General features: G+C 37.2%; 2 protein-coding genes and 1 pseudogene across 2 annotated transcripts in view; 2 read left to right on the top strand and 1 right to left on the bottom strand.

The window, feature by feature from the left end:
* The first annotated feature begins 895 nt into the window (after positions 1 to 895).
* On the top strand, positions 896 to 6,224 carry GNG11 (G protein subunit gamma 11). Its single transcript, XM_049894760.1, has 2 exons — positions 896 to 1,438; positions 5,684 to 6,224. The coding sequence occupies exons 1-2, from the start codon at positions 1,343 to 1,345 to the stop codon at positions 5,807 to 5,809; spliced, it is 222 nt and encodes a 73-aa protein (XP_049750717.1). The 5' UTR covers positions 896 to 1,342; the 3' UTR covers positions 5,810 to 6,224.
* Positions 6,225 to 39,403: 33,179 nt separating this feature from the next.
* On the top strand, positions 39,404 to 39,806 carry LOC126082266 (ubiquitin-conjugating enzyme E2 C-like; annotated as a pseudogene).
* A 27,974-nt stretch (positions 39,807 to 67,780) lies between these two features.
* BET1 (Bet1 golgi vesicular membrane trafficking protein) overlaps positions 67,781 to 72,089 on the bottom strand; it is a 10,699-nt gene continuing 6,390 nt past the window's right edge. The window contains exons 3-4 of the mRNA XM_049894758.1: positions 70,898 to 70,954; positions 67,781 to 68,981 (exon numbers count right to left, since the gene is read on the bottom strand). Of these exons, the coding sequence (XP_049750715.1) occupies positions 68,826 to 68,981; positions 70,898 to 70,954 (213 nt within the window). The 3' untranslated portion in view covers positions 67,781 to 68,825. The remainder of the gene's footprint in view (positions 68,982 to 70,897; positions 70,955 to 72,089) is intronic.

Here is a 72,089-nt window from a genome sequence, read left to right on the forward strand (position 1 = left end):
ATTACTTTGAAATATTTTGTTAATGCTTACATGTTTCACTTGAATTTGACTCCATAGGCAGGAAGTCATCTCTGGAGAGAAAGAAAAATATCTGAGTGGGAAGGGTTCTTCCATTCATCTTTTATTTTTCTTTTAGTCTTTTCAACATCACTAACGTGGTCTTAGCTTATAGACAAAGGGCAAGCTTATATTGTAAGTAAACATTTTTCAAATACGGCACTTTTCCTGGCTTTACAGAGGGCCAGCTAGATGAATATTGCTTTCCAGAGATGGAGAAACCAATACTAAGTAAATTCACTGCCTACATCCAGAAAGAAGCTTGAACCAGGAATTCAGAATTTTTGGTGTCAAGTGTGACTGGAGCCTTTTGGGTAGGGTGAGTGGAGAGGCTCTTTCTGGTAAGAACTTGAAGATCTCTACTCTCTGTGTTCTATTATCTTTTTATCCTCCAATCATGGCAAAACATTCCCCTGATGAAAGAATAAAACCTCTGGTAATGAGGGTGTAGACAATTATTAAATGACAGAAAATGACCGTGCAAGTTATAAACAATACTCACACCCTGATTCTGCTTTTTTTTTGCCCAAACTTTACAGATCTGTTTTAGACATGTAACAGACTGAATGGATATACTATGTCAACAGGCACTGGTGGGTATTGCTGAGATTAAAGCTGAGTTTCATTTTCCTCTTGGTCCTTCAGCTTCCGTACTAACTACAATTAATATCTGTGTAACTGGAGAAAAGTTATATTCCGCATATTTTTAAAACTGCTGGAGAGGTCAAAAGCCGTTATTTCCTGTTGGGTAGTGTCCTCCTTTTCCTTGTTTTACAAACAAAACCAGGAAGTGATTGATTTGGGAAAGAAAAAAAAAAAAAAAAGAACAAGACATAAAACTTTTGTTGTCCCTCCAGGAAAGTGGCCTAGAGCGGCCCCAGCCCAGGCGTGTCCTGCACAGGCGTAGCCGGTTCTGGAGCCAGAGCTGCCCCGGCCAGCATCCCTGCGGGGAAGTTCCCAAGAGGGAAGCTTCTCAGGGTCCACCCAAACGGAGCCCGAAACGGGCCCCTTGGGGCAGGCCTCCCGTGGCTGTGAAAACTTTAGAAAAAGAGCAGAGCTTTTAAGATCTTAGGACTCTGGGAAGAACCGGCGCAAGCAAACGTCCCAGAGGAAGCTTGAGTCCTTGGGGAGCCAGAGACCACTGTTTGCAAGGCAGTCACGTCCTGCGCCGGCCGGGCCGGACCGGTGGGAGGCACCGCGCTTATTTCGGGACGCGTTGTGGTTTGCAGCACTTGCGGCGGCTCGGGTTCCCCAGCTCTCCCTGGGCCCATTTCTTAGGGCGAAAATGCCTGCCCTTCACATTGAAGATTTGCCAGAGAAGGAAAAACTGAAGCTGGAAGTTGAACAACTTCGCAAAGAAGTCAAGTTGCAGAGACAACAGGTAAGTTGATTGTTCCAGAATCTTTCCTTTCTTGAAATGAACCAAGGCCAGCTTCTCCTGGTTTGCAGCAAAACAAATAACGTTTTTCTCCTGCAGCTTCTCCTGAAGTAGGGCTTTGGCGATGCCTGGAAAGTGATGTTTGATGTGGAGAAATCTTAGGTACGGGAGAGAGCAAGGATCAGCTAAGTAATTTAAAGCCAAATGTTAAAAAATTTAAGCAGCTAAGAATGGGGGAAACAGGCAAAAAAAAAAAAAAGAAAAGAAAATCATGCCTTCTATGGGACAAAAAAAAAAAAAGGGACAGCTGGTTTTAAAAACTCATTTGTGATGATGGCACAGCATGATGAACGTAATTAATGTCCCTGAATTGTACAGGTAAAAACATGTTGAAATGGCTGTCTTGCTATATATATATATATATATATGTTTGGGTATATATATATATACTTACTACAATAAAAAAAAATAAAAACTTAGTTGCAGGAAAAAGATAGTTGGCTACTTAGTTTTTTGATCTTTTTTATTACCTGAAAGAATGGTTTTTGAAATGCTTTTTAACCACATTTTGAAGTCTTAAACTTCAGTAGTCTTGAATTTCGTCAGTGTCTCCAAAGTGAAGTGGTAAGGACAATCCACTGGGCGTTGGGAACAAAACATTAGAATTTCTATTGTTGTTGATTTGTAAATCACCTCTCTTTATAATTTCTAGTGTAATTATGTTTTGTAAATATGTATAATATGTTACGACACGGTATCTGTACTTATTTCTAAGTAAATAATTATACATATACTGAGGTGCATATGAAAATATTTTTTATTAATCATTAAAAATGTGTCAAGAGCACTGATGTAGATCTCAAATTCAGTGAGAGCATACACCCTGGTATTAATATGTCTCCATGGAAATTTGTTGGGCGTTTCTGTAACTTTTTTACTTTAGTTTCTTACTGGTAATGGGGGTCTTCATTAAGACAATCATTTTTGTTTCTTTTTTACTCAATCAAGCAACCTGTAGTCTAGGGATAAACTGCTGGGTAGATTTTTTTTTTTTTTAAGGGAAATTATCTGATCTTTCCTCCACAGCAAGAAAAATTCTAACAAATTTTTATTTCTCTGTGGTTTAGCACTAGAAAAAAAAAAATTAAGGAAACAATGGAAATGAAGCAAGTATTGTCAATATGCCCACCAGCCTTTCTGCTGGAGTTACTAGGATAAATCTTTTAATGATGAGAACCTCGTTATCTGAATGCACGTTTAGTGTGATAATTTGAAAATGCAGGCTTTTTTGAGTTCACTTTTTATACATTTCTTTTCTCAATTTTAACCTTTTGCTTCCAAATTCCTGCTCTTCCTAGGTTTTAGAGTGGGTTGTCCTTTCAATCCATGTTGAAGGCTTTGTAGCTTTAAAAATAACGTGTTTAAAGGGGGAAAAAAGTTACAAGCACCCAATGAATAACGCTGTTTCTTTACGTCTTGAGAGACCCATTTCATGGATGGCAAAGTTCACAGTATAGCATGTATTGACCACTTAGATTTTGTCACACAATGAACCTTAGGGGTTGCACATTGAACAGAGTTGCCTATACTGAAATAAAGCATTGCCTTATTGAAAAGTTGGAATGTCTTCGTATTTGGTATCCTTGTGTAGAACGTATAGGAAAAAAAAGACAAATGTCTTCTGCTTATTTTAAATTTCAAATTAGATATTGGGCAGGGCCCTGGGTGCAGCTGACTCTGAGGAAGTGAAACAGAATGTTCTTTAGCGTGGTCTTCCTGCCAGCTACCCCCACCCTTAGGACACATCCTGCTACATCAGCTTTCCAACTCCGAAAAACGCCAAGTATATGTCAAAGGGGAAGACAAGGCTCAGAGATGCCCATAGGGGATGGAGGGAGAGACATTTAAGTCCTAATAATGATATTCAAACATATTTTATTGTGCACTGCGGATTACAGAGTATTAATGGTAGGCAAGAACTAGGTTTTAGGGATTATTTAACTTCCTAACTTTAAGGATTAAAACTAACAAACAAAGTCCAGAGTCCCAGGGAGACCAACTAGTTCCTTCTGTAAAACCACGGAGATAACGATAGGCCAGTTACTGATACTCGCGTCTCCTGATGCACTGGCCTATTATTCTGTTAAGAGATTGTTAATGTCTGAGCTGAGTGCTCAGATCAAAAACAGAATTCACAGGCTAATTCTGCTCCAGCTAAGTGCTGGACAAGTATATGTATCCTTTTGATCATGAAAGGAAATGCAAAAGAGGAGTAATTTTTGACTTTTGAAGGTTACAGGCCTCTTTCAAAGTCTAATGAAGCCTCTGTAAGTACAGACACAATATGCGGAATATGAACCTTAACCCCCAGCATCCCTGGGGCTGATTAAAGACCCCAGGTTATAGACGCTTGCATCACTACTTCTGAGAATTTATTTAGAATGCACACACTACGAATGCCAGCGACATTAGACAGCATATGTTATCTGAGAGAACTGTGCTCGAAAAGATTTTATTTTGTCTTAAGTAATAAAATTACATCCCTTGTTTTAAATTTTAGATCAGTGGACTCCACACTGGTATGTAAAGAATAATCCTTTGAGGTGTGGGAGTACAGCATTAAAATTTCTATTTTTATTTAGTTTAAAATTTCATCCTTTTATAATTTCTAGTTTTTTTTTTGTAAGTAACATAATAGTATGTGTACTTACTATTCAAAAGTAAATAATTGTATACATTATGGGATCCATATGCAAATATATCTTAGTGGTCACCATTAAAAAAATTTGAGAGATAACTAATCCAGATGACAAATTCAGTGAGAACATATGCCCCTGTTTTAAGAGATCGCCATTCAACTTTATTGGCGTTTCTGTAATTTTTACTTCTAATTTATTATTGCTAATAAACCAAATCAAACTCAACCTGTTGCCATCGAGTTGATTCCAGCTCATACTGGCCATATAGGACAGAGTAGAGCTGCCCCATAGGGCTTCCAAGGAGCAGCTGGTGGATTCAAACTTTTTGTCCCTCTTGCTTTTCCTTTTTTCTCCCTCATTTTTGCATTCTGTCTCCTAAAGGTAGACTTTTTAAGAAACTATTCAACCCTATGGAGCAGGTCTACTCTGTAATACATGGAGTTGCCATGAGTCAAAGCTGACTCCTTGATAACAGATTTGGTTTTTTGGATTCAGTCCTTTCTCCAGTGCAGAAAGTATTTAATCTGATTACATAAACACAACAGTCTTAGATAAGCCCAAGAATGCTCAGATAAATCTTTGCTATAAACATTGCCTGCCTGCAGTGGGGGCAGGAACTCTGATCAGAGATACAGGGTGGGAAGTTTGAGCAGCTCCACCCTTTCCAGAGTCAGGCTTTCTTTGATGGCTCCGTCATTTTGTGAAATTCCAGAACAGGGTGCACACCCATAGTAAGTGAGCATTTTGGCCAGACATACCTCAAAACATGACTGCACCTGTTTATTCACATGGAAAATTGGAAGGGGGGTATATTTTAGTTCCTAAAATAGTGTAAAACCAATCCGTTTCCTTCAAATCAATTCTAACTCATAGCAACCCTGTAGGACAGAGTAGAACTGCCCGCATAGAGTTGCCAAGGAGCAGCTGGTAGATTTGAACTGCCAACCTTTTGGTTAGCAGCTGATCTCTTAACCACTGCGCCACCTGGGCTTCAAAATAGAATAACGCCCCCCTTCAGAAAAAATAAATAAATAAACCTGTCGCTGTGGAGTTGATTCCAACTGATAGCAACCCTGTAGGACAGAGTAGAACTGCCCCACAGGGGCTCCAAGGCTGTAATCTTTACAGAAGCAGACTGCCACATCTTTTCCACTGCAAACTGGCTGGTGGATTAACACTGCTGACCTTTGGTTAGCAGCTGAGCGCTTTAACCACTTGCCACCAGGGCTCCTTAAATAGTGTACATACGTCATAATTGTATTTTAACAGAAGCAGGAAATTATATGAGGCATAATGGATAGAGATTGCTGGGGATTATCTGTATAATGCAGTGACTTTCAAACTTTTTTCACCTTGATCAATAGTAAGATATACATTTTACGTAGATTATACATGTGTTGTACTCTAATATTTCTATGTCATTTAAAAAAAAAATATGCTTCTTGCTCCCAGTTATATCAGCTTCACTGCTTCACTTAAGGTGGTGATAAACATTTTGAACAGCCCTCACTTAATTCATTTTCTTTTGTTTTTTCTTGCTGTTTTTAAGGTGTCTAAATGCTCTGAAGAAATAAAGAACTATATTGAAGAACGTTCTGGAGAGGATCCCCTGGTTAAGGGAATTCCAGAAGACAAGAATCCCTTTAAAGAAAAAGGCAGCTGCATTATTTCATAAATAACTCTGGGGAGCCACGTCATTCTCAGTGGAAGAGTTAGTTCGTTTTAGTTTTTCCAAATGAAACCAACATGCCTTTTAAGGAAGGGAAAAATGAAATTTGAACAAGACTTTCTTAAGCCCTTGATAGATATGGCTATGTACAAAAGCCTCTGTGCTTCTCATCTTTGCTCACTTTGCACCCCTTTTGAAAAAGGACAGAAAGAATCAAATGTACAATTATGGAAGTAAGGACCTTACTCGTGCACGACTCACCTCTTCAGTATATTGCTTGATGCCTCAAATAAAATTTTATCTCTGGAAAATAAGTGTGGGTGATTTAAGAAGGCACTTGTCATGTGTTAGCGTTTATATTTCTCCCAATCACCTTTTGATTGTTTGGGACATGTACCAAAAGATTAAATGGCTTGTTAGATCGAGTCTCAAATCCAACTTTCTTTGCTTCAAGTCTCACCAGGTTTACAGTGCCAAGTTCTGACTTCTGGAATGTGTTTGATCTTATTTAACCATCAGGAACTGAGTGAGTAGAATTCCTAAGAAAAATGTTGACCAGAGTCAAATTATCTGAGTCAGGAGCCAAGCCAAGCCACGTCTGCATTAGCACTGCCCTGGTTTACCATCATTCAGTGCCTTGTTCAAAGTGTTGCTGCGATAGTGGCCTTTGGGGAAGGGGCCAGCTGGCTAGGTTGGAGTCAGGAAGTGCCCTGGCCTAGGCAGTACTGGCTTTGGGAGCTGGTACATTTGCCGGCAGGGGTCAGCATCTGATGTACTGCAGGTTTTGCTGTTTTGGCCCAGGCACTTGGCTTTCTGCAATTCTTTCATCAGTCTTTTCCCGCAGGCCCCAGGCAAGACTACTCTTTTCCTTCTCATTCCATCAAACAACAACAACAACAAAAAACCCCACTGCCGTTGAATTGATTCTCACTCATAGCCACCACGTAGGAAAGAGTAGAACTATCCATAGAGTTTCTAAGGCTATAAATCTTCATGGAAGCTGATTGCCACATCTTTCTATCTTGGAGCACTGTCTTGGTGGGTTTCAACAACTGACCTTTGGGTTAGGAGTGAAGCTCTTTTAACCACTGTGCCACCAGGGCTCTTTCCCATCTTACAGGGGAGGCCAGGAAGGCAGTGGGGAACCACAACTCCAGTGGTTTTAGCCCAAGGATGCCACACACCAGGGCATGTGGCCTGGCAAATCCCCTAGAAGCTACCTGCAGCTGCAGCTTTAAAGAGGGGGTCCTTTTATGGAGCATTCATCTCCCTCGCCATTCTAACTTTTGGATATACATTGCTCCAGGTTTGGGCCAAAATTAATACAAGCAAAACCCTTGCTCAAATGCCATGTAGTCGCTGACTCATCCTTCAAGTTTTAGTGTGGCATATGGAGTACATTTAGGCACCATAAGCCCAAAGTTTTTACTAGGCCTTTTCTCCACTTACACGTATAAGTGTAACTTATGCCAAGGTGGTGAGACCCAGTGTATGTCTAACTGCTCTAGCACCATTTACTAGAAAGTCTTTTCCTCCTGCATTGAATTGCCTTTGCTCCTTTGTCAAAAATTGATGGGGCATATTTGTGTGGATATATTTCTGCTTATTCAGTTCCATTGATTTATTTGTCTAGCTTTCTGCCAGTACCTCACTTTCTTCAGCACCATAGCTATATAGTAAGTATTAATATTGGGTAGAGTGATTCCTCCCACTATATTCTCCTTTTTCAAAATTGTTTTTGGCTATTCTATGGCCTTTCTCTTTCCATGTAAATTTTAGAATAAACTTGTCTGTGCCTACAAAGAAACTTGCTGGGGTTTTGATAGAAATTGTATTAGACTTACAGATCAAATAGGGGAGAACTGACCTCTTTACCAGGACGAGTCTTACCATATGTAAATACAATATGCCTTTCCAAATATTTAAGTCTTGCAATTCTATTCAGATGTGCTTTGTTCTGTAGATGCTGTTGGGGTTCCCACTTAATCCTTCCTGGTGTCATCTGCAGGTGTGGAAGAACTGTAGTAACAAAAATGTCTACAGTAGAGGTCACCATCTGTGTTTTGTAAATAACGTTTCATTGGAACACAGCCACACCCACTCATGTACATAGTGTCTATGGCCACTTTCACAGTATGGTAATAGTTGTGACAGAGGCCACATTGCCTGACAAGGACTCATCTTCAAGAAAACAAATTAAAATCTAGAAGTACAACAATTCATTAAAGTTGTTTATATATGGGTTTAGTATAACTATCACATGACTCTCAAAATGAGTGTCTTAATAATATTTTGTCCAAGGAGGCAAAATGCATTATTTTACACCATAAGTCTGTGTTGTGATATGACATATAGATCTTTATTTTCACGCAACAAACATATGACACCAGAATGTATTTTAAGATTGTTTTGTCGTTTTATTTACATTTATAGTCTGTGCTCTCTTTAAACAGACTATAAATACACAAACACACTCACGCACTCATCATTGTGTTTTGAGCTGATTCTTACATGTATTCTTTTGCTGTAAAAGCAGCCATTAATACTTGGAATTTTCAACTTGGAGTAGAGAGTAATTTAGGCATTTAAAAATATTCATTTCAGTTTGATTCAACAAATGGACTAAGGACCTGTAAACATGACATTTAATAGACAAGTTCAGCCAGTATTTTTCCTTCATTCTAGGAATTTGCAGTCAAAGTAAATGGTAGCGACATTTATCAAGTCCAATTAATTAAATCAACTTTATGTACAAAGAGTAAGCGGATTAGGTTTTAAAAAAAGGAGGGGTAAAAGTGAATGACTGCACTAAGGCTAGAATATTTTCTTCCATTTTATGGAAGCTGTTAAGGCAACAGCTTAAATAAGAAGGAATTATAAGGTAGTAAACTAAAAGAAATTTCACCTATGGAGTGCATCCATTTATAGAACTTATATAACAAGAGGAAACCCTGGTGGCGTAGTGATTAAGAGCTGTGGCTGCTAACCAAAAGGTCAGCAGTTTGAATCTACCAGGCATTCCTTGGAAACCCTATGGAGCAGTTCTACTCTGTCCTATATGGTTGCTATGAGTCAGAATCTACTTGATGGCAACGGGTTTGGTTTTTTTTTTTTTTTTTAATATAACAAGAGCATAAAGAACCTTCTACCAAATTGGGTGCACTGTCTTTAGTAAAAAACCTTTGAAATGCTGTCTGTATCAGCTTTTGATGGGGAGCAAACTACTCCAAAATCAATGACTTAGAAAAATAAGCATTTATTACTTATGAGTCTACGAGTTAGCTTATCTGGGTGGAACTCTGTTGATTTGGCTGGGCTCACTTATTTACTTGTAGTCAGCAGGTGGATCAGCTGGAGGTTGGGTAGTTACCTGGGTGTTGTCTGGGCACTGACTGGGGCAAGGCAGGAGACTAGGCCATGTATTTTTTTTTATCTTCTAATAGGTTTGCACTGGACTGGGTTTAATAGGTTTGTGTAGGCTTGTTCTCATGGAGTGGTGGGGTTTTTAGAAAAAAAAGAGTGGAAGTGTAAAAGTTCTCTTAAGATGTAGGGAAAGAACTAGCACACCATCACTTGCATTGCATGTCCAAAGAATGATACAAGAACAACCCATGCCCAAAGGGAGGGAAAATAGATGTCTCTTTTTGATAGGAGCTGCAAAGTCACATGGCTAAGGGCATGGATACAATGACAGGTGGAAAATTGGGGACATTTTGCAAGCAATCTACCACCCTGGGCTGTGGAAGCCAATAGGAATAATGTAAGAATATGTGGGGAAAGAAGTTCCATTAGGATAAACCAGTAGTTTCTGAAGCTAATTGAAAAAAGTGGAGATGGTAAGGGCATACACTAAGACAGTAATTAAAAAAGATGGTAGGGGTGGATTTGGAAGCTATTGTGAGAAGAAAAGCATCAAAATGTGTCTGAAAAAGTTTCAGTAACTTGGCAAACTCTCAGAGCTATGCAAAGAAGTCTAATTGCACCTAGGAGGAAACGAGAAGGCTCTTCTTAAAGATTAGTTTGGCTAATGCAATTTATAGACACATCAATTTCTGGAAAGCAGAAGACAACTTTCATGTCTTATGTCATAGAGTAGAAACGATTTTTGCAACTTGATCACCTCTTCATGCTACAGGGACTCCATTTTCAATGAAGTCAAACTCAGTGGAGTTATAAGATTTTATTTCTGTTCCTAACACTGGTCAGTCAGCCTGGTGAGTGAAAAGGCTATGATAAGTCAAGGCTGCCAGTATTTCAGGAACTGATAATGGATTCTCTCTGCTTTCAAATTGCCCTTTAGCTCACCCTTTGGAACAACCTGCATTTTACCTAATATCCATTCTCAGATGACAGAGATGGTAGAGAATTTGGGCTTGTTAATTAATCCACTCTTTACCTCCCAAATTTCCTCTTGTTCTCATTTTTCTGACCACCCTGCCTTGATTGGGCCTTTAGAGGGACTCCTATTGATAGTACTTTGGGTACATGTGTGTATTCAAAGATTTCTTTTTCCTGGCACAATATATATATTTCTCCTATTAAGGTTGAATTCTTTCTTCTTAATCCTGATTAGTATTTCTCAAGCTTCCAATTTTTTTTTTTTTTAACCATGCCAAAACTTTCTTATATAATTCCTTATACTTTCTCTGGTTGAAAGGGTACAGGTTATCTGGAAGGGGTTTGCTGACATTTTTCTTATTAGTGGGTTTGAGGGCACACAGCTCATGAACTTAAAGTATTACCCAGCCTAGGTGCAGCCATTGACATATTTCCATAGCTGACCTTGGAAATATGAGATTCTTCTCTGCCGTTTGGGAAACATGAGACTCTTCTATGCTGTCTGGAGTGACATTTCCTAAAATAGAGCACTACAGAGCCACCTTTACAAAATTGACTTGGTTGCCAGGAATCTAAAATTTGTGTCACAGTAATTCATTTGCATAAATTAAAAAATGGACAGAAGGTTACGCATCTGTCATATATGAGCATGGATGCAAGGTTAATGCCATAAACATATTTTCCTGAGGTCATAAGTCGTAAGGCTGCACTAGATCAGGGAGCATTAAACTTCTGTACAGGATTAGATAGTAAATAGTTTAGGCTTTACAGCCCATGTTGTCTCAATTCAGCAATAATTTGAGAAAGCAGCCATAAACAAAAACTTGTTGCTGTACAGTCGATTCCGACTCAAAGCAGCCATAGACGATACATAAATGATTGAGTGTGGTTGTATTCAAATAAAACTTTATTTACCAAAACAAGTAACAGTAGGGATTTGGCACATACACTAAACTTTGCCGACCCTTTGTCTAGTGCAGCATTTTCAAATTACACATTAAAACTCATTAATGGGCAATTTTGTAGAATGTGAGTGATATTACTATTAAAATAAAATAGAATAAAATAAGATCTCAGCCTACATTGCATATAGCAAAAGGGTAAGTATTTGTCTCATGAAACATGTATGTGCTCAGGCTTATATGTAAAATGTATTTTTTATTGTGAGTTGCTGTTCAGAAATAAACCTTCAAAAAGAAGTTTGAAAGCCATTGGTCTAGAGTGTTAGAGCTAGAGGTCTAGTTTCTGATAGATGTGGAAACCATGGCTCAGTGGTCTTTATAAAAGTTATGTAGTAAATCACAAAGTTGTGGCAGTTGCAAGACTATCAGATCTACAGTCTCCTGGTGGTGCAGTGGTTAAGAGCTACGGCTGCTAACCAAAAGGTCAGCAGTTCCAATTAACCAGCTGCTCCTTGGAAACCCTATGGGGCAGTTCTACTCTGTCCTATAGGCTCCCTATGAGTCGAAATTGACTCCATGGCAACCAGGTTTTTTTTTAGTCTCCTTGTTCAGAGGTTTCTTCCTGTTCCTGTTCCTATTTCCTGCCGCTTGCCCACATTTATTGAGTGTATCCTACTTAGTCCCAAGGGCTTTGTATACATTATCTTATTTTACCCTTACAAAGACTCTATGAGATATGTTCTATGATTAACCTTATTGTACAGATATAAAACTGAGGCTTAGAGAACTGAGGTAAATTTCCCAAGGCCATACAGATTTTAAGTGATGGACAAATTGAAAAGGGATGGTGTTCATCATCAAAAAGAACATTTCAAGATCTATCATAAGTACAACACTGTCGGCGATAGGATAATACCCATACATCTACAAGGAAGACCAACTATTACAACTATTATTCAAATATACCCACCAAAAATGAAGAAATTGAATATTTTTACCAACTTCTGCAATCTGAAATTGATCAAACATGCAACAAAGATGCCTTGGTAATTCCTGGTGATTGGAATGCAAAAGTCGAAAACAAAGAAAGATCAGTAGCTAGAAAATATGGCATATGGCCTTGGTGATAGAGATGATGCTGGAGATTGCATGATAGAATATTGCAAGACTAACCACTTCTTCATTGAAAATACCTTTCTTCAACAACATAAACAGTGACTATACACATGCACCATGCCAGATGGAATACACAGGGATCAAATGAACTATATCTATGGAAAAAGACTATGGAGAGGCTCAATATCATCAGTCAAAACGAGGCCAGGCACCAACTGTGCAAGCTCAATTTGAAATGGAAGAAAATTGAGACAAGTCCATGAGAACCAAAGTACAACCTTGAGCATATTCCACCTGAATTTAGAAACTATCTCAAAAATAGATTTGGCACATTAAACACTAATGACCATTGAACCAGAAGAGTTGTAGAATGCCATCAATGACATACTTGAAGAAAGCAAGAGGTCATTAAAAAGACAAGAAAGAAAGAAAAGACCAAAATCGATGTCAGAAGAGACTCTAAAACTTGCTTTTGCACACTGAGTAGCTAAAGCAAACAGAAGAAATGATGAAATAAAAGAACTGAACAGAAAATTTCAAAGGGCAGCTCGAGAGACAAATTAAAGTATTATAATGAAATGTTCAAAGACCTGGAGTTAGAAAACCAAAAGGAAAGAACATGCTTGACATTTCTCAAGCTGAAAGAACTGAAGAAAAAATTCTAGCTTTGGTTGCAAACTTGGAGAATTCTATGGGAAAAATATTGAATGATGCAGGACGTGTTAAAAGAAGATAGAAGGAATACACAGTCACTGTACCAAAAAGAATTGGTTAACATTCAAACATTTCAGAAGGCAGCATACGATCAAGAACCAATGGTATTGAAGGAAGGAGTCCAAGCTGCACTGAAGGCACTAGTGAAAAACAAGTCTCCAGGAACTGATGAAATATCAATTGAGATGTTTCAACAAACAGATGCAACATGAGAAGCACTCACTTGTCCATGCTAAGAAATTTGGAAGACAGCTACCTGGCCAACCAACTGGAAGATTCATGTTTGTGCCCATTCTAAGGAAAGGTGATCCAACAGAATGTGGAAATTATCAAACAATATCATTAATATCACACACAAGTAAAATTTGGCTGAAAATCATTCAAAAATGTTTGCAGCAGTGCATCATTAGAGAACTGCCGGAAACTCAAGCCAAATTCAGAAAAGGACATTGAATGGGTGATAATCATTGCTGATGTCTGATGGATCTTGGCTGAAAGCGGAGAATGCTAGAAAGATGTTTAACTGTGTTTTATTGATTATGCAAAGACATTAGACTATGTGGATCGTAACAAATTATGGATAACATTGGGAAGAATGGGAATTCAGAACAGTTAATTGTGCTCATGTGGAAACTACATAGACCAAGAGGCAGTCATTCAAATAGAACAAGGGCATACTGAACGGTTTAAAATGAGAAAATGTGTGCATCAGGGTTGTATCCCTTTACCTTACTTATTCAATCTCTACGCTCAGCAAATAATCTGTGAAGCCAGACTATATGAAGAAGAATGCGGTATCAGGATTGGAGGAAGGCTCATTAACAATCTGCAATATGCAGATGTTATAACCTCACTTACTAAAAGCAAAGAGGACTTGAAGCATTTGCTGATGAAGATCAAAGACTATGGGCTTCAGTATGGATTATACCTCAACATAAAAAAAAAAGTTGTCACAACTACACCAATAAGTAACATCATTGTAAATGGAGAAAAGATTGAAATCGTCAAGGATTTCATTTTACTTGGATCCACAATCAATGTTGGCTGAAGCAGCAGTCGAGAAATAAAACAATGTATTTTTTATTTCATTGGGCCAATCTGCTGCAAAAGACCTCCTTAATGTGTTTTAAAGCAAAGATGTCACTTTGAGGACTAAGGTGCACTTGACCCAAGCCATAGTATTTTCGGTTGCCTCATATGCATGAGAAGGCTGGACAATGAATAAGGAAGATTGAAGAAGAATTGATGTCTTTTAATTACACATTGAATATATCATGATGTCATGGATTGAATTATGTTCCCCCCAAAAAGTATGTGTCAATTGGGCTAGGCCATGATTCCTGGTATTGTGTGATTTTCCTATATGTTGTAAATCCTGCCTCTATGATGTTAATGAGGGACGAGGGGTGGCAGTTGTGTTAGTGAGGCAAGACTCGATTTAAAGATTGGATTGTGTCTTAAGGCAATCTCTTGAGATATAAAAAAGAGGAGTGAGCAGAGAGACAGGGGAACCTCATACCACCAAGAAAAAAGTACCTGGAGCAGAGCATGTCCTTTAGACCTGGGGATCCTGCGCAAAGAAAGACCCTCCTCCAGAGCCAAGAGAGAGAAAGCCTTCCCCTGGAGCTGAAGCCCTGAATTTGGACTTCTAGCCTATTAGACCGTGAGAAAATTAATTTCTCCTTGTTAAAGCCATCCATTTGTTGTACTTCTATTATAGCAGCATTAAATGACTAAGACACATGGGCTGGCAAAAGAACAAACATATTTGTCTTAGAAGAAGTACTGCTAGAATGCTTCTTAGATGCAATGATGGCAAGGCTTCATCTCACATTCTTTGGATATGTTATGAGGAGGAACCAGTCCCTGGAGAAGGACATCATGCTTGGTAGAGTGTCAGTGAAAAAGAGGGAGACCCTCAATGACACAGTGGCAGCAACAATGGGTTCAAATATAGCAATGATCGTGAGACTGGTGCAGGATCAGGCAGTGTTTCATCCCATTTTACATAGGGTCACTATGAGCTGGAACTGACTCAAGGGCACATAACAACAATATCAACAATTTTTGGGGAAGCAGATTTGCTGGGTCTTTTCTCCTGTAGGGCCACTGGTGGGTTGAACCACTGACCTTTCAGTTAGCAACCTAGCACTTAACTTTTGCACCACCAAGGCTCCTGAGTGGTTGAAAACAAGATGTCAACAATAATGGGGAAGACAAAGAAAATACACTGGATTTTACCTAACAGTCTACATGTTTTATTCCCATTCATTATTATAACCTCTGTTTATTAAGTTTGACCATGCTATTTTTTTTTATAATAACTAGAGTTTATAATAATGGATGATGATAAAAAAGAGTATTAAGTTAAAATTCCATGTTTTTTTGTCTTCCCCATTTTTGTTGACATATTTTTTTGCCCCCTTAGTCTTTCTCCTCCTCCTCCTCCTCTTCTTCTTTCTTTCTCTTTCTCTCTCTATGATTTCTCTCTCTCTCGTTTCTCTCACCTCCTCTTTTTTTTTGTCCTCCTCATTACCACCAAGCAAGAAGAACCAGGAGCATGCAAATCTTTTAGACCTGGGTTCCCTGCACTGAGAAGCTCCTAGACCAGGGAAGATTGATGACAAGGACCTTACTCCAGAGCCAACAGAGAGAGAAAGCCTTCCCCTGGAGCTGTGGCCTTTAATTATGACTTCTGGCCTCCTATTCTGTGTCTGTCAGTTTGTCCTATTGTGGGAGTTTACATGTTGCTGTGATGTTGGAAGCTATGCCACTGGTATTCAAATGCTAACAGGGTCACCCATGGTGGACAGGTTTCAGCTGACCTTCCAGACTAAGACAGACTAGGAAGAAAGGAGCTGGCAGTCTAGTTCTAAAAAAAATTAGCCAGTGAAAACCTTATAAATAGCAGCGGACCATTGTCTGATATAGTGCCAGAAGAGGAGCTCCTTACGTTGGAAGGCACTCAAAATATGACTGGGGAAAAGCTGCCTCCTCAAAGTTGAGTTGATCTTAATGGTTTGGATGGAGTCAAGCTTTCAGGACCTTCATTTGCTGAGATGGCAAGGCTCAAAATGAGAAGAAACAGCTGCAAACATCCAGCAATAATAGGAACGTGGAATGTACGAAGTATGACTCTAGCAAAATTGGAAATAGTCAAAATGAAATGGAACGTATAAAAATCGATATCCTAGGCACTAGTGAGCTGTAGTGGATTGGTATTGGCCATTTTAAATAAATCATATGGTCTACTATGCCGGGAATGACAACTTGAAGAGTAACGGCTTTGCATTCATTATAAAAAAAAAAATTCCAAGATCTACCCTGAAGTAGAACACTATCAGTGACAGAACAATATCCATACTCCTACAAGGAAGACCAGCTAATATGATTATTATTCAAATTTGTGCACCAACCACTAAGGCCAAGAAAAGACCAAAATGGATGTCAGAAAAGACCCTGAAATTTGCACTTTAACATCCAGTAGCTAAAGCAAACAGAAGATTTCAAAGGATGGCTTAGAAGACAAAGAAAAATATTATAATAACATGTGCAAATACTTGAAGTTAGAAAACCAAAAGGGACGAACACGCTTGGCACTTCTGAAGCTGAAAGAACTGAAGAAAAAATCAAGCTTCGAGTTGCAATAATGAAGGATTTTGTGTGCAAAATACTGACCAACACAGGAAGCATTAAAAAAAGATGGAAGGAATACACAGAATCACTGTACCAAAAAGAACAGGTCGAAGTTCAGTCATTTCAGGAGGCAGCATATGATCAAGAACAGATGACACAGAAGTCCAAGTTTCACTGAAGACAGTGGTGAAAAACACGGCTCCCCCAATCGATGGTATACCAACTGAGATGTTTCAACAAATGGATGCAGCACTGGAAGTGCTCACTTGTCTATGCTAAGAAATTTGGAAGACAGCTACCTGGCCAACCAGCTTAAAGAGATCCATATTTATGCCTATTCCAAAGAAAGGTGATCCAATAAGGAATGAATAAATTATCGAACAATATCATTAATATCACACACAAGTAAATTTTTGCTGAAGATCGTTTAAAAGAGGTCGTAGCGGTACATTGACAGGGAACCACCAGAAATTCAAGCTGGTTTCAGAAGAGGGTGTGGAACAAAGGATATCATTCCTGATGTCAGATTGATCCTGACTGAGTGCAGAGAGTACCAGAAAGGTGTTTAATTATGTTTTCTTGACTATGAAAAGACGTTTGACTGTGTGGATCATAACAAATTATGGATCACTCTGAAGAATGGTGTCTTAGTTATCTAGTGCTACTATAACAGAAATACCACAAGTGGGTGGCTTGACAAAGAAAAGTTTATTCTCTAACAGTCCAGTAGGCTAGAAGTCTGAATTCAGGGTGACAGGTCCAGGGGAAGGCTTTCTGTCTGTCAGCTCTGGAGAAAGGTCCTTGTTATCACTCTTCCCTTGGTTTGGGAGCATCTCAGCACAGGAACCTCAGGTCCAAAGGACACGTTTTGTTCCTGGCACTGTTTTCTTGGTGGTAGGAGGTCCCCACTCTCTACTTGCTTCCCTTCCCTTTTATCTCTTGTAAGATAAAAGGTGGTGCAGGCCACACCCCAGGGAAACTCCTTTTGTATTAGATCAGGGATGTGACCTTAGTAGGGGTGTTATAATCCCACCCTAATCCTCTTTACCCTAAAATTACAATCACAAAATGGAGGACAACCACACAATACTGGGAATTATGGCCCAGTCAAATTAATACACCCATTTTGGGGGAGACATAATTCAATCCATGACAAACGGGAATTTCAGAACATTTAATTGTGCTCATGAGGAACCTGTACATAGATCGAGGCAGTTGTTCTAACAGAAAAAGGGGATACTGCGTGGTTTAAAGTCAGGAAAATTGTGCATCAGGGTTGTATGCTTTCACCAGATTTATTTTATCTGTCTCCTGAGCAAATAATTCGAGAAGGTGGACTATATGAAGAAAAATGGGGCACCAGGATTGGAGGAAGACTTATCAACAACCTGCAATATGCAAATGACACAACCTTGCTTGCTAAAAGTGAAAAGGACTTGAAGCACTTATTGGTGAAGATCAAAGACTACAGGCCTCAGTACGGATTACACCTCAACATAAAGAAGACAAAAATCCTCAAAACTGGAGAAAACAAAAATCCTCACAACTGGACCAAGAAGCAGCATCATGATAAATGGAGAAAAGATTGAAGCTGTTACAGATTTCGTTTTACTTGGCTCCACAATCAACACCCACAGAAGCAGCAGCCGAGAAATCAACTGATGCATTGGATAAATCTGCTGCAAAAGACCTCTTTCAAGTGTTAAAAAGCAAAGACGTCAGTTTGAGGACTATGGTGTGCCTGATCCAAGCCAGGGTGTTTTCAGTCACCTCACATGCATGCGAAAGCTGGGCAATGAATAAGGAAGACTGAAGAATTGATGTTTTTGAATTATGATGTTGACTAAGAATATTGAAAATACCATGGACTCCCCAAAAGAATGAACAAATCCATCTTGGAAGAAGTACAGCCAGAATGCCCCTTAGAAGCGAGGATGGTAAGACTCCATGTCATATACTTTGGACATCTTATGAGGAGGGACCAGTCCCTGGAGAAGGACATCATGCTTGGTAAAGTAGAGGGTCAGTGAAAAAGAGGAAGACTGTCAAGGAGATGGATTGACACAATGGCTGCAACGATGGGCTCAAGCAAAGCAATGATCGTGAGGATGGCACAAGACTGGGCCATATTTTGCTCTGTTGTACATAAGGTCACTATGAGATGGGACTGACTCAGTGGCACCTAACAACAACAATGATTATTTCTCTATATTTTTAATATCATTGCCAAAAAATCTGATTAGGCTAATCGCAAACTCGTATGTCTCGTAAATACGAAGTTGAGCCAAAATGGCTGCTGAATAGGGTATCTGGCTGGGTTCTTTGTAATAGATTTTTGCTCTAATGCTTTTTCTAACAATGGTTTTCTTACCTTTAGCCATAAAATGCAACCCAAATTTTTCTCCTCCCCCCCCCCCTTTTCAGATACTTAGGGTAAAGATATAAAGAAGATAAAATCTGTGATTAAGAAAAAAGGTGGAATTGGAAAAATAGGCACAGTATTATTCCTACTGGTATCATTTGTGAAACGCCTTAAAGTGAAATCAGAGGGCTGTTTTGACTACTTCATATATAATTCATGCCATTTTTTTTTTTTATAGTTTCTACAGGAAAATTCCCCTTTTCAAATAAACTATTTTTCATCTGTTCTTGATTGCAGATTACTGATAAAGAGATCACCTGTTTACTAACCAGTGAGAAGAAGAAAGATGTTTTCCTGCTCATTATATGTTCAACATCCTGGGAAAATTGGATTCTTGGAGATGAATAAACAAATCAAGAGATAAGCCTAACAGTATAATAGTGACTTCTATTTGTATACTGTTCTGATGTTTTCTAAAAAAAAAAAAAAAAATTTTTTTTTTTTTATTTCATTTGGTCATAAAAGGTAGACACAATAAGTATTATACTCCCACGACTTATTTTTACCCTATAGATGAGAGAATTAAGCCCCAGAGGCAAAGACATATTTCCAAGGCCATACATCTAGTCAGCACTTAATCCGTACTATACAGTATTTTAACTCTGTATAGTAAAAAAAAATTTTTTTTTATAGTAAAATAGCTCAGTTGGCATGATTTTTTTTTTTTTTTTAAATATACCTTTTCCTTAAACAGAAATTTTATTCAAAATGTTGTTTGTATGTGCTTCTTCCAATCTGGTGAGACAATCCATTTCTTCCATCTCAACAGTGTCTTTAAGCCAAAAAAAAAAGGAGAGGAGCCTCTAGCTTAATGGGGGAGGCTGCCTTGTACAACCGATACGGAAGGAATTGCCTTGGACCTTTAGCTTAGACAATGTTGCTCTTTCACTGTATTGAGTATCTCCAGACATCTTGGAGTACATACCGTTGGAGTGTGTACCCTCTACTGTGTCCTGTGTTCTTTCCATTCTACTGTAATCAAAGTGACCATCTTCTCAGCCATTTCTTTCCAGCAGCTTTTCCTATTATCATAATCATTCAAAGAGGCTGCTTCTTCTACACATCTTCCCTCCTGAACAGGCTCCCCAGTGCCATGTCTTGACCACATCTTTACTGCCTTCATTTGTTAATTTTTGCAGTTCACGCTGCTTGCTTTTGCCATCCTCTCTCCTAGGACACAGTCCTGTGCTAACCTTGCTTCTTCTTTGATGACATCAACACTTGGCTCAAAGACCTCAACTTCATCCTTCCCATAAACCCCTGCCAACTTTGAGGTCTAAGATAACTACTCTTTTCCCACTTCAACCTTAGAATTTCTCAATTTCCTTAACTCAAGTGATTGCAATACCAGTTTTGTGCATCCCACCATTCCATTATATTGTGTTATTTTAAAAATATACTGAAATACTAGCATTTTTGTTGGTATAATAATGTTTTGGAGTATTAATACCTTCTATCTTGAGATATGCCCAGAGAGCATTAATATTTTGAATAAAACAGCTGTGCATTTTTAAATGCAGAACTACTGTATGGGGTCAAAAGTCAAGATTATTGGTCTTGGGGTGTTGTATGAATAGAAGGAAAAATGAAGGGGGCTTTTGGGATGCTAGTAATGTTCTGGTGTTGGGTGGGGTCCTAGTTATGCAGGTGTGGTCTCTGTGAAAATTCTTTGAGCTGTGCATTCTTATATGTACACTTTTTGCTCTTGTTTACAAAGTATTGTGACCTCATTCCTCTACTTTTAGCCATCGAAAAGATATTATTGTTGTTTTAAATCTGATTTCCAGTGTGACTCGTGCTTTGAGCACCTTTTCTTGTGTTGTTGTCATTTGCAGTTCCCTCAAAGCCAGTTTGTCAGTTTGCTCCTCACTTCCTGGGATCCATGATAGAATATTCTTAAGAATTGTGGGTAGTGGGATGGTAGAGGGAGTAGTAGAGTGTGTGATAGGAACTATGTGAGTAGAAGGAGTAATGGGGGTGGGAGGTCATTCCCTTGTCTAATTCCCAGCCCATCTCTGTAGGCTGATTACTGATGCGCCTCACTCTCCTCCCCTTCTTTGTCTAAGCCTGATAAATTGTCAGGGGTCCTCTGCTTCTCTTGGATGATTTATTTAAACCAGGACTTTTTTTTCTGAATCACCTGATCCAGAAGGTCAAATTTGCTTTAGATCTTGACCCTGACCCTCTTTCAGGGAAAGCAGCACCTCAGGTAGAATGTAGGGTATGATGACAACCACCTCGTGCTTTAAGATAAAGTATCAACTTTTCAGCTTTATACAAATATCAAGATACCAGTATTGCCCTTTTGCTCCCGTATTGCAGTCAGAATTTAGTTTCCATTATCTTCACATCCTCTTTAACTCTACCATTTATAGCTTATCTTTACCTAAAATTCTTCCATCTTCAAAATCCCAAACTTCTGAATCTTCTAGCCCTCCAATCTCTCCCTCTCTCTCTTATATAAATCCTGTTGTTTGTCTACCTCCTCCTCTCTATTCCCTCTGTGTCTCCCAATTCTCCTCCACATTTTTCTCTGCTTCTATCTAGCCTGGATCAGGTGGTCAGTCATTTTAACATCACAGATGTATTATTCCAATGTCAGATAATTCCACACTGTCCTTCGAGATTTGGTAAAATTTACTCAGCTTGCCTGTTCCTTTTTTTTTTTTTTTTTTGCCTGTTCCTTATCCTGTGGGATGTCTAAGCCTATTTATGTGAATTTCCAGGACTTACTCTCTCCAAGTCACTTGTGGTTCTGAATTCCTTTCCAACTTATCCTTCCAGCCCACTCACATCTCACCCTCTGCCACTATTCTTTTCTGTCTTTTATGTCATTTCCCCAAAGCCACTCTCACAAGGCATTTCTGTATGTAGCAAACATTATTCAAGCCTTGAGTGGAGAGAGGTTTACAAGGTAAAAGAGGAAATGACTTCAAATTAAGTATGAGATACTTCTGTCTATGTTAGTCTCTCAACCATCTTTCTTTTTAGCCCATGGGATTGATTCCTTCTCCAATTCTTCCCTCTCCTTGTCTTTCTCTATTTCACCTTCCAACTTCAGTTAGTTTCTGATGAAAACAGTTCAACTATGGCTTTGCTCCTCTTCTCTTAGGGTCTTACCTTTCATTGCACCTCTTCTCATCTAAACTGCTTTCAAGGAATTTTTCTACAGATACCTCCTTCCTAATATAAACTCTTGTGTTATTCTTTAAAATAATTTCCCCCCTCTGTTATACTTGGTGAGGAGTCCTGGTGGCATTGTGGTTAAGTGCTTGCCTGTTAACCAAAAGGTCGACGGTTTGAGCCCACCACTCACTACATGAGAGAAGGATGTGGCAGTCTGCTTCCATAAAGATTATAGCCTCAGAAACTGCATGGGACAGTTCTGTTCTATACAGTTGCTGGGAGTTGATGGCAATAGGTTTGCTAATGTTATGCATGATAATATTGTAAGGCACCCATCACCTATTATTTATAAATTTCTTTCAGGAGCTGCATCTATTTTTCTTTTTTCTTTTAAGAAGCAGAGGTAAAGCAAAGTGCTTGAAAATACAACATTAGTACTTTCATCTATAATTAAATCTTTGCCTGCAAGCCTGAGTTAATGCATTTTCCCCTCAGAGTTGGGTTCTTTTACTTCTCACTTTTACCTCTCCTTTACTTCTCTGTAGAATTCTCTGCTACATCAGCAACAAAATTCCTCTATTCTCTTCAAGAGTCCAGCCTCCCTTCAGCCTACCATATTGTTGGCAAATGTCCTACCCTCTATTCAGTAAAAAGTTTGAGAATATCAGACTGTACATTCCCCTAATTTTGATCCTTCTTACCTGAGAATATGTCACCTGGTCGTCTTTCTTTTCTTGTTCCCTCTCTTTTCTGATGCAGAATCAAGCATTTTTCATTTTAGCTAAGCGTATCTTCTTGAGCTTTTGCATCCCTGGATCTTCTGGAAGTTGAGTCTACAAATGATTCTTTCTCCCTTTGATCTCTTGCTGTCCATTGGTTTCCTCTTCCCTGACTAAAAATGTGCTTTGTACTCTCTACCCAAATCAATAATAACAGCAACAACTACAATAATAAAGCAAAAGGAGAAACTTGCTCTTGTTCTTGCTTCCTGCTGGAGCAATACTCTCCCTGCTTCTATTACATTGCTCACTTTTGAGAGCATTGCCTGTTTCATTTGCTTGCTTTCACTCTTGACCAATTATTCCATCTTTGAAATCTTGCAATCCCCCCTCCATTTTCACTACCACCTTCTTCTCCGCAAATTTGTTGTTGTTAGATGCCACCAAGTCAATTCCGACTCCTAGTGACTCTCTGTACAACAGAATGAAACAGTGCCCAGTCCTGCATCATTCTCACAATTGTTGTTATGCTTGAGCCCATTGTTGCAGCCACTGTGTCAATCCATGACGTCACAACTGCCAAATTCAGCTCATTTAACTTCTCATTCATTTGGGACCTTCTATATCATTGCAAGTTGCTTTCTTCTCAAAGCTCTTTTCTCCTTTGACCTCCCAACTTCGCCCCTCCCAGCTTCTCTGCCTCTCTCTGCCTTTTGAAGCTTCTCTATAACTTGTTTGGCTCCAACGTGCAGACTTTCCAAGACTTCTGTCCTTCACGGTTTCCTCTTCGCCCCTCTCCATGGACAATCTCATCACCAACCAAAAATACTTGTCACCTTTCATGAACTTTCAATGGTTTTATTTTGCTTGCTGTTGTAAAGACAGACTACTCGGTTTGGCTTCAAGGTTCCACACCACATATTTAGAAAATACCATGTCAGTTTTTTTCCCCATTGTTTTTCTGTATGTATCTCTTCAGGGACAGCTGGCTGGCACATAAGTAAGACCCAAGCTTTTCTGCCTTCCAAATATTGCATACGCCGTTTACTCTGTGTGGAACCCTCTATTCTAGCCACTGTCAAGGTGACTGCAAAATTAGAACACAGATTATGCAAGGGCAACTTCTTCTGTATTATTCAAATAAGGAACTTGGCTGGCCTTTCTTAGTATATTATTGCTAAACAAGAAGTCACTTAATTTAGTTTTCTCTCTAAACTATTACACAATTTTACAGAAGAGGAAAAAAGTATAACTTTCATTCTACTTATGTGTCACATGATGTTCAAAATCAATTTTATTCTTTTTTGGATTAAGGATATTAACAATTTAAATATGACCTCTGCATTTTTGTTTAATAAGAAAGGTAAAACAGCAACAGAATAAAGTACCTCAATTTTTTTTTCCCCTAGCTATTTAAATTGCACATTTTAGATGTGTGCTAAAGCACTGGACTCTGAATTATAGGGGAGGTTGTGGGTGGTATACTGCTCCTGCCTGTGTCAGTGAAAGCATGATCATACTGTTGACTGGTTTGGCTTAGACAGTAGGAAACATCTGGTATTTTCCTGATATTTATCAAGACAAAACTTTGTTTCCTTTAAAAACAGTTTTACATGAACAATGCACTACATAATAGCAGAGGAATTTTATAACACAAGTATAGACAACAGGAGCAGAACTATTTAAGACAGAAGTTATTTTCAACATTGTTAATTAACAAGTTATACTGTGGAAAGATATCAATGTTTATCTTCTTAATAAAGTCTAATAAAATGATGGACCCTTTGATTTCTTTTTCCCCTACAGATAATTTCTAACTCCACCTTATATTGATGCACTGAAGCAAATGAAGAGAGGAAAATTGTGTGTGTTTTCTGAAACCATATTGGAAATAGGAGAGCACTATGGAAATAGAAAAGCTATAAGAGATTCTGCAGTAAATAGGAAACAAATCATATTGGATAAACCAGAATTTTAAGTGTTAAGAAATAAGTTTCATGAAAGAGAACTCAACTTCTTCGAGAGAAAACAGAGGATAACCTGAAATGGAGTAAAGAATAGATTCCTAGTGGAATAGACTCAATATATTCAGAGTTGATTTGGGTTCAGCCTGAAGAAAAACATCCCATTGTACCTTTCTTTTTTCCCCTACTTTAGAAAAGTGGGGACAAGTCTCCATAGTCACATTTGTATGAAAGTGTTTAGCTCAGGCCTTCCTCGGTATGAAGAACTCAAAGGGAACTCCATTGCTGGAAATAATAAGTGGTGGAGTTTTGGGGTAATTTGGATATAGAAATAAACTATGTAAAACTAGACTGCACATGGTGGCCAAAGTGTTAGAGAAAGGCCGTGTGGTGGTGGGGGGAGGCAATAGAGATGTATTGTAGAGTAATGTTACTTTGTGGGAAGATCATGCCCTGCTGCCCCCAACCCCCACTCCACCTTCCTCCCAGGTCTACTGACCAACATTAGTGTCACTATAGAAGGTGTTCTGACATAGCGACCCCACCTGCCCTGCCTCATCTGTTGAGTGTTCTCTATGAATAGTGCTACCATTGCTCTGTTCCCTGCCCATCTTCCTCTCCAACCTTCATCCACTAAAAAGAGTACATTTTGAAAGCTTGATAATCCACTGTAGAGTGCTTCTTTCTGCTGAAAAGGGTATCAGAAAACCATCTGGAACAGTGATGCAAATTGTTAATATAAAGTTCAAATGTGTTTACAAGCCTGTCCAGATGAATGAACAAGAAATCTGAAAAAAGATTAGAAAAACCAGTGGAGTCTGATTTTCCTGCTTTTAGGTTTAAAACCCCAGTGCCAAAGTCCAAATCTTTCAGTCTCAGACTCTTAGAGTGGTTTTGTCTGACTTTTCTACTTTTATATAGACCTGTGAAGAATATCTAAATGCTGCCTTGCTTCTGATCTGTGTATCAGAAAATTGGACTAAATAATTTATAGTTATGGTTCCAGAGTTAGCAAATATAACCCTTCTCTATGCTTTTTTTCTAAAGCAGACATTGCTAATGAATCACAGGATGCTTTCCTGCTGAGCTAGAATGGGGCCTCACAGTCCTTTCCTATTCCACTGTGAATTCACTAATCAATGGAAGCTGACGTGACAGATTAAACCTATTTGCTTTCCCAGGTTTAGACTTTTCTAAATATAATAAACACAACAATCATTTGAGCGAAACTTATTATCATTAATCACTTTCCAAAAGGAATGCTAAAAAAAAACTATATTGACAGCCTCTCCTTTCTAGCCCATTCATAGCCATTTCAGGAGAGGGATATCTGTCTGTGATCTGATTCCTTTCTTATCGTTTCTTCTCCAACAGTGTCCTAAAATGTTATCTCATCCGTTCGGAATAGACTTCTGAGTGCATCATTCTCAGATCCTCACAACTGATCTATTTTCAACCATTATGTTATCTTCTGCTTCTAAGGCAAGGTGCCCTTCCTTTTTTCTATGATTACCTTTCCCTGTTCCTTTAATTCCTTTAGTTTCTGTTTCTCACCTAGTCACTTTTTTATCATATCATACTTTCAAGTTTCCCTCAGCATTAAATAAGCAAGCAAAACACAATCTTCCCCCTCCATGCCCTCTACCCTTCATCAACTCTTCACCAACCTCCCCCCACCCTCCTTAAGCTAGCAATTTATCACATTTTATTCCTTTAACTACCACATTTCTTAAAAGACAGGGCTATTTTCATCCTTTGTAGGGACTAAAGACCCTTCAGAATTTACCAAATAATTTCATCACCGCTCGACCCTTAACCTCTCAAAGCATTCTTGAACTGCTTCATTTCCTTGGCTTATCTGGCTCTGCGTGTATTACATTTCTTCTTTTGTTGTTTCCTTCCTTAGTATTGTTTGCACTCCCTAAGATCTTGATCTTGACCTTTTTCTCTTCTCTATATCCTTCTCTTTGGAAAACTCCTAGACTGGGAATTTTAGCTATCACTTTTTAACTATGATTTCCAAATTAATATGCACACTCCAGACTTCTAAGTTCTTCCATATTTGCAGCTCCCATTCTGAACATTAAAGGGTGGCTCTCCTTTTCCAATCACTTTTAACATTAAGGATACTTTTTAGATTGAACTATCATCTGCTGCAAATCTTGTAGCTCACATTTAGTTGTCTTTCGTTATATTTTCTGTGGCCCTTTCTTCCTTCCAATTCTCATTGCCATCTTGATTAAAATTTTTATCACCCCAAAATAGAAAGCAGAAGGTAGTTATACCTGACATTGTGTTCTAGCTGCCATAGCCTCTCTCTATAAAGACATCTTGCACGGGACCCCAGGCGAGGGGGTTTGTCACCTTAAATTGCTGTTTTGATAGCACAACTCCCTTGTTGAAAACAATCCAGGGATTTCTATTGAGGGAAGGTGGGAGAAAGATGTGACAGTCTGCTTCTGTAGAGATTTACACCCTTAGAAGCCCTATGGGGTCTCTGAGTCAGAATCGACTTGACAGCAGTAGATTTTGGGTATTGAGTAGAGACTGAGCTCCTTATCTGTTATCCAATTCCTTCATGAGCCAAGCTCTAAAAAAAAAAAAAAAAAAAAAAAAAAAAAAACTAGTGCCTGTACCTTTAAAGCTTGTGCTTGTGTCAAGCAGATATTGACTTCCTGATTCCAAAATTTGCCTTGATCTTTTTTTCTTAAGAATTTGTGCCTTTATTTTGCCACTTTCAATAACTGCAATAATTTCCTCTACTTATACATTTTACCTTTTAAAATTCTATTCAAACTTTAACACCCAAATCAAACAATAACTCCAGCATTCACCCGGAAGTGGAGGTATGGCAAGATGCAGTTGGGGCACTGACCAAGAAAAAGAAAGGTGGCAATTGAGGAAATCTTAGAAAGTGCAAAAGATTTATGTCCAATAGAGATATATGGATGGCAAGTAAAACCATGCAATTGCTTAAAGAGAGATGCAAAAGTGAGCAGAAGAGACCCTAGGCCTGGCCTAAAGGAAGTCCAACAATTACCTCCTGGGTAGAAGAGAATGACCTTGCCAAGAAGTCGTGGACAAATATAGAAGGAAAGCCAGGGCAATGTGATGGAACAGAAGTTAGAAGAAAGTTTCAGGAAGGAGATAGCATTCAACACTGTCAAACACTATTGAGAAATCAAATGAGATCAAACTGAAAAAAAGGCAATAGTATATAATGATGTGGAGATCAAGGAGAACTTTGATGAGAGCCATTTTGGCAGAATGGTGGGAGTTCAAGCCTGATTAGGATGTGTTGACTAGTGAAATGGAGATGAGGAAATGGAGACAGCAAGACAGGCATGATGTTTTTGACAAGTTTGCTATAGCTGAAGGGGACTGAGGGAGTCAGGTAAGGATTTTATCTTTTTCCTTAGCAGACAATTGAGAGAACTCAGAAGCCATCAAAAACATTCAGGTTTAAAGGGAAAATTGGAAAATATAGAAAAAAAAATTGACACATAAAGTTCCTGAGAAGGTGGGAGAGAATAGGATCAAAAGCACAGCTGGGAGATTTGGCATCAGCAAGGAGGAGGGATATCTCCTCTCCTGGAAAAAGAGAGTGACTAGGGGTACTGGGTAGAGATGGGTGAGAAGAGAAGTAGTGCATGCTTGGTGATTTAGAGCAAGTAATTTAGAGATCAAGGAAGTGCCCAACTGATGGGATCTGATCATTTTTCCTGTGAGGTAGTAGGCAATGTCAACTGCTAACCTCAGGGAAGACATGGAAGTAGCAAGGTAAGAAGTTTGAGGAGAATGGAAAAATTGAAATGGTCATTGCTGAGAAGTATGCTTGCAGAGCAACATCACCAGAAATAAATAAACAAATAGATAAAAATTACTAGAATGTCAGCAAAGAATACAAGTAGAAAGGGAATCAATAGTTGGGCTTATCAAGGCTGGTATTTTTCAAGTCCAGTGTGAACAAAAGATACAGAAATAAGTATGTTTAGAATGTGTTCAAGGGTATTATTGAAATCTTGGATGTTAATGTTAAAAGGGAAGTGAAGAAAAAAAAGAAAGTAGGGTATTAAAAAAAGGAGTTTTAAATTGATTAATGGTCCTGACAAGATTCAAGAAGGGTCTCAGAGGCTTCATCTTATTACACACGCTGGATATTGTTTCCATCTAGCTTCACTTGTTGCAGTTGTTTGAACCATTTATCACTCTTTCTAATGTTATCTACCATATACTGACATATACCATATACTGTATTTCAATATGGTATCCTAGCTTCCTTAAACAGGCTGGTAATGCAGCATACATATCCACAAACTTAGCTTTGTTTGTGATAGGTGCTCAATAAATATTTGTTGAATGAATAAAAAAGGGGATGTATAAAGGGAGGAAGGAGCCCTGGTGGTGAAATGGTTAAGCATGCAGTTCCAACTCACCAGTGGCTCCATAGGAGAAAAGACCTGATAATCTCCTCTCATAAAATTAAAATTACTGCCTAGAAAATCCTGTGGGATAGTCCTACTTTTTCCTACATGGTCACTATGAGTCGGAATCGACCTGACAACACAACAACAGCAGGAAGGGAGGAAGAAATGAAGGGGTAAAAAAGACAATGTACTTTAGTTTGTCCTTTGTTCACAGATTTTTGTCAGCACATATCTTACTGATTCCATTTCCCTGTTTTGTTACCTTAGTGGAAGGTATTTTAGTCCTTTATTGATCAAGAGATTGAAGCATCAGATTAGATCACTCAAACCAGCAAAATAAATGTTTTATTTGTTCCTTTAACAAACATTTGTGCTTTCTTATTATTCACAAGATGAGGTAGAAAATTGTGAAATTTCCTGGTAATTGCAACTCATCCCAGATAGCCAGTCTGGGCATGAGTCACCCACTTGTCTGCGCAGTAACAGCCTATTATTTACGTGGATATTCCCCGTGGCTGTGCCTGCAGCTGACCCTGAATGGTAACAAACGTCTGCCTTTCCAATTCCTTTTCAGTTTCCTTATTTCAGAAGAAAATAATTGAATGTAACAGGATAAACGTATGCTGAACCTCACTGTTGATATAATGGCTTTCTGAGTTTGCTGCTGTTGACATAAATGCTGCTTCATCGAGACTAATAATTAATTAACCAGCCTCTAAAATATGAATTATTCCATTTCAAGCTCTGAAGCTATAAGAATAAGACTAAATCTGATTTACTTCCTTTGCATTTTTGTTATGATTTTATTGATATCTTTCAGTTCAGTCTGCCTTCTTTAACTTAAATTTATTTTACCCCTTTCCTGTTTAAGGATATCTCATGCAATATCAAAGGTACAGTTAAAGTGTAAAAAAAAAAAAAAAAAGCTAAAACACTGTAGACTAGGTAGTGTTATTTTAATGACCACATTGAATTAATATCTGATGTTTCATGACTGAATTGAGTGAATTTTTCACTTACCCGGATAATGTTTGGCCATTAAAACAGCAGACAGATCTATTTAATCTGAACACATCAAAATTTGCATAACTGATACCTAATGGCCTTATGGCTTCATTAAGCTAAACAAAATTATGTCCTTGGAATAGGACTTTAGTTTTTTTTTGTTGTTTATTTGTTTTTTTCTGGTACTAAGGCTGATTCTTCATCACCATTGTAGTCAACATCATTACCATCATAAGTACTTCAAGGACCCCACCATTACCAGCAGGTGATGTTGAGTATAAAGAGCTTCATGACAAAAGTGATAGATACCGATATGGAAATAGATATAGATGATATAAAAAGGAAGGAGGAAGAAATTTGGAGTCAGAGTGGTCTAGGTTCAAATCTCGGATATATTATCTATTTGCTTGATTGTGAGTAGATTATTTTGGCTTTTGAAATCTCAGTTTCTTCTTCTGTGAATCAAGGACAAGAAAGCTATTTTGTATGATGTATTCGTTCAACATCTATTTCTTGCTCATCTACCATGTTGAGCAAAGTAAATAGTTTGTGACTTCATGGAACCTAGAGTTTAACTTGGCTTAACTTGCATTGCAATATATACGATGTTTAGGAGCTAAAACTTGGAAACTTTGAACCTGGGTTCAAAACTCAACTCCACCACTTACTAGCTGCAACACTTTAAGTTGACTAATGTCATTTTGACTCAGTCTTCTCATCAATAAAATGGGGATAATTTAGTATCATATCACATAGTTGTCTTGAGGATTAAATGAATTGTAGATAAAGGTTTTTGTTTTCTTCTGATTAGAGGACTGAGGTAAATAGAGCTAGAAATAGGGGTTAGGAGAAGATCATAGCTCTCAAGGTAACTTTTTAAGGAAAAAAAAAAGCCCCTTATCCTTCAGAAATTTAAAGATAAGTGGAGATAAGCTGCAGTTCTCTAAAGGAGTTTTTGTGTTTTAAGGACTATATTGAGAAACTTTACTGGGATACTAAGTTCCCCATGGAAACATTGAGCCAATCATCAAAATGTAAGTACTTTAGTGACATCTGACGCTTCAGATGAAGACCAAGCTACATCAAGCCTCATTCAGGCAAACACATAAAGTAGGAAAAGGTAAAAAGGGATCCCGAAGTGGTGGCCGGATCAAATATAAACACTCTCATTCTCACTCATAAACACACACAGTTGCGCAGTCAGAAACTTGTATTTTTGCTGCCAAGATTTTTAGCCTATTAAAAATAGGAAGACATCCTTCCTTTAGAGAAGAAGGAAACAATGAAAATATTGTGTTAGGCTAAGCCTCCTTTGGTGTAGAGGGGGGTGGTTTCCCTTACAAGCCCCGCTTTCTTCCCTTCATGAGGGCTTGTATTGGTCATGGTGGTTACCAGTGTGGGGGCTAACATGCCTAGCTTTGTTCACAGGGAAGATCTAAGGCAATACGAGGAAAGACTATGTGCATAACATTAATTTTAAATGATTAAGGTATTGAAATATTGTGAAACTACACTTACTTGACAAGAATACTCCTCTGAAACGAAGAGCATGAGAGAGAAAAAGAATATTCCACTTGTATACAAAATTGAGAACCTTGAATCTGAGAACCGGCTTCGGTGGGTTATATGGGAGCTTGTCATCTGTGCTATCCAAATGAAAAAAAACACTAAAATATGGCTTAGAAAAGAAACTGAAAATTGGGTGTAGAGAGGAGGGACAGTTATGGGGGGAGTGTGTCTTTTAAAAAGCACTAGGCTTTTGGACCAGGCAAATCTTTTTGTTTTTATTTATTCACTTGTGGGTTAGGGCGAGGTTTTCAGTTGCAAAGCAAGGCTCAGTAGAGAAGCCATAGACAGTACTGTTATTGAATCCACCTATGAATTTTGAATTAAAGATAAGGGATCTCTACAGCCCTGAAAGGCAGAGACAACAGTAACAGCGTCTAACATGGTATTCCTGATCCAACTGTCTCAAGAGGATTAAAAAATGTCTTATATTGGCTAGCACTTACAAGTTTACATCAACGTTAGCCCCCAGAACTTTAATCCTTATAATACCCCTGTAAAGTAGATGTTACTAGTCGCATTTTCATGTTAAAATAAATCAAAACAAACTGAGAGTCAGCAGGGTACATCCTGACGTAAGCACACATATCCAGCATAAAGCAAAACAAAGATTTTAAATCAATCCTAGTTATTTTAAGTCTCATGTTCTTTCTTCATGGCTACTCTTGCCTGTTAGTAGCCTTTAGATATCCTTGAATCAGACACTTCAACTTTGTAAATGTGTTTCATTTCAATGTTTTTGCATTTCCTTTGCTTATTTTTCTTTTGTTTCTTAGGAAATTCTATTGTGACTTATCTGCACTGAGGAGAAAAAGGAGCAAACATGTCCATGCTATTCCCGGAAGGACACAGCTAGTGTTCAAGGCTGCACATCTAGGGAGAAACAGGGAAAGTCCAGTAGGCTGAGGCATTTATTGAGAGGTGCTCTGGGGAGAATGAGTGAATAAATGAGACTGCTCTTTCCACTCCTACCCAGGGCAAGGCTCTAGCAAAAGCACAGGTGAAAATGGTTGGGAAGAATAATGTACTAATTCAATGTGCTGTCTGTTAGTGTGTGTGTGTGTATACAGTGCCCTGGTGGTACAATGGTTAAGCACTCGCTAACTGACAGGTCTTTGGTTTGAACCCATCAGAGGTTCCATGGGAGAAAAGACCTGGAGACCTGCTCTCGTAAAGATTACAGCCTAGGAAACCCTTTGGGGCAGTTGTACTTTGTCATATAGGGTCACTATGAGTCAGAATTTAATCGATGGCACATAACAATAAACATACACACACACACACGCACATATTTGGAGTGCAGTGGACTATGGATAGACTCAATCTAAAAGAGCATAATGATGGTTTATACACAACGCAGGAGTCCCTGGGTGAGGCACAGAACTAAGTGCTTGACTACTAACCAAAAAGTCGGCAATTCAAACCCACCGTGAGGCCTGGCAATCTACTTCTGCAAGGTCACAGCCTTGAAAACCCTTTGAAGCACAGTTCTCTGAAACACATGCAGTCATCATAAGTTGGAACTGACTCACTGGCAGCTGGTTTACACACAACACAGATTCCTTAAAAATAAAGTAAAATTGGAACTCTATCATAACTTGTATGAAAACCTATCATAAAGAAAACCTAAACACTGTACCTGAAATGCGGTTTAGGTCCTGAAGGATGTATTTTAGGCTCTCATAATATGGACATAATTTTATACTTATAGTTTTGATACTTAAATATGTATTTCTCTAAAAGAAAAAGACAAGTAGAAAATTTTATTCTGTATCAGGCACATCTATATCCCCTAACAAGCCATCCATTACTTCTAAGCTTGCAGTATGTTTTTAACCTTTTGTATAGTGAACAGACTTCAGCTGAAAAAAATTAAACATACATCCTGAAAAACTTTCAGCATTTATCTTAATTTTACTGATTGCTTGACACATTATAATTTGCTTGAGACTTACAGTTTTGGTTCTTAATTCAAATGAGTTTTGCCACTGCTCTCAGCTTACTGATAAGATGATTATGTATTCTGCATATTGGTGTGCTTTCTGGTGATAAATTATATTCTAATTGCCCCGCCAGAGCTGTGTTAGTCAAGTGCATGGTAGCATTCTCATTATACAGTCATTTTCCTCCCCAAGGTTTGTAATTTTACCCTTCAAAAATAGGTTTTTGTTATTCAATTATTCATAGAATATGCATATTGGAGAGGGCAAAAAACCAGACATACCTAATATTTAGACCTAGTCTCACTGCAGTCCTTTAATAAAAGACAGGAAGAAACTCCTCCTCCCCCTGGTAAAGCATTGGAGGTTTAGTGGGCCATACCTGTTGTTGGTATGACAAATAAGGCAAAGGGTAGATTTTATTCTATGCCTGAATGCTCTCTTTCTCTTACTCACATACAAATGGGTAAAGAGGAACCTGCTATTGGCTGTCTTCACAGCAGTTCAACCGAATTACGTAAAGGATAAAGAGAACTGATGAGATGTTAAATGTTAAAATGTGGGCTGTTGCACTGAAACAAGTTATTTTGTGGCCTGTCAGCATTGTACGATGAGTATGTGACACAACTTCTGTTGAAAATGGAATTGAGTGCATCCAGTGGAACACAGGAATAGTTGGAGTTCCTGGCATGACTTGAAATAACAGTGGAAAAATGACAAATATACACTTGGAGGAGTTTTTATGTGACTTTGTGTATCACCTTGTAGCAAATACTGGAATGACTCACAAGTAGAGATTTTATAGAGCCATGCATTGTGCTTGGATGTAAATGTAATATAGACAAGCAGATTGTGAAACAACCTATTCCCCCCTCAACTTCCCATTTCTGTTTTACCCATGTTACGTAATTAATTTTTGCTGACATAAATACCATGACTCATCATAACGAATGTGGAATCTGGAAGTAGGTGAAGCTCTGCTTGAATCCTTATTTCCTATGTAACATTGCCCAGTTACTTGTCTGATTAGAATTTGAGTTTCTTCATCTGTAAAATGAGTGTAATAATATCTACCAATCAGTGTTGCTATCTACCACTTGTCTGTCAGTTTGTCATACTGTGGTGGCTTGTGTGTTGTTGTGATGCTGGAAGCTATGCCACTGGTATTTCAAATACCAGCAAGGTCACCCATGGTGGACAATTTTCAGTGGAGCTTCCAGACTAAGACCAGGAAGAAGGACCTGGCAATCTACTTCTTTGAAAAAAAAAATTGGCCAGTGAAAACCTTATGAACAGCAGTTGAACATTGTCTGGTACAGTGCCAGAAGATGAGCCTCATAGGTTAGAATGACACAGTGGCTGCAACAGTGGGCTCAGACAGCAATGATTGTGAGGATGGTGCAGGACCGAGCAGTGTTTTGTTCTCTTGTACATAGGGTTGGTACGAGGTGGAACCAATTCAATGGCACCTAACAACAACAACAGTGTTCCTACGACAGTTAAATTTCATGTAACCCATCTCTACCATGCAGTAGGTGTTCAATAAATACCAGATCCCTTCCTAATATAACCTAACAAGAATTTATAATGGGGATGAGGCTTTATGCTAAAGTAATTATTTCCTGTTTTAAGATATATAGAACATATTATTTAGAAAGTGAAAGTGCAGCTGTGTTTTAGGTGGTATTTGCGACTCTTCTTGGCCTGGAGGTAGACAGTGTGGGCACTGGCTACCTAACCTTTCCTGAGATCAGGATTACAAAGGTCTTGATTTTATTTTTAGACCACTGTAAATTATCAGATTTATTTATGTTATTAAAACATCAAATACTAAAATATATTTCAAAGTCATGTATAATGATTGGGATGTCAGTGATGATATAAAAAAGGAGTTCACAATCCAGTAAGAAGACCGATATGTTAGCCAATAATAACATTGTCAAAAGTGCAGTATTAGATGCTTGGTAGAAACCCTCCTATCTGATATGAGTGGGACCAGTAGTTGGTCAAGTAATCAAAAAAAGCTGATTAAAGCTGTGAGTCATAAAATAATGACACATATATATCATAAATATTTTATTTAAATTCAAAATTTATGAACACATGTTCATTTGATGTAGTACAAGGCATTTTTTTTTAATGTGTCTGCTAACTGGAGGACCTGCTTTGTTTTTGTTTCTTTTTTTCTTTTACCACAACCACAATTCAATGTCAAGTGCTCAATTTTAGCTTTTTCAAAAGAGAAGCAAGAGTTTAGAGACCACAAAGACAATCTGAGTGCAAAATAAGGTTTTATAAATTTTATTAATGTCATGCTCATACCTGATTCAACAGCAGTTTATTAAGCAATTCGTCATTGCAAAGTATTTTCAAATTATTAAACTTTGCTTTCATAGAAACAACTTTCTTTCTTTAACCCTTCTATTTTGTAATGTTTAATTAAGACAATCAATTACAATAATATGTATAACTAGCATAAATAGGTCTGAGGACAAACAGATTGAGGACAAACTGACTCTCGGTAAGTATGCAGCTCCAGCCTGTGAGAATAGAAGCCCAGGGACAGATGAACCATGTTGTGCAGTGTGCCTTGGACATTAGTTAACTTGTTCTATCAAGGAAATGGACAATACTGGTAAGCCCAGGTTACTGGTTAAGTGGAAGTTGTTTAAGAGAGCTGCTACTATATTACAAGGTTTAGTGGACGCACAAAAGAGTAGATGATACCATAGTTGTGGATGGCAGCACTTGAGTTATATCTATGTTTGATGCCAACCACCACCAGTACTTTTTAATTGTGTGACCACAGGCAAATTTCTCCAAGCCTCAATTTCTGCTTTTAAAAATGGTGATAACTGAGTTGTTATGGAGGGTAAAGCACAAATACCACATTCTCCAATAATGCTAGGAATGATGATGATGATAATGATGAAATACCTGAAAAGGCTTGAAAACTGAGAGGATATAATTATACTTGATAAGATAGGTTTTTATTTTTCACATCGTCTCTTCTTAATTTTTTTTTTTTGGTGACAGTTATTGTCGTTAGCTTGAAAATATCCTCTAGCAAACATGTATCCTCGCTTTAAACAGGCACTTCAGGCTCCAGGGACTTGTCGTCAGGCTTCTCTACGAACAGGAATTGTCCCAAAGGACAGGATCAGATATTGTGGAAATACTAGCTTCTCTGGGAAGGAAAAGAAAAGCTCAAATGTCACCAGCAGAGCCACAAGGCAAAGTTCTGAGGGAAAAACAAAACAAAACAAAATTATAGTAAGGAAGAGCACAGAACCTGCGAGACTGATTTAATTTCCTTTTATGACACAGTACCTTGTTTCATATAAAAATATATAGTAAAAGTTCTAATCTATCAATATGGTATCAAACATTTCCAAGTATTTGATTTTGTCCTTTATATGACAGTATCTAAACAGGAAGTCAGAACCTCTTTCTTTGCCTGGTTCTCAAATATTGATGGCTACAAGTTTCTGTCCCTGACCTTGCCTAACTTTGAACGTTTTCAATAGAGAAATAAATCTATTTCCATGGGCCTAACAGCAGCAAAAAGTGATACCTTTGTCTGTCTTCTGAGTCTGTACCAGACTTCTTGCACACAGCATGTTCTTAGATATAAAAATTTTCATTTCTTACTCCTCTAATCTGTTCTTTGTCAAAGATCATTTGCTCAAGCCAGACACCTGAGAATCAACCTTGGCCTTCACTCCTTCCTTGCTCCTCACATCCAAATAACCTTCCAAGACCCACTGGTATTTCTTTATGGAATTAAAAAAAAAAAAGTTTAACTGCAAAAATGGATATGTTTTTCTGAGGCAGCATTCGAAAGCACCTAAAATGATTAATTATAAAAGAAAGGGTTGTTGTTAATAGTGTTAGGAGTGAATTCTTTGATATACCTACAAGAACTTCCTAGATGAAGGCAAATTTGAAATGAGATTTGAAAGGTGGGTGCGACTCTAGAGAACTGATATGGGGAGGCAGACAGAACATCTAAACCAATGTCAAGGAGGATACAGCAGAACATCAAGAAGAGAGGGACCAGCACTGTCAAATGGTACAGAAAGATGGCACTGAATAAGAACTAGGATAGGCCATAGAGTCTGGGCACCAGGAAGTCATAGGTGGCCTTTGAGTGAACAATGTCACTGGATTTGGACATGAAACCTAACTTGAAACATGAAATATGGAAACAATATGTAAGTCTCTGGAAAGAAGAAATTTAATGATGAAAATAAAGAAAAGGAATGGATACCTGGAGCAGGAGGGTAAAGAGAGGATGTTTTTAATAAGGAAGATATTTGGGTAATTTTTAGGCTAAGAAGAAGTCTATGGAAAAGGTGAAGTTGAAACAAGAAGTGACAGCAAAGCCAGTTACTGCTGGAAACAAAAAGTAGTAGAATCAAGAGTGTCCATGGAGACATTATCTTAGAACGACACAGGGCAATTTTTCATCAAGATCTTAGGGAAGAAGAAAAATTTGAATGATAATATATGAAGAAATTTGAGGCAAAAGTATCGAGAGAATTTTTATCATACAGTCTGGTCATAGAAAGTAAGGAAGGGAGTAGTGTTTGATACAGCTGAACAGCTTTTTAAAATACCACTGCTGGGTCATACTTCCAGGTTCTGACATTATACATCTGATGTGCAGCCCAGGTGTTAGCAGTTTTAAAAATTTCCCGTGCGAGCCTAATTTGTTCAATCAGGGCTGAGAACCACTGGCCTAGAGAGAAAGTCTGTGGTAGCCATGTTTAGAGGAGCTAGAAAAGGTTCAGCCACCTGGTGAGATGAAAGAATCATAAAGGAATAACATCTGTTGCCTAAAGTACTTAAGAAAAAGTGGGACTAGAAAAGGAAGAAACCCTTGTCTATTGCTGGAGGAAGTGTAAAATGGCACAGTTGCTTGGAATCAGTTTGAAGTTTCCTCAGAAAGTTTAGCATAGATCTATCAGGTGACTCAGCAATTCTACTCCTACCTGTAGATCCAGAAGAAGTAAAGCAGGGATGCAAACAGATAACTTGTACACCATGTTCAGTGAAGCACTATGCACAATAGCCAAAATGTGGAAACAAAGCCTAAATGTAAATTAATAGATGACTGGATAAACAAAATGTGGCATTTACATACAATGGAATATTCCTTAGCCGTAAAGAAAAACGAAGTCCTGATGCATGCTACAACGTGAATGAACCTTGAAAACATGTGAGTGAAATAAGTCACTCACAAAAGGACAAATATCACATGATCCCACTTATATGAAGTATTTAGAACAGGCAAATGCATAGAGACCGCCGTTTATTAGTGGTTACCATGGGTGGGTAAGAGAGAGAAGGGAAGGAAGACAAAATGCTTAGGGGACACCAAGTTTCTTCTGTTAAGGGTGAAGGAAAAATTTGGGAACAGATAAGGGTGATGGTTGAACAACATGATGACTATAGTTAATATTACTGAATTCTGTACACGAAGATTGCTAAAATGGCCAATGTTTTGTTATGTACATAAATGCCACAATAAGAAAAAGAAAAAAAGAGGAATGAAGAAACAAAAGCAATTCAATATCTATCCAGTGGGAATTCCTGTCTCCCTGACAGCGCCACCCAAATGGCCTCCCAGTACCGCCACCTAGCAGCAGCCAGTGTTGCTACTGCCACCAGTAAAGAGGCCGAGCCCATCTAGGCAAGAGTTACAGCGGGAGTTGATGGCTTCATGATACCTGGTGACAATGGAATTTCTGTCTTCCCTGAATCAGACACTGTTTTCAAATAGCTGGAGGCCATTCATGGAGAAGCTGGAACAATATATGAAGATCTGAGGTATAAACTCTCCCTGGAGTTTCCCAGCCACTATCCTTACAATGCAACCATGGTGAAGGTCCTCACATCCTATTACCACTCCAACATGGTCACTCAGGGTCACATCTGCCTAGACATCCTGAAGGACAAGCTCTCTGCCTCGTATGACACCAGGATCATCCTCTTTTCCAACAAGAGCCTGCTGGGTGAGCCCAACGTTAATGGCCTTTTGAACACAACTCTGAAAAAACCCCACAGCCTTTAAGAAGTACCTGCAAGAAATCCACTGAAAGCAGGTGCCCAGCCAAGAGCCCTGACCTAGTCCATCCAGCCTCTCTCCCTGTGTTGTCTTTTTATTTTTTTTTCCTTAGTGTGTCCTTTCCTTGTTTTCTGTATAGACTCTGTGTCTTAAGTTGTGGTATTATTTTTGCTTTGTTTCTTTGTTTTAAATTAAGTCTCCATTTGAGCCTTGTGAAGCATGTATTAAACAAATAAATTTTGAAACTTTTTTTTTTTTGCAAAGAAAAAATCTATCCAGGAGTTTCCTGTTATTTTTTTCTTATTTTCTTCCATTCATCTATTTTCCTTCTTTATTTCTAACTAACCCCACCCTCTCTGGTGGCTTTGACTTACTTACCTTTTCCTTATTTGCTTTTCTTACATCTGTCTCCATGCTTTCCAACTTTTCCTAATCCTTCTGCCCATTGGAAACCCTGGTGTTGTAGTGGTTAAGTGCTACGGCTGCTAACCAAAAGGTCGCAGTCTGAATCCACGAGGCGCTCCTTAGAAACCCTATGGAGCAGTTCTACTCTGTCCTATAGGGCCACTATGAGTCGGAATTGACTCGACGGCAATGGGTTTGGTTTTGGTTTTGGTTTTGGTTCTGCGCACTAGTTTCCTTCATACCTTTTAAAGCCAAAGTAGTAAAAATAACTTTGGCCTGGTAGGGAGTAGAAAGCAGACAGCTGTTGATAAGTGGGCCAGGTCTGAGCCAAGTGCAGAAGAGAACAGGCATGAAGGATGTGGTATCACCATAGCAGCAGCTAAGGAAGTTAAACCAAGAGAAGACAAATGGCAGAACTCCACACTTTTTTCACTTACCCCTAGAGATACAATCTCAGCATCTTTGGGGAAACTACAGTTATACCAGCCTTAGGATATGAACAAAATATTAATAAGCAGCCAAGTTTTTTAAGAGTCAGTGGGTCTGACTGGAAGATTAAACTATTTGGAACTATTTTAGTTACATGTTAGAGAAAGCAACTTGAAATAGCTTGAGCTAAAAAGGAAGCCATTAAAATACAAATATCCCAAGGATCCCAAAGACAAAAAAGACTAAAACCAAGAAGCAAAAATTTCTCTAGACCATCTCTCCTGCATTGTTTTCCTCCTGTTCTGTTTGCTCTTTTCCCCCTTGCAGGCTGATGTTCTCTGCTTCTTCTCCACTGCTACATTTCTAGCCAGTTAAAGATGGAGAGAGAGAAAGAGAGAGACAGGCTGCCCCAGTTTTAGCACACTGGAGAAATAATACAACAGATTTAATTAGGCTTATTTGTTGACTTAAGATGTAAGATACCTGTCTCTTCAATACCAACATGGCTGCCAGGTTTTCATTTCTCTAAACTAAGGGAGAGGAAGTTGAAGAATCTGAACCACCAAAATGCGGTTGCTTCAGAGACTGACTCTGAATCTTATTTGGTAACTGATACTAATTCTTTTAATGCTTTTCTAAGATAAATAACTGAAAATAAATATATTTTAACACCTGTTCATATCTCAATACATGAAATTTTTCTATTTAGAAATAGAAGAAATAAAGTATTATATAAATCAACTCAGTATTCACTCTAGAAAAAGTGTTTCAAGTCTAATTCAATATAAAGGAAACCCTGTCCCCAAAATTGCAAATATAGAAAATTTAGACATTTAACTAATTTCATTTATGCTCTCTGAATGTGAAACGGGAGACAGATCAGAGCGTCCGGAAGTGTGTAGCACTCTTCACTTCACACAAAAGTGAAAAGAAGAGCCATTTAAGGGATAATTATGTGCTTGAGGAAAGGAATGAGAGTCTACTCTTAACATCAACCTCTTCTGTTCTACCTACTGTTAACTCTAAACTATGTGGCTTAATTTACATTTCAAACAGATGCAGGTGTAACTGTATTCACGATAGTAGTAGTAGTTATAGAAATACAAATTTTTTTTTTGTTCACATGGCTCAAGATTTAGTTTTTGTGTTACTGGTTGAGTAGTCCAGGCATCATAGCTTACAAGAATGTCATTTGTTATTTCATTTCAGCTTTTAGCCTAGCACCAATAAAACTTAAGGTAGGAATTTACTTGTCAATAAGAAAATAGTAACTCATGAGCAGTAACAACCAAACTACAGGGCAAATTTCAAGAATCAGAACTTTCTCCACAAGGCAGTGGTGATGTGTGGTGACGACTGGAGGGTGACACATAGGGCACCTAAGCCAAATTCTCTTACTCATTTCTCATTCCTTCAATATATTCTTGCCTTATGTTTACCACCCTGATCTCAGCTACTGTCATCTCTCACTTGAACTACTACAATATCTTCCTAAGTGGTGTACCATATCTACTGTGGTCCCTTTTTCACTCTTCTCTACAAGATTTCCAGATTATTCTTCTCAAAGTGCAATTCTAGGCCTCTAGTATTTAGTATTTACATGGCTGCTCGCATAAGCATTTTCTACTTCTTATTCTGCAAATCATCCAAATCAACAATTTAAAAGTATCTAAAGAATAAAAATAACCAAATTCCAGTTTCAGTGAAACCAAGAAACAGGATCTCTTCATAGCAAAATATGTGTAAGGCAAGTGAGAGCTTTGTTTTCAGCAAGGTTGCTAGGACCTGGAGAAAGCCTGGTAACAGAAGGCCTGGAGGGACTGGTTTGACTCAGAGAAACAAAGAAGGTGAGACCACACAGACTGACACATATAAGGGATAGTTACAAGAAGTTTGCCTCTGATAGCAGTAGAGAACAGGAGAGGGTGTTGTACATAGAAAGTAAGGTAGTCCACAATATGATTCAGTAAAAACTGAATAACTGTATTAGTTTTTCTATTGTTGCTTAATAATATTACCAGAAAAGTAGCAGCTTAAAATGTACATCTGTTATCTCACAATTTTTGTGGGTCAAATACCATTTAGCTGGGTCCTCTGATTCATGGTCTTATAAAACTTCAATCAAGGTGTTGGCCAGGGATGAAACCTCATCTGAGGCTCAACTGGGGAAGGATCTACTTCGAAACTCATGCGGTTTTAGCAGAATTCAGTTCCTTCTTGGCTGTCAGCTGGAGGCCACCCTCAGGTCTTTGCTGCTTGGCCCTTTGCATATGCAGCCAGCTTGCTTCCTCAAAGCCAGCAAGCGAGAGTGGTTCTAGCAAAATGGGATACAATCTTAAGTGATAAAGTCACATACATGTGATCATTTGCATCCTGTTACCTGTACTGTATTCTATTGGCTAAACAAGTCATAGTTTCTGCTCACACTCAAGGGGAGGCTATCACATAAGGATGTGAACAGCAGGAGGCTGAAACCATTGGAGACTATCTTAAGAGTATCTGTCAAAGTGATAAAAAGGGAAATGCACAGCACATATAAGGATCTTGTGATACTATGAGAAAAAAACAGCAAAATTTAATAAGAGTTAAGGAGCACACTTTAGAAAATTGTTACCAGTGAGTGCATGAAAACTGTGACCAAAGCAGTTATGAAATTAAAAATTTTAATGGCACAAATGCCTTTATGAAATAAGATTACAAAGCAGAAATGTATATAGAAATGAGAAAACTATACACAAAAAAGAAAAAAAAATTGAATGGGGTCGAAATCCAAAAGGATCTACAGACAAACTTTTAGAACTAACAAGTAAATTTCACAAGCTAGCTGGATAAAAGGTTAATACAGTAAACAAATAATTCATATTTCTATATAGCAGAACTTACAAATAAAATTTGAAGTTAGAAAAGTTACAATATACAACATCATCAAAAGACATCAAATACCTAGGAATGCTTTCTAATGAATTATGTGTAAGAATTCAGCACTGAACACTATAGCACATTGTAGAGAGTTACTAAAGACAATCTAAATAAATGGAGGGATATTACATGTTAATTACTGAAAAATTCAATATTGTAAATATGCCAATTCTCTAAATTATCCATAGATTCAATGTAATCCAATCAAATATTTGTGGGTTCTCTTACAGACGTTGAAAAACTGTTTCTAAAATTTATGTGGAACTGCAATAACTTAGCCAAAAATAACTAGGATAAGCTTAAAGAAGAATAACAAAGCTGGAAGATTTGAAGTACCAGCTATCAAGACTTATAAAGTCATAATAATTAAGGGAGCATGGCATTAACACAAAAGTAGACAAATACACAAATAGATCAATGAAATAGAATAGTTAAGAATGAGACCCAAACATATATAGGCTGACTTGCTTTAAGACAAAATTGAAACCACAGCACAGTGGAGAAAGGATAGTCTTTTCAGTAAATGGTGCTGGGGCAAAAGAATATCATATTGGAAACAAAGAATCTGTTCCCCCTACATTAGACATCATACACAAAAACCATTTCCAGATAGACTGCAGATACAAATGTGAAAGGAAAACAAAAATTAAGTTTTAGAAGAAAACACCTGAAAAATATCTTCATGATTTTGGATATAGGAAAAGATTTTTAAAGATGATCCAAAACTCTAATCATAAAGTACAACTGATAAATTGGGTTTCATTAAAATTAAGATCTTCTATTTATCAAAACATGCTATTAAGAGCAAGCCACAGAGTGAGAGAAGCAAATTGCAATGCATATGTCCAACAAAGGACTCATATCAGGAATATATAAAGAGTGACTACAAATAAATAAACATAGACAGCCTGAAAAAAAAAATTGAAGAATTGAACCAATACTTCACAAAAATGATATCCATATTGCCAATAAATATAGTTAAAGTGCTGAACTCCACATGCAAACAAAACCAAACCTACCGCCATCTAGTCGATCCCGACTTGTAGCGAGCCTATAGGACAGAGTAGAACTGTCCCACAGGATTTCCAAGGTAGTAAATCTTTATGGAAGCAGACTGCCACATCCTTCTTCCTTGAAGCGGCTGGTGGGTTCCAGTTGCCAAACTTTCAGTTAGCAGTAAGCGCTTTAACCATGGCACCACCAGGGCTCCTTGAACTCCACATCAGTTGTCAGGAAACGCAAAGTAAAGCCAACAGTGAAACAACTACTTACACATCAGAGTAGTTTACATAATAAAGACTGACACTTTCAAGTGTTGGCAAGGTTGTAGCTTAAAAAAAAAAAAAAAATTGAGGCTACTAAATCAAACAATGCAAATATGGAACTTCACATCCTTTAATCATTTTTCTACTGGGGTTGGTCTATTGTTATTATTACTTTTCAGAAATTTCACTTGTATTCTAGATGTCATTTTCTCATGGGGTTCAGCTCTTGTCAAAAATCTTTTATTTTTCCATATGGCTATTAATTCTCGAAGCTGTCTTTCTTTGAACAGCAATCTTCAATCAATTTTTCCAATTGATGACTTTTTTTTTTCTTCCAAAAGGTAAGGCTTTTTTTTTTCTTACCAAAAGGTTTCTACTTTCTGAAGTTTTGTTCAGAAGTGCTTCCCAATTCTTAGGTTACAAACATGTTCTCCTACATTTTCTATTACCTTTACAACTTTACCATTGAATTTTAAGTGTTTTGCAAAAATTGGGAGTCCATCTTTGTGGTGTTAAGTGGGAATCCAGTTTTAATTTTTCTCCGTGTAAAGTGTTTATTTTTCCATAAAAAAAAACCCACTGCCATCAATTAGATTCTGACTAATAACACCTACTAAATAATTGTGTTTTTTCCCGTTAAGTTTGATGTCCCCTTTATTATGTATTAAGTTCCTAAATATACACAGATATAATCTTGAGCTCTTTAATCTACTCCGTTTTTTTAAAATTGTTATTGTACAAGCATCCCAGTGTTATTGTCACTATGCCTTTGTAGTATATCTTAATACCCAGGGGGGCAATACTCTCCAATTTATTCTATTTTAAGGTAGACTTGGCCAATAGTGAGCCTTTACTTTTTGGCTGCCTCAAAAAAACTTTGATGAGAATTTTTATTAAGGTTGCATTCAATGTATAAATTAATTTTTGGGAAATTGATTTATAATAAGAAGTACTTATATCAGAAAATATGGAATGTCTCTCCACTTAGATTTCTCTAAGGTGTTGGATCATAGAGGAAAGACAAGCAATAGTGCAGAATATCTATAAAATAACAGTAATGAAAACACTAGACATCGGAATTGGTGGCATACTAACTAAAGAATTAAGTACTTGGTCTTAAATACTTAAAATCGATTTAAAATTAAAAATAAAACAATACATGTCCAAAAAAAAGTCAAATGAGACAAAATAATCAGAAGGAAGGAGTTAATAAAAGTGGAAATTAATGAGTCAGCCAAAACAAAAAACAAATCCAAAAACTGGTTCTTTCAAAATACCAATGAAATAAAGAGCTAGCTTTCTTAATCAAGAAAAAAGAAAGCATAGGTGTCTAAAATATCAAATATCTAAGAAAAAGATAATTTACCAAAATGACTCCAGAGGTACAAAGTCTAAACAGGTCTACTTAAATTTTTTGTTTGTTTTGGTGAATGTATACACAGCCAAAGATACACAATTTCAGCACTTTCTACACATGCAATTCAGAGACACTGATTACATTCTTCAAGCTGTGCTACCATTTTCACTATCCTTTCTCAAATTATTCCACTACCTTTATCTTAAACTCATTGCCATCTAAGGTTCTCATTCAACCTTTTGGGTTGCCATTACCCATTTGATCTCAAATAGACAATTCTTTAAAAGAGCACAATGCTCAAAGCAGATGTACTTTACTAATTAAGATAAGTTATCTTTTGGTTCAAAGACAATTTCAGGAGGCCGTTCGGGTTTAAAGCTTAAAAATTCTCTCAGGGTAACTGTTTTGGGGGTTTAATACCACCTCAATAAAAAAAAAAAAAAAAAAAAAAATTTTTTTTTTTGCCCCATAAATTCTGGATTCCATTGAAAATTGAAATTCTATTCCATATTCCCCCCCTTTTGATCAGGATTCTTTTATAGAATCCTTGATCAAAATATTCAGTATCGGTAGTTAGGCACCATCCTCTTCTTTCTCGTAACAAAGGGAGCAGTTGTTCATGGAAGTAACCGGACATACATTCAATTCCTCCTCTGATTCTTAACCCTCCTTCTTCCTAAACAGCTCCACTTTTATTGAGAAAGGAACTGTTCGTGAACCACTATGCCCCCATAAGCCATCAAACACAGCATTACAGGAAAGCCTGCCAAAACTTTAAATGATTGTATTTAACAGTCCGGTGCTATGCTGTCCAGGGCAGCAGCCACAGCAACATGTGGTTATTTCAATTTAAACTACTTAAAATAGAAAATTAAAATTTAACTTCTCAGATTCACTAGCCACAGTTCAAGTGCTCAATAACCATGTGTGTCTAGTGGCTACCATATTGAACAATGCAGTAACACAGCATTTCTGTCATCATATAAACTTCTATTGGAGTACTACGGGTCCAAAGCATAGAAATAATGGAAAATCTACAAATGTAATTTTTGAAATGAGCAATATCTTGAAACTAAGCCTAACATAGAATACTCAAAAAAGAAAACCATAGACCAACATCATTTATAAAAATAAATACAAACACCTTGAATAAAATATTAGCAAAGGAGTACAGTAATACATTAAAATAATAAAACAGAATGATGAAATGGGGTTTATTATAAGAACATTGAATAACAGGAAATATGTTATTATAATTCATAAACATTAACTGATCTAAAGAGAAAAATAATCATACTAAAAATAATTTGACAAAATTCAATATCCATTCCTCAAAAAAAAGTCCAGAAAATATGGATAAATATTTCTTTAATATGGTAAAATATAATCTCAGCCAAAAAGTCAACATCATTCTTAATGCAGAACATTAGAAGTATTCCCACTAAAGTCAGAGAAAAGAGTAACTACGATCAACACTATTTAGCATTTTCTGGAATTAAAGCAAATGTAACCAGGCAAGAGAAATAAATTAAAGGTTTAAAGGGAAGGATGGAGGCAACCTTTTTACTATATGCAGCGATAGGATTGTGCATCAGGAAAAAAAGAGTCAATAATTCAGTAAAGTGATAGAAGCAAAATTAATGATTGCATATACTCAATCAGAAGCCATAATGGAATAAACTAATTTGCAGTGCTTTTATTTTTTTAGAAAGAACAAATACCTTGGAATAAACATAGAAAGTAAGAAAAACTAGTTGAACAACATTTTTAAAAGACTGCCTCCTGAAGGACCTAAAAGAATATGTGAATAAATGGAAGTCCTCTTTTGAAAGGAATATTCAAAGTCAGGAGATGTAAATGTTCAACTTCTGTTTCTGAAACTGTGGTGGACTAGATATTTGAGGAAATCTTTTCTGGAAAAATCTAGATTCATAGCCCCACATCCTGCAGGGAAAGGAGAAGAACGAAGAGGAGGGGAAGGAGAATAGAAAAAGAGAAGGAAAGGAGAGAGGGCAAGACCCACGGAAGCAGCAATGAAGAAGTCGAACGACACAGTACATTGGGCAAATCTGCTGCAAAAGACCCCTTTAAGTGTAAAAAAGCAAAGATATCACTTTGAGGACTAAGGTGTGTCTGACCCAAACCATGGTATTTTCAATCACCTCATATACATGTGAAAGCTGGACAATGAAAAAGGATGACCAAAGCAGAATTTATGCACTTGAATTGTGGTGTTGGCAAAGAATATTGAAAGTACCATGGACTGCCTGAAGAACAATTAAATCTATCTTGGTAGAAGTACAGCCAGAATGCTCCTTAGAAGCGAGACTGGCGAGACTTTGTCTCACTTATTTTGGACATGTTATCAGGAAGGACCAATCCCTGGAAAAGGACATCACGCTTGGTAAAGTAGAGGGTCAGCAAAAAAGAGGAAGACCCTCAACGAGATGGATTGACACAGTGGCTGCAACAATGGGCTCAAACATAGCAATGATTGTGAGGATGGTGCAGGACTGAGCAATATTTTGTTCTGTTGTATACAGGGTTGCTAGGAGTTGGAATCAACTCGCTGGCATCTAACAAGAACCAAAACAAGTTATCACTATCTGACATACTATAAATATCAAACCCATTGCTGTCAAGCCATTTCCAACTCATAGCGAGCATATATTTTACTTATATCCTATTTTTTGTTTCCTCCACTAAAAATTAAGAACAGGAGCTTGGTGTATTTTATTGTCTGCTGCATCTGCAGAATTTAGAGCAGTGATGGACACATGGTAGCCACTTAATAAATAATTGTTGAATGAATAAACTGATCTTTAAATTGTTAACAATTTGCTAGAAGATTTTAGCTTAAAAGATTAACTTAATCTCCCTTCTCTACAAGTAGAAAAAGGCAGCATGAGCCTGGTTGGCTTCACTGATGACAAATTTCCCTTTGGGCCTCTACCTTGCTTGTTTCTGCTGCTCTTTTGAGAATTAGCTTTATTAAGTTTCTCATCCAGTTAACAGCCAAGTGAATATAATAACACAGGCCAGAGGCCATAGGTCTTGGTGGGTTGATTCTGGGTTATGGTCATTTAAGGGCTGAATCCACCATTAATTTACTTTCAGACACCAGGAGCCTTTATATTGATCAGCGTGCTTTGAGGAATAGCAGATTTGGAGAGGCAGATTCAAATAGCCCTCCGTAACTTGTGAAAAATAAAAAGTGTGATGTTGTTGTGGGTTGAATTGTGTCCCCCCAAAATATGTGTTGTGAATCATAACCCCTATACTTGTGATTATAATCCCATTTGGAGATGGGTTTTCTTTGTTATGTTTCTCAGGCAGTATCAGTGTAGGGTGTGTTTTAAACCAATTACCATTGAGATATAAAACCAGCAGGTCAGGCACAGAGAAACAAACCGAAATGAGGGAAGATAGATGTCTCACCACAGAAGACTGCCAAGGAACCCAGGAACAGAAGCTGGAAAAAAAAAAAAAAAGGGCCTTTCCCCAGAGCCCACAGAGAAAGCCTTCCCCTAGAGTCAGTGCCTTGAATTAGAACTTCTAGTCTCCTAAATTGTGAGAAAATAAATTTGTTTGTTAAAGCTATCCGCTTTAACAAATTTCTGTTATAGCAGCACTAGATGACTAAGACAGCTGCTACTAATGATACTGCTTGTTCTATATGAGTCCCTTGTAATAAATCAGGATAAGAGTTAATACTATCTTGTAAATGTCAGTTCTCAAAGACAAAAATTCCAGTGATTTGAATGGTGATAAATATTATACATAACTGTTTTACTGTTTTGAATTTTAAACACAAATAAAAACTCAAAGAAGCCACATAGAAGGACAGAAATGAAGTAACTCAAGTTTATTTCTTCATCTTTATGACTAAATTTGTCTAATATAGTATTGGTACATATGGGTGAGCAGGAAGCAGACATAGATGCTGGACCACCTCTTCAACTGAAAGGAAAGACTCATTTATGACCTGTTTTTTCCTAGAAAATAAGAAAACCCCAATTCTGAACACAAGAAAGTCACCTGTGGGTATGCTAACTTATAGGGGTATTTTTCTACTTCCATCATCTTACAACACTTATTTAAACATTACATATCTTTTCCTGTTTTTATTTTTGCAGTTATCTTAATTATTTATATGTTTATTTTTCATATTGCTTCTCTGTATCTGTGATTTTGGAAGTAATAATTCTATCCCTACCTGGTTTGTGATGATTTTAAATGCCCTAGTGACACTCACTGAGTTTAGCTATGAATTTCAATATGAAACTGCAGTAAATTTACTATATATTATTTAAAATCAATCTTGGATAAGTCATACCTACCCAAATATTTATTAATCTGATGAATTTCTACAAGCCTTTTCTTTTTTTGTCTTCACAAAGTATCAATTAGTAATTGTTCTGAGTCAGTGGCTCTTTGTAAATAAAATCTAAATTCATAAATCTATTCAAAATTGATGTTATGCAAGAGCATTTTTTTAAAGATACTTTGCTATGACATAAAATTTTGTAAAATCTAACATTTGTGTAGGAGGTAAAAAGGTACATTGTGCAAAGAGCACCTACCAGGACCTTTCTTATAACAGAGAAAAAAAAGAAATAATTAAATTGTAGTGAAAAACAAGGTTGGCCCTTTGGGAAATGCACTCATTCAGCAAGCAACCCCTGGAACATTCCTTAAGTACCTTCTCTTGTATGAGTAGGATGCCAAGTGTAGCAAGAAGCTAATGAATGCATGGCCAAATTGAACCTTTTGCTTGGCAGATTTTCCACCATCTCTAGTAGCTCTTGAGAAGAAAACACTTTTTTTGACCTTTTATATAGCTAGATTTCAACATAATTTTATAATTTGCATATTTTTCACTTTTTTTTACTAAACCCTGAGCACACTTGATTAAAAAATATAGTCATAAACCTTACTCTGTTACCTTATTCTAAATAATGGAAGTGGGTTAGTGAGCCCCTTGACAGAACACGTGTCTTACTCACTTTGGCATCCATCCAACTTTAAGAGTGTTCAGCACATAGCCTACAGGCCAAAAATGCCACTTGGATAGTAAATGAATGAATCATAAAAACAAGAATACAAATATGTGTTTATAAATGCAACTGGGGATACACGAGCTAAACATTATATAACCTGTTGCCGTCGAGTAGATTTCAACTTATGGTGACCCCAGGTGTGTCAGACTAGAACTGTGCTCCACAGGGTTTTCAATGGCTGATTTCTTGGAGGTGGATATCCAGGCCTTTCTTCCAAGGTGCTTCTGGGTGGACTTGAACCTCTAACTTTTTGGTTAGCAGCCAAGAACATTAATCATTTGCACTACCCAGGCACTAAATATTATATAACATCTATCATTTTGACAACAATTTATTAATGAACTTTTGAAATTTAAATATTCATCTTTTCTTTTCACGCCTTTTTTAGTGTCTCCAGTCATATAAACAAAAAGTAGCTGGAAAATATGGCTGGTGATGAATTTTCAGACTAAATATTGAAAGTTTGAAATAGATAGAACATATGTAGAATAAATAGGTCTTGCCTGATGCCTGAAAAAAGGGAAGCCCTATTATCAGTGTATTTTAAATAACTTTCGTTATCATGAGTTATACATAGTAACAATTACTGAGGATGTTTGTGTTATTAAGCAAATTTCTTATCAGAAAGAATATTTCACAATATTAAAAACAGGTTTAAATTCCACTACACATAATACATCCAATAGACAAATATATAGCCTACAGTATAAGTAATGTTTAAATAGAAATGCCTACAGAAGATAATATGTGCACAGGTACCTCTATTTTCCTTCATACTTCATTCGACAGCCAGATATGTCTTTTAACCACATATCCCCCTGACCTGTTGAAAACAATGTTACTCTTTCCAGGGGTGCCATATTTAAAACAAACAAACCCACTGCCGTCCAGGTGATTCTGACTCATAGCAACCCTATAGGACAAAGTAGAACTCTCCCATAGGATTTCCAAGGCTGTAAATCTTTATGGAAACAGACTGTCCCATCTTTCTCAACCAAGCAGCTGGTGGGTTTGAACCACAGACTTTTTGGTTAGCAGCCAGGCTCTTAACCACTGTGCCACCAGGGCTCCTAGGCCTCCATATAATGAAATATAAATCTAGTAATGACAATAATTACCCAGTCTCTAACGCATTACCAAACAAATCAACGTCCAGTTCCTTAACACAGGAAGTCTTTTCCTGCTTTGGAATTTGGAGACAATTTAGGTGTATAGAGGTTTTCTTATAGTTAATGTTAAAATGGAAATTATATAGAAATCTTCAATGTTAGAGAGAAAAAGAATCACAATATTCTTTTGCTGAATCTAAGGAGCCTCAATTCCTTCTTCAGTACCATTGTGCATTAGTCTTCTTTTAAATACCAATGACCAAGCTAGATAGCATTTCCACAAAGGTAGGGTTTTGCTGTGTTCTGATTTTCTCAAGATCATCCCTAAATATGCTTTAATGTCACAGCATAATTATTGATAAAGCCCTCTTTTACTCCCGAAAGTGTCACAGTCTGGATAATAAAGTTAGTTACCCTATTTTAGGTAAGGCAACAAATATGAAATTTTTTTGTTAATGGACTGTAACTAAGAAAATTTTAATTATGTAATAAATAGCTTTCCAGGAATTAAGCTATGTAAAGGGACAGAAAAAATGCTTTCTTAAATGAAATAATTTTTGATATTTTGCCGCTCTTTCCAGCAGCTGCAATTTAAAAAATGCCAATTGGAATAGAAAGAAAAGAGAAACATTCTTGAGAAAATTCTTTAAGGAGTCTTTGTTTTTCTTAACATTGTGCTTTATTTGAGGCACTGGTATGATTTTGTTCCTTCCTACCCAGTGAATGACATTCTCCATCAAATACTTGGCTGGAATTCTGTGGTGGACATCAGCATGTCATTCTGTTCACATGAGTGTGTGTGGAGTGTTAGCTCTATAGAGTGTGACACAGCGTCCATCAGGAACAAAGTTGATTTCTCCTGTGTTATAATGTCCGTGACAGTGTCTAAGCAGCCAGGCAACAAAACCAATATTCAGGAAATGGAATCATTGATGTTGGTTTAAGCGCAAAATATGAAATATGTGAAACCATGTTTATTTTCTGATTCAACTAACATTTACTGTTGTTGTTAGGTACCATCGAGTTACTTCCAACTCATAGCAACCCCATGCACAACAGAGCTAAATGCTGCCTGGTCCTGCCATCCTCACAATCATGCTATGTTTGAGCTCATTGTTGCATCTCCTTGAAGGCCTTCCTCTCTTTCTCAGCCCGTGTACTTTACCAAGCATGGTAGCCTTCTCTAGAGACTGGTGCCTCCTCATAACATCTCCAAAGTACCTGAGAAGTAACATCTCCAAAGTACATGAGAAAAGTCTTGCCATCTTCGCTTGTAAGGAGCAATCCAGCTGTACTTCCAAGACAGATTTTTTTGTTCTTCTGGCGGTTCCTGGCATATTCAATATTCTTCTCCAACACCATAATTCAAAGGCATCAATTCTTCTTTGGTCTTCCTTATTCGTTGTCCAGCTTTGGCATGCATATGAGGTGATTGAAAATACCATGGATTGGGTCAGGTGTACCTGAGTCCTCAAAGTGACATCTGCTTTTGAACACTTTAAAGAAGTCTTTTCCAGGAGATATGCCCAATGTAATACATCATTTGATTTCTTGACTGCTGCTTCCATAAAAGTGTTGATTGTGGATCCAAGTAAAATGAAATCCTTGACAACTTCAATATTTTCTCCATTTATCATTATGTTACTTATTGGTCCCATTATAAGAATTTTTGTTTTCTTTATGTTGAAGTGCAATCTATACTGAAGGCTGTGGCCTTTGATCTTCATTAGTAAGTGCTTCAAATCCTCTTCACTTTCAGCAAGCAAGGTTGTGTCATTGCATATCGCAGTTTATTAACGTGTCTTCTTCCAATCCTGATGCCGTGTTCTTCTTCACATAGTCCAGCTTCTTGAATTCTTTGCTCAGCATACAGACTGAATAAGTATGGTGAAAGGATACAGTCCTGACACACACCATTCCTGATTTTAAACCACACAGTATCCCCTTGTTCTGTTCAAACAGCTGCCTCGGTCTATGTACAGGTTCCACAAGAGCACACTTAATTGTTCTGGAATGTCCATTCTTCACAATGTTATCCATGATTTTTATGATCCACACAGTCTACAGCTTTGCATACTCAAATCACAGGTAAACTTCTTTCTGGTATTCCCTGCTTTTGGCTAAGATCTACCTCACATCAGCAATGACATCTCTTATTCCACACCCTCTTCTGAATCTGGCTTGAATTTCTGGAAGTTCCCTGTCAATGTACTGCTGCAACTGTTTTTGGATTACTTCAGCAAAATTTTACTTGCATGTGGTATTAATGATATTGTTCAACAATTTTTGCATTCCATTACAAAAAACCTATTATGTGCCGGGTGCTTTGGCATGCTTTTTTTTTTTTTTTAAATTAATTCTAATAAGAACCCTGTGGGGTATGTGTTATTTTACAGAAGGGAGAGACAGAACCAGAGTGGTTAGTGACTTTATTGAAGTCACTCAGCTGGTAATTGGTGGAGAGTTGATTCAATTCCAGGCTGATTCTATGCATGTACTCTTTCTTCCCACCTCTACTCACACCTCTAGCCCCAGTCTTTGGTGTCTGACTTTCAGAGGAGTAGAAAGTCACTTCCTACTAGCCCAAAATAAGAATCATGTATGGAGGCAAAGTGGAATATTTCTATTTTACTTGAAAAATCTCTAGCTCTTTCCTTAGGAAAAAATGGGCAGACAATGTCATTCTTATCTTTTTTTCTTTGTACCATCTGTCCTTAACAATTTTATGGAAGAAATTGCCTACTTCAGTGGAAAAGCTTTTTATCACTGTACTGCCTCAAGACAGCCTTATCGTCTCTGTTTCATTTATTTATTTATTTATTTTGAAGCTGTCACCTGGCTGGGTTCTTTATAGTCTTTTCATTTTTCAAACTGAAAAACCCTGTTGCTGTCGACATCGTGGCCTTGGCAACCAATGTCACAAAACAATTTGTGTGTGAACTACTCAATGAGAAGCTAATTTGCTCTGTAAACTTTCACCTAAAGCACACACACACACAAAAAATTGCTGTTGAGTCCATTCCAACTAATAGCGACCTAATAGAACAGAGTAGAACTGCCCCATAGGGCTTCCAAGGAGTGGCTGGTGATTTCAAACTGCCAACATTTTGGTCAGCAGCCACGCTTTCTTAACCACTGCATCACCAGGACTCCTCAAACTGAAAAAGTTGGCTCCAAAATTAAAGGGTAGCAGGAACCCAAAGAAGAACAGGAAAATCTGAGATTATTTTCATTTAGATTTTAAGGCTCAATGACTCACTCCACTACATAGATATTTTAAATATTGCTAACAAATATCAAAAAGCCCATTCATGGTTTCCACATGTATCAGAACCTCTTCATGTGTGTAATGAAAGATTGACCATACTATGGAAAAAGAGAATCTAGAGACTTTTAAGACTCCTGAATCAGAATCTATCCCGACCAGTTTGGTTTGTTTTGGTTTTAGTTTTACTCCAATGGAGGCCTGGTTGCACAATGGTTAAGAGCTTGGCTGCTAACTGAAAGGCTGGCAAACCTACCACTGACTCCATGGGGAAAAAGACCTGGCCATCTGCTCCCATAAAGGTTACTTAGGAAACCCTATGGAGCAGTTCTGCTCCATCACATGAAGTGACTATGAGTCGGCATCTACTTGGCAGCACACAACAGTTTTATTGCCATTTGCCTTCTAGTGGATGCTGACTCATGGCGACCCCACATGTGTCAGAGCAGAGCTGTGTGCCATAGGTTTTCAATGGCTGTTTTTTTAGAAGTAGATCTCCAGGCCTCTCTTCTAAGGAGCCTCTGGGTGGGCCTGAACTACCAACATTTCAGTTAGCAACAGAGTATAATAACCATTCGCACTCTCCCTAGTTTTACTACTACTCCAAAACTTTACTTTTCAGAAGCTCTTCCACAGGATTGAAGTCCCCCTTAGGTCATCTCCTGCTCAACCGTATATGCCATATATTGACTTTCAATTTTCAAAGTATTATGAGCCTACAAAAATATACTCACTAAAAAGACTTACATCTTTCTTGGATGATTTGGAAGGCACCTTAAGTCTTCAGAGTGCCTCGGAGTCATTATTTTGACATGTTATTATATAATTCTGTAGCGGCAGTAGATTGGACTGAAAGGAAGCCTGTTTCCTTTTAAGCTTCTAGACAAACGCCAAGAAATAGCTAAATTTAGCAGAAGCAGGCTTCTACTGTTGTCACTACTTAGAATCAGAAGGATCCACTGTGAAAAAAACCTACACCTTAATTTCTAAATAATTAGAAAACGTTTAAAGATGAAGTAAATATAATCTCTAGAGAGTTGTAGAAAATAAAAAATAAAAGAAAAACTAAACAGATAATCAGTGGATTATAGAATGATTATGTGATAGAAAATCTTCTAAATTATTCTTTCATTCTTACTCTTTCCCACCCCACCCCCAGAACCACTTTTCACATTGAGAAGGAATGATGTTTTTACTTTCGAATGTGGAGCAAGGAAGATGAAACAAGAGTAATCTGAGAGCTTTACTAAACAGCATAAGTTTGAAAAGAATCTGCTTATAGTATATATAAATGAAAATTAAATTTAAGTGGTAATGATGGTTTAAATAATTTTTTTTAAACCTAAGAATATTTTGCCACGATCTACTTTATTTATACTGGTCAAGATGAATGTAGGCAGGATCTCTGAACAATAGTTTTCTGGGAAACCTTAAAAGGAAAACACTTTCTTTTTTTTTTACATTAAAAATAGGAACTGGCTTAGCATTACAGCACTTTTTTTAAAGTTTCATTTTTTATATCAATTATTTGTGACTAATAATAACATGAGCATTTAATGATGAACACTTCGATATTTCAGCCTGGTCTCCTGTGTCTTCTTTGTAAAGTGGTGGTAAGATGGAGTACAGAATTGCCCACCGTTCACAGAGCTTTCCTCATCAAAGGTGATGGAGCAATTCTCTTTGACAGTGACTTAGAACACTGCTTCAATCTGTAAGCTAGCATAGTGCTTGGGATATTTCTTACCTTTAATACAATGTTTGTCTTAATAAGTTTGAATTTTATGAATGCCTGGTCCTTGACAGGAGTACTTAAAGTGTTACATTGAGCTTACTGGGGGGAACTTTGCTATTGCATCTTTTGAAGATGATTTTATTTCGATGGTCTGTGACCGTCTGTTTTCCCCAGAGCTATTTTTCGGTAAAATTAACGAGACACAACAAATGTACTAACACCTCAAGGGACAACAAGCTGAGAACTTTTGTAAGCAAGATATTTGTTCAGCTCACTCTGGACAATTTAGGAACTTTGACTACCACTCTCTGAGATCAAAATAATTGACCCTGGATATTATTTTGACTAAAAGAAGCATTGATAAATCATTTATTCTGGTGAAAAGTTAGTATAGACAATTAACCTATTAATTAAATTATAGAGATGCAAATGTAAGATTCGTTTTTATTTGAATGTTTAGAATTGCTGACGTATTCCAAGGTTACAAAGAGCCGGCTCTTTGCTTGGCTGGCTCATCTCCATCCTGTGTTCCTCAGAGAGGCCTTGCCTGATCTATGTCTAAGGAAGCCTCCACAGTAACTCTAACTCTCATTATCCTGATTATTTACTTCTTTATCACAATACGAGCCTTCTGTGTCTTTATGGACTCAATTTATCTCATGCCTGCTCTGTTCTTTACCATACCCCTGATACCTAGCAAAGTGCATGGCACATGTGAAGGCTTATGAAATATTTGGTTTAATGAGTGAATGAATGGTCCCTTCAAGAGTCCTGTGAGATGGACAAGAGTATCCCCAGTTTAGAGAGAAGGAAATGGGGACAGAGAGATTAAATGACTTGCCCCACAACTAAAAACAGAAAATCTAAAATTTAAACTGAAGTGTTTCTGACTGAAACTTTCTCCTGCCCCAATAAAGCTCCAGTTGGTTGGCTTTTTAAGACTTTTGGGTAAATTATGTCATTAAAAATTGTCACAATACCATTAGTCTTCATGCAGGTGAATATTTTCATATGGTAACCCTATATACGCTGCCCAATACCTGAGAAAAATAAATGTTTAAATGAACTCACATAGCATAGGCGTTCTAAGCAATGAAGGAGCAATTTCTTTGGCTTCTAACTTTCTTTCCCCTAAAAACACTTAATCTTTTCAGTGACAAGTTTTATATTTCCAACTAAGACATTTAAGCCTACTCCGTAGGCTTAAATGTGCTTCATTCTTACTCTAGTTACATTCCCTGAACCTTGTTGGTTTTGCAATAATATTGAAAAAAAAATACTTAAAGCATAATTTTCTACACTGACTTCATTACTAAATCAGGTAAAACTAACCTGAGGTGAAAAATATCATTATCTATTAAATAAACAAATGCATTTTTGAAGAAATTAAATCTTAAAGCCATAATGGATTTTAAAAATCTGGTTTTAAATTCTAGTTTTTTGTTTGTTGTCCGTAAAAAAACCTGTTTGGTAATACAGAATGTTTCATAAAGCAGCTAAGTATAATCAGAAATCAAATTTCATTAGCCTTCTGTCTTCTGGTACCATTTTCATAGGTATATGAATATTCCTTTTTTTAATGAATGTATAATGAAGTGAATCTTTCCCAGCAAAGCTGAAAGGAATGGCTGAGACATAACAGTCATTACTTCTGCTCACCAAATAGTTCCCTTTCTTTCTAGGCACACGGTAAGATTTCCCTTGCCTGTGCTCTAGAAGTTGGATGATCACGAGATTTCCTTTGGCAGTGAAGTGTGGGTGGAATGCCAAGTGTTACTTCTGGACACAAGCCTAAAGCACTTTGTGGCATTCTGTTTTCCTTCTGTAGTGATTATGGATGCTCAGTGATGTGGCCTCCCTCAGCCTGGGCCTTGAGGGTGACGTGAAGCAAAGCTCACCATGCAACCTGCAATGAACACATAGCATGAATAAGAAATAAAACTTCAGAGTTTTAAGCCACTGAGAATTTTGTGTTCTTTGTTCCAGTAGCATGACCAAGTCTTTCTTGTCTGATCACATATTCTGAGTACTTTAAAAAAAAAAAAAAAAAAACTTGCTGTTAGCTGTGTTTCCTTCAAATAATATTCCCATGATAAAAGTGATTGAGAAGAAAACATGGTAAGATGGTGCCTAGATAGTGATGTGGATAAAAGAGCTTAACTCAGAGTTAAGTAGACCTAGTTTCCCCTCTACTGCCACCTAACCATGTGAGTTTAGGTAATTCAATTCATATAATCTGTTCACGTTAGTTTTTTTTTTTTTTTCAAATTATAAAAGATAATGTTGATCAATGTAAACCAACATTAATATTTTATTTCTTAAATATTCTTTTTTTGTTGTGTTTTAGGTGACAGTTTATGTGCAAATTTGTTTCTCATTCAAAAATTTATACACAAATTGTTTTGTGACTTTGGTTGCAATTCCTGCAGTGTCGTCAGCAATATCCTCCTTTCCCTTTACCCCATCCCAGTGTCCATTCGTCCAGGTCTCCTGTCACCTCTTCCCTTCTCGACTATGCATTTGGGCAGCGACCGCAGGTCCAAAGGATGCCCTCTGCTCCAGACACTTCTTTCTTGGTAGTATGAGGTCCCCTGTCTCCCTGCTCACTTCTTTCTTTTATATCTCAAGAGATTGCTTCAAGACACAATCCAGTCTTGTAGATTGAGTCCTACCTCACTAACAACTGCTGCCCATCCTCCCGCATTAACATCATAGAGGCAGGTTTTACAACATATAAGAAAATCACAGTACTGGGAATCATGGCCCAGTTAAATTTATACACACATTTTTGGGGGGATATAATTCAATCCATGACAATGTCTATGAGGTCAAGTTCACTGTGTACTAGACATAAACAAACTTGTGCTATTCCGTGAAATCTGACATTTGCTTTTGTCTAATGGAGCATTATCGGACTAATACATGATTCAATTTTTTAAGGGATAGCATTTATTCATTTAGCCAAACTCATCCCTGAATGTTCTTGGAAGAATTTTTTTTTCCTATTTGTGTCGTGCTTCACAGTATTCTGATTTGAATGTCCATCAGTCACTTATAAATACAGTCTGGGGGCTGTTCTGTAGCCCTTTATGCTAACAGATCTGTGGCAATAACATTCACAAAGGGAAAGAGTGACAGTTGATCAATACTGCATTTTGCAACTCTAACTACGGTACACTTTTTTTTTTTTAACTTCACTGAATTTATCTTTGCTACTGACAGAGCTAATTTATAGAAAAAAGTGACCTTCTCCAGTAAAGGAGGTGTCTTGTCTCAAGTAAGAATCTTCAGTTAATGTTCTCTTTTCTTGGTAGATGACATTTTTAATAGCACTGAAAAATCTGGCCTAACTGACAGCTTGCTCTTAGGCATTGTAGTATCCTGGGTGTGATGGTCAAGATTGTGTGTCAACTTGGCTGGGCCATGATTCTCAGTGTTTATATATATATGATCACTCCCCTGATGGGATCTGCTGTGAGTAGCCAATCAGTTAAAAGGGAGTTTCCTTGTTGGTGTGGCCTGCATCCTAATATAAGCAGATGTTCTTGCTTTCTGCTTGCTCTGGATCCTGTGACTGCCTCCTGTTCATCTGACCTCTGGTTCTGGGACTAGAGCTATCAGCTTATCTGCCAATTTTGGGATTTGTCAATCTTCACAGCCTCTGAGCAGAAGCCCTGCTCTCTGACCTGTCAATCTTGGGTTTGCCAGCCCCTGCAGCTACATGAATCAGGAGAAGACTTGTGGTCTTGCCTGCCAATCTTGGGATTTGTGAGCCTGTGAGCAAGAGCCCTGGTTTCTAACTTGCTGATCTTTGGTTCACGAGCCCCTGCAGCTATGTGAATCAAGAAAAGCCTGTATTCTGATCCATGGACTTGGGACATCCCAGCTTCCACAATCACATGAGCCCTTTCCTTGATATAAAACTCTCTATATATTTATGCACTTTACTGGTTTTGCTTCTCTAGAGAACCCAGCCTAAGACACTGGGTTAGGTAGGAGTGCCTGGGATGACAGTGCCAGATGCACAACAGTGAGATCCTGGAGAGCAACAGGTGACATTTTGGCTACCACACTCATCCACGAGTGCCAGTTGAAGCCTATGGACCACTCCATATTAGGCATTTTTCCAAGTTCAGCTTATAAACATTCTCATTTACAGACTGAAGTTTATCAGACCATTTTAAATAGTAATAAATGTACTTTTTGTGCTTTTTTAAATGATGTAGTTATCCTCCATTTTGTGATATAATGTAATCACCTCCATGATATGATCTGATGTGATCAGTCAATCAGTTGTGAGTTTCCTCAGGAGTGTGACCTGCATCCAATATATATGGACATTCTGGCAAATCTTGCTGTCTTTTGTTCACTCTGGATTCTACATCCAGCTCATCATCATCTGACCTCTTGTTCTGGGACTTGAGCCAGTTGCCAGCTGTAATGCCTGCCAATCTTGGGATTTGTCAGTCTCCACAGCCCGTGAGCCAGCAGCCTGGCATCTTACTTGCCGATCTTGGATTCACCAGCCTGCACAATCCCTGAAACAAAAGCCTGCCATCTGACCTACCAACCTTGGGTTTGTTAGTCCCTGTAGCTACGTGAATCAGGAAAAGCCTGATGCCTGACCCACAGACTTGGGACTTGCCAGCCTCTACAACCGCATTAGCCATTTCCTTGAGATAAATCTCTCTTTCTCTTTCTATAAGCTTCATTGGTTTTGCTTCTCTAGAAAAACCAGCCTAAGACAGTATCTTATAAATCAAGCCACAAATTTTTATTAAGGGCCTTCTATGATCTCAGCACTGGAATTTTAGTGAGAGATGATTAAAAAAAAAAAAAAAAAAGATATGTTCCTTACTAGAAAAGACAAAACCAACATAAATTCATTCACCAAATTCTTATTAGTCACCTACTATTGTGTGAAGTGCTCTAAGGAAAACATAGGTGTTTAACAGGAAGTCCCTGCTCTTACAGAGTGTATAATATATTAGAAGCAGTGAAACATCTGTATAATAGCTATCACTTAAAATATCTACTCCTAAGAAAGAGTGGTCCATTTTATTTTAACCTGTTTCAACAACAGCCATACATCTTTCATAAAAAAAAAAAATAGGAAACTGAAAATGATTGAACTGGAATGTGTTTTTCCCATAAAACCAAGTTGCATTCTTAACTTGACTATTTTTATGGACCATGATAACAATCTGTCCCCAAAAGGGTGACTTATTTTGGAATCGACTTGACTTCTCGTTTATTTGGCCTATCACCACATCTTGGAATTTTTTATTTTGAAATTAACCTCAGCATCTCTTCTTTTCCATCTTATGCTCAGAAGCTCACTTCCAGCCTCTTGATGAACTCTTGTGGTCTTCAATTCATTTTGCACAAAATGGGCTTACAAAAACAAAGTTCATTATGTACTATGCTTTCTTAAAAAATGCTTCAGTGACTTTCCATGACCAGTTAAATAAAAAGTAGACAAAGTTTACATAGTTAAATAAAGTTAGGTCCTCTAACTGGTATGTGTATTAGATTGGAATCAATTCTAGATCTGATCACTTTCTGTCTATTTGGCACTCAAGTTATTTAACTACTTTGAGCTTCTGTTTCTTCCACTGTAAAATACTACAGATAGATAAGATAAATTAGAATTTAATAAAATTTAAATAAAAGATAATTATTTAGAAATTTAAAACTTACATATATTTTCTTTTATATTAACCCATTGCTGTCGAGTTGATTCTGACTCACAGTGACCTATAGGACAGAGTAGAACTGCCCCACACAGTTTCCAAGGGGCACCTGGTGGATTTAAGCTGCCAATCTTTTGGTTAGCAGCTGTAGCTCTTAACCACTACGCCAGCAGAATTTCCTTCTTTTATACTACTGTTGTGTAAAAGAGGACTTCAAAAATTTTGTGTAGTAATTTTACCTTTTGTCCTAAATAGTTATATTTAGGAAAACAGCAAAAATGATGTGGAAAAAAAAAAAAAAAAAGATCCTCTAGTCAAAACTAAACTCAGGGGAAAATTGAAAGTCTTACACATTTTTGTTTTTAAAAAAATAAACTCTACATTCAACAAGAACTTAGGCAAACATCAAGAAAAAATGTTTTAAGGAAAAAAGGAAGAAAATAAAGATAAAGGCAGATGCTAGTGAATCAGGAAACAGAAAACAAACAATTAACCCAAATGCTGACTAAGGGAAGTAAGGAAGGAGTGGTGGGAAGATGTGAGGTATTAAAGAGATGTGTTAGCAAAATCTAACCAAGAGGGGAAAAAAGATCAAATGACAATGACAAAGTTATAAATAATAAAGGAAATATAAAAATAAATATAAAAAGGAAAGTATTTAGAAACCATGAAAGACATTATAAAGGTTATGACAAAATTACTTCATTTATAAAAGACTCCAAATCCAGATGATTCACTTAGCGAGTTCTTCTAATCTCTGAAGTATATTCATATGCTTTGTAAATTGCTCAAACATTCCAATAACAACTAACATTTAACAATTACAATATTTTTTGCATTATTTGACTGCTGTCTCTCCTTAACGGCAGGGATTGAGTTTGTGTATGAGTGTGTGCATACACGTACACATCAAAATATCGTAATCTTAGAGCATAATATGCTAGTGAAACTGTAACCCATTGCCAAGTCCGTTCTGACTCATAGCAACCCTATTGTACAAGGTAGAACTGCTCCATAGGGTTTCCAAGGAGCGGCTGGTGGATTCGATCTGCCAACCTTTTGGTTAGCAGCCAAAGCTCTTAACCACTTCTTTCCTGAATAAATTAATAAAAAATATTTAATTTTTGATAGCTGAAATTTTCTTTTCTATGAATACCTTTTATGTCTTTTATTAGGAATTCATATCTCTAAAAATATAGGAAAAAATCGGGTATGTAGGGTATGTGGTGTCAGATACCTTACAGGCAATTTTTGAAGATATAAGTGTTTCTAGGAAGTTCCTCATTAGTGAGGAAGAAATGGGTCTCAAATACCAGATGTTATAGCTCCAAAAGAAATGTATAACAGCTCTAGGTAAGTACTAGAACAAAAATATAGCAGTAATGAGTAAATACTCATGGTTATATGGCTATATGAAAATATAACCTGTTCTGAGTTTACCTGGCATAGGTCAGTACCAGCAGAAATTGTTTAATGAGAAATTAACTTCCTGAAAATATATGTCACTGCTTTACCAGGAACAAAAGGAATAAAGCAACACTCACATATTTAATTAAAAGGCAAACTACTTAACATACAGTATTTTTTTACTGCCTGACTGCCTGCCCTGAGGATTCTACTTCCTCCTAAAAAAATGACTACAATTTAGGTCAAAGACTATGGACGTGCAAAAGTGGTTGAAGGCTAGCTTACTCCTTTCCTTTCCTTCCTTCGCTCTTTCCCTTCTTCCCTCCCTCCTTCCTTGCTTCCTTCCTTCCCCATCCCTCTTTCCTTACTTCTTCCTTCCCCTCTCACCCTCCTTCCTTCCCCCCTGACCCGCCTTCCTTCCTTCCTTCCTTCCTTCTTTTCCCTTCCATCTTTCCTTCGTTCCTAACTTCTTTCCCTTTCCTCCTTCCTTCCCCTCCCCCTCCACCCTCCTTTCTTCTTTATATTTTCTCAGGCACACATGTTTAAATCATATTAAACCTAATTACACGAGAACTTCCTGGTGCTTTATTCTATAATACATGAAGGTACAAAGAACTTAATTATGTTAAAATCATAGCAGCCTTGCATATTTGAAAATTAGAATGCTGTTGTTTCATGAAGTAGTTTTGTAGTTTGTAATTAAAATAATAAACTTTTAGAAGTTTGGAAAGAGAACTCTGAACAATTACCCTGAAGGCGGTTTGCTAGCCATGCCCAAAAGCTATATTCAGACACACCAAGTATAAAATAGGAGCCCTTGCGGCGCAACAGTTAAGCTCTTGTCTGCTAATTGTAAACACTGGCGGTTCAAACCCAGCCAGCGGCTTCTCAATCCACCACCATGAAGATTACAACCTAGAAACCCTATGAGGCAGTTCTATTCTGTCACGTGGGGTCGCCAGGAGTCAGAATCGACTTGAAGGCCCGTAACAAGTATAAAACAGGAGGTGAATTAACTTCAACAACAAAACAGTGCAATTTGCTTTAACTTGCCTGTGAAGAATTTCACAGCAGGGGCCTGGCATTGCCATTCGCCCTATGTGGTTCTGGCTGTGAGTGCAATTTTTTGTGCTTTTCTAGTTTTCTGCTAGAGTGATAAATATACTGTGTCATCAGTGCTCAGCTTGCACTGTGGCAAATTTGTTTTTACTGTTTTTGTGGCAATTTTGAAGCAGCATGTAATCAATAAAAAGAATGTTTTCTGTATCCCCATTGATCTCACTTAAAAAGCTGTGTGAATTCTAGAAACTATTTTAGAAATAGCTTAAAAAGTAAAAATACACTATCAAGTCATGAAAACTAAATGCAGATAAAGTAAAGACAGAGCTTATGGGAGCTGACTAGCATACCTTATCTAGAAATTTGTTTTTGAGCAATAGATAATAAATAATCCATTAATTATTAGAGAAATTTTAATTAAATAGTCTTACTTTAATAAGTCATCATATTTGTTCTCTTTGTGATTTTTTGGGGGGGAGAACAAAACAAACTCAACTTGCTTTTCAAAAGTAACTTAAATAATTTTAATATGCAAATGTAAAATAAAAATTTTAAAACATTTTAGAGAAACTAATCCTTCCATCTGTCTAAAAGATGAGTAAAGCATTTCATTCCAGTAACTGCTGAAATACAATACAGGTTATCTCACAGTAACACTTATGTTTCAGTTTCCTTGAGAGCTTATTTTATATTCTTTAGAATCAATGGATTATTAAATAATGCAGAAAACCTAGTAAATTACCAGCTTCTAGTTCTAATTATTTATTAATGAGATAAAGTTGAGGAGAAAGGAATAAGAATGCTCTTAAAATATAAACTGATGACCTGACAAAGTTTTTCATTATTCATTAAAGTTTTATCTGGATTTTGTGTTCATTTATGGTTTTTCTGCTCATTTCGAAATTCATCACAGCAATCAGAGAAGCCATAAATACTCATACAACCAGACTTAGCTGTCTGCTCTCACGTGAGTTACACTAGGATTGCAGATTTTTCAATTAAGATTGTACAACACTGACTCTTGTTGAAGTTAGCAAAGTTGAATCATTAAGCATTTTCTTCTGAAGTGCCAAAGACTTTGTAGAAGAGTTATATCGCAGTGGACAATGTGGTTATATTTTGCATTATCCTTTAGCTATTAAAGTCATAAATAATTAAGCTATATGAATTCCAGAGTCTCCATAGAATATGGACATTTTTTCTTATTAAAGATATTTTGTGTGTATTTCTATCTTGCTGTTCACTGTTTTAAGAAGGAAAGAGTTTTCTAAGGATCTGGACTTGGCAGTTTGCAAGTCTCTTAAATTTGTATGACAGTCCTTCGAAACTAAAAAAAACCTACAGCCGTTGAGTTGATTTTGACTCATAGCGACCCTACAGAACAGAGTAGAACTGCCCCATAGGGTTTCCAAGGAGCAGCTGGTGGATTTGAACTGCTGACCTTTTGGTTAGCAGCCATAGCTCCTAACCACTCCACCACTAGGGCTCCTGCAAAGGCTCATGAAAAATTCTTCTGGAAAAGCACACAGGTCTTGCCCAGTCAGCTGTATTTCAGGGCTAAGACACCAGCTGTATCAACACATACAGAATGAACCTTGCATTCTTGCTTGAACATTTACATGGATGGAAAAGCATGGAGAAAACCAGAACAGTAATATGCACCTACTTTCTTTGCATATGATTCATATACAGTGTTCGAACTACCAGAAGATGGTAGGTCAATAAATGTAGCTAGAGGAGGGAGAAAAAGTTGACATTTGCAAAATGTAAAAGTGATCTTCTAAGAGTACACTGTCATTGAAAAAATTATTCTCAAGCTAATTTCTCAATTTAACTTCATGTTGCCTGAATTTTTTTCCTAAGATCTAAGAGATTCTTATTGGAGAAACAAATAACTTCTGTATCTTTTAAAAGAATATTTATCATCAATATAGCCAATGGTATACTGGAGCTAGCTCATATCAGCTTATGAGAGCCAACTCTGCACATATTTTCCCAATTCTGTGTTCAATGATGTCATACTGGTAGCTGGAAATCCACAACGGTGGGACTATTTAAACCACATTAATCAGAAGATGCTACAAATCTGAGTTTTTTCCCTCCAGAGTCAGTTCACTACCATACCACTGAATAAAAACATATAATGAAATGAGAAGTTTGCTTAGAGTCAAAATCCAGCACTCTTATTAGGGAAAGATTTTGGAGGTTTTTTTCCCTCCAGAGATTATAAAAGATAATTATTACAATATTTTTAAAAAGTATGCTTAATTTTATCAGAAAGAGTAAGAGACTTAAATAAAAGAAGCAACCTAGTCCATCAATATATTTCATTAAAAATTTTATTTTTGGAGCTTATAAATGGATAACTTCCAAAACAGTAGCAATACAGAGTATCTAGCAACATTTTAACATTTCTTTCTACTCCACAAACCACCTGTGTGTTTTGTTTTCCATAAACAAATACAGTGGCTTAAAGCAACAATGCTCTTAACTCCAAGATCTGTGCCTGGGTATTTTCACTACATATTTTGAGCATATAATAAAGCAGAAACAATTAATTATTCTGAATACTTTATTTCCATTCAGAGATTAGCAATTGCTTAGCTTCACATTATTTTGTTGCAAATGATAACCAAATAGGCCACCTAATAGCTAAAGTCATAAAACTATTATAAATCAAGTCACTGGAATTTATAAAGTTAATATAAAACAATACCTATACTGGGACACATTTGTATTGAGTCTTACTAGAAATAATGCCACAATAACAAGCTTTATTAAAGAACGAGCTCCTTGGGCAATAAGGGAAGTGGGGCTACATCATCAAAATTATAATAAGGGTTGTAGGTAAGAAGACATCCACCTACAATTTTAACTAAATAAAGGAGGAAAGGGGAGTACACCATCACAGCTGGTGATACTTCAGGGAAATATATTGACCACACTATCACCAATTTGTTCACCATCATCGGAGCTCAGCATCAGGTTCTCCAGACATTCTGTTACTGTCCCACTATATTCTGTACATGGAACCCAAGCCTACATTTATGGTAACAACATAATATTACATTGCTATTTAATGTGACAGTTAGACAAAGAATAGAAAAAAAACTATTAGGGTCAAACCAGCTACAGGCCATCTCGACACCCCTGAAAATAGGGGCAAAAATGAGTCATTAAGAAATGGTATTCAAAGAACACTGTATTATCTAATGTGATTTATGAAACAAGTGAGGAACCCTGAACTCAGTAACCGTCCATGGGAAAAGTCGTAATATTTGAAAATTTGAAATGTCTTGATGCTGATTTTTACCAAAGCGCTACTCCATTAAGCCATTAAGTTGGAACAAATTCCAAACTCACACTTATGTCTATCACCTGAGTTTAATAATCCAATAAATGACAAAAAAGACAAAGAATGAAAACAGCATCATATAGCACAGCAGCTTAGTTTGGCTCCCTCTGGATAAAATCTTCAGTTTCCCCATAGTTTTACCTAGAAATCCAGTTGTAGAATCAAACTCTGAATCCTACAAGGGGAAAGTAAAATATAACACTTAGATTCTAATATTCTACACACATATGCTCGAAGACTCTCGGGATGTTCAAATAATTGAATACACTCTGTTACTGAGGTACTTTTAATGACAATTTTGGTGTTTAATCCATTCAGGAGCTTGTTTATAACTTTGAGTAATCAAATCAGCCTGACTATTCCATGCAAAATACAGCAATTCTCTCAATGAATAATAAGGTCTTCCATTATCTCATAATGTTTTTTTCAGCTGCACAGAGTAATTAAAAAACCCAAACCATGTAGGTCTTATTCCAATTATGTGGATTAAAAAACATCAATAATAAAGTAGTTTTTCCACTATCATACAGGCTTTTCCTTGCTTTTTATTCTGGCTTGGCTCTACAATGTCAAACGGTTGGTTGCTTTCTAATATTTCATCCAAAATTTAATACGGTTAGCAGTTTAATGTACCTTTACTTTTAAAATACTTCTGTTTAAATAGCTGACTTTTAAGAACTATTAAAAACAAAAAACCAAATCTATTGCTGTTGAGTCGATTCTGACTCATAGCTATCTATAGGACAGAGTAGAACTGCCCCACAGGGTTTCCAAGGAGCAGATGGTGAATTCCAACTGCTGACCTTTCGGTTAGCAGCCAAGTTCTTAACCACTGTGCCACCAGGGCTCATTAAGTACTGTAAACAAAAACCCTTAAGTACTGTAGTATCTGCTTAAAGCTGGAGAACTTCATGTAGAGGTGGTGCGACATGTGGTAAGGACCATAAACATGAACGGGGCAAATCTGTCAGATTAAAATACAGCTGGAAGAGTCCTTAAAATGACAGGCTAGGTATGGATAAAAGAGATCTTGAGTAAAAGCCCCAGCAGAATAGCAGCCTTGCTTAGCTCAGGCTCTGCGTAGCTCATGTGCTTTGGATGGATGGTTCTTCACCAGAGTTATGTATCAAAATCACCCAGGATGCTTTTTTTTTTTCAAAATACATATGCCTATTTCCCTTTTCCTGAAATTCTGAGCCAGTATATCTAGAATGGCCCAGGCATAAATATTTTCATTAAGTTCCCCAGGTGATTCTAATACACAATATTGTTTTTGGCGGGGGGGGGGGGGGGTGGGGAGCAGTACCTTTTTGAACAGTACAATTTTAAAGGCACATGGAGAAACTAGAGATGGTCCTAAGAAGTCTGACATCAAAATCAACATAAAAGAACGGAATGTGGCTCTAACAAGGAAAGGTGAAGGGTCAGGGGTGTGATTATGTTCAAATCTATGAGGGATTTGTTCAGAAGTGATTTTTAGGAGATAAAGCAAAAAAGTACACGAGTTTACAGTAAGTAAAATACATTTGGTTGAAATATATCTGATTATTTGATCAATAAATTACTACAACTCTTTTATCTATTGAACTCTCTAAGAATATGCAAAATAATCATTTGACCTGAGTCCTCAACAGTGTTTCTCAAACCAAGACTAAAGACATATTGGCTTCCTCCTCATCCTCCCACCTATATATTTTGGGAAAGGTGAAAAATGCAAAAATATGGCAAAAATAAACCTTATGGTTATTCCACACTGATTAGATATAAATGGATGGGAACCCAGGACACACAATCTCTAGATATCCTTTCAACATCATTTTTCTCTAATTCTAATTAGGGTGGCCATAAATATTTGAGCCCAGTAAGACAGAGTTCAAAATTCTCAATTTAGTAGTTTATTTTCAGAAGCATTCCAGTATTTCTACTAGAAGACAGTTTTATGTGATATCAACGAAGCTTTTAATGACCAGCTATGAACTTCAGATCTATTTCAAAATGGATAAAAGTTAAAATGATACTGTTCCTGATTAACAGACTAAATCTGAGACTATTGCCTCAAATTTTTTAAAGTTAAAATCAAAACACACTTACCATTTCAGCTAATAATTTATTTTGATTTTTAACTTCATGGCCTATTTCTATGGAAAGCTATAAAGAGAAAAAAATATACCTTGTTACTGATATAAAGGCATTTAAACGTTACAAAGCAAAAATAATGCCATTCTAAGCATACGCATCTTCACAAATGAAACTGATATTCTAGAAAAATAAAATGTACTCTCTTCTTCTGATACATTTTCCACTGACTTTAAAGGCAAATAAATTTAGAATATCTATTCCTTCCTAGCTGTGGACATCTCTCTGCTCTTTATTCTGATTTTATCTTAATATTTAATTCAGTCTTTCAATTTTGGCATATATATACTTTCCTCTGGTTCTCTTATCCTGGTTCTCATATCCTTGAATACTCTTTTCTCTCTTTAGTTATTTTGTTCATGCAAAAGCATTTCTCTGTATTTTTCCTTTTACATTTTGAAAGGTATACATGCATCCATATGAGCAATTCAAATCCCCAGGGAAAAGTATTTACTATTTTCCTAATGAAATGTGATATTACTTTATCATATATGCCTAAATTGATTGTTTCCTTAGATTTCAAAGGTGATACTTTCTTCTTTAAAACATGGTAATAAATTTTCTAAAAATTTACAAGTTAGTGTTATCCATAGGCTGAAGCTATGTTATTCAAAACAAAATCGATCTAATACTTCACATGACAGATTCACCAAAGGTTTCACTTCTAAGATACTTGAATAAGTACAATTGACTATTGAAAATTTTGGCAAATAACTGCAAATGTTCTCAGAGGCTACTTTTAAACTTAATTTGTATAGAAAGCATACAGGATAATATTGACATAAAATCATAGTATAATTCTACAAACCAGAGTATGAGCTTTTCCAGAAACTTAACAATTCAAATAAAATAAAGTAACTATACAGCTAGATAGCACATATCATCCAAGGACTTCACACTGTCATTCAAGACAAGCAAAGAAATTTTGAGGAGGTCACATCTTTCTTCTGACAAGAAGCCTAAATTGTCAACGTTTGAATTAAAAAAAAAAGAATAAAGCATTTAAACCATAAGTTTCTTCAAATGTTATGCTTTCTGAAGTATCAACATTATCCAGTATTGCTTAGGTCATGGATCATCTCCTTATGATTTAATACAACTGTGGAAACAACACTGTTTCAGAATGTAATAGTCTTTTGGTTGAATA

Source organism: Elephas maximus, chromosome 8 (assembly GCF_024166365.1).
Source record: "Elephas maximus indicus isolate mEleMax1 chromosome 8, mEleMax1 primary haplotype, whole genome shotgun sequence".
Lineage (NCBI taxonomy): Eukaryota > Metazoa > Chordata > Mammalia > Proboscidea > Elephantidae > Elephas > Elephas maximus.

Bases quoted from the DNA above. Each gene is read 5' to 3' on its own strand.
- GNG11 (XM_049894760.1), top strand. From the start codon at position 1,343: ATGCCTGCCCTTCACATTGAAGATTTGCCAGAGAAGGAAAAACTGAAG. The intron at 1,439-5,683 runs GTAAGTTGATTG...GCTGTTTTTAAG, and splicing joins TCAAGTTGCAGAGACAACAG to GTGTCTAAATGCTCTGAAGA.